The sequence below is a fragment of the Silene latifolia genome, chromosome 9 (assembly GCF_048544455.1).
Source record: "Silene latifolia isolate original U9 population chromosome 9, ASM4854445v1, whole genome shotgun sequence".
NCBI lineage: Eukaryota > Viridiplantae > Streptophyta > Magnoliopsida > Caryophyllales > Caryophyllaceae > Silene > Silene latifolia.
In genome coordinates this window covers 86,084,001-86,156,089 of record NC_133534.1, presented here as the reverse complement: position 1 = coordinate 86,156,089, position 72,089 = coordinate 86,084,001, and the positions used below count along the sequence as shown (strand labels likewise).

Genomic DNA, 72,089 nt, shown 5'->3' with positions numbered 1-72,089 from the left:
TAATAACTTGAATTTATCTCTAGGTATTTGTCTAGTCTTCTAACTAGACTTGGAATCTTTAACTTGAAAGATGCTCCCACTGTTATCGCATAACTTGTGATAAAGTCATTTGTTGAGGGATTCACTCTTAATCCCTACGTTGACCATTTTATCACAATTTACTTAGATTCCTTTTTGTAGAATTTGCAATGCGCGAAACTAAAACACTTTTCTAGTTTCTTACTCCTAAGTCAATAAGACATCCTAGGATTTCAACAAATCCCTTTTGGTTTGGAAACTAAAGTTTGTGCAACCTTTCAACACATAACTTAGTTTATCATCCAAACATATGAACGAATCCTTAATTCTTCGCAAGAATCTCAAGGATGTTCTTTAAGGCTTTCACAAGCCATATCATGGGAATTATCTTGTTATTGACTTATTATGCTCTTAGCATATGATACATCATGGCATGTGCGTCTGTTGGCATACATGATCATTCTAATGGCGGAAACATTAGAAATTGATTCCATGTAATCAACAACTTAATAGGTTCAGTGAACGACTATGACTCCATCATAGTAATTCCACTTTCATCAACATGAATAACCCATTCAACCTTGTTGATGTTAAATAGATTCGAAAAGATCTTATCATCATAAGACTCATAACTCAATGCCAATATTCTCTCTCATAGATTCAAAAATCTAGAATACTTTGCATCCTTTTCCAAGTCTCCCATTATTCTTTCGCAGAAGAGAGCATTGGTACATTATTCTCAATAAGTAATATGTCATCAACATATAAGACATGGAAAAATAATTCTAGCTCCCACTTAACTTCATGTATAATCATGATTCTTCAATCATGTGAATGATACCATTCTCAATTATCACATGAACGAAAAGTATAATCCTTTAATGCTTGCTTAAGACCATTCTAGGATCACTTAAGAAAGCTACGTATAATATGTTAGGATTCTTATATCTTCATCTAAGGTTTTGTGTTCCAAACACATCCTTCTTTAAATTCCCATTTTAGAAAAGCGTATTTATAATATCATTTGCCATCCTTCATCAAAATGAAATGTGGCGATTCCTAACATAATTTATCTTGATCAATATCTTCATGTCAATATTATGCATTGGAATACTCTAAAGCTCTATTTACCTTTAAAGAGATCCTCACTTTAAAGTAAATCTACTCTTGAGTAACAATTTTCGGATTGTAATTCTATGGCTCGTATGTAACAAGGTCGATTTGGGATAATACCGTTACTTTCTCAAAGCAATATTTTAACCAATAAGACATGTGCGCTAAAGTCTGACTGAACTATACTCCCACTCTATCTTTATAGATTATAGTTCCATTACTTTCCCAAAGTAACACATTAACTATAAGACATGTTTGTGATGATCCAATCTACTCCCACTCTATCTCTCAGAAATACATCTATCCTCTTGAGAGATAGCTTTGTGAGTTACAAATATATATATGGTGGAGTATTAGGAGTTTTTCTAGACTAATGCATTAGCTCACAAAAGGCCATCCCTATCATGGGAGCTTGATTCGTGTGATATGCGAGTCTTATCCATGTCATCTGTTAAATAGACTCTCTATTTTAGGTATCTCCTGGTTGACCATTCGTTTAGAATAATGTGTCCGTATTGTATCGCAAGTTCCCTAATGTATGAGTTCAACAGCTTAACAAAACTTTATAATTGATCTTACATAAGTAAGTTGTCACTTTTAGTAACAATAGCATAAGGAGAATCAAATTCATAGCTTATGGACTTATAATGATCTAATCATTATAATTGTCTATTTGATCAATTTAAGTCGATAATATTACGTTTCTATATGCAAGTAGTGTATGAAGATGAATTTTAGAACAAACGATACGATAAAGCAAGTGACTTGGGTTGCAAACCAAGTCACCAATATCCAAAATACAACCCTTGTTTGAAGGATACAATCAAATTTCCAAGTCGCACGAGGAAATCAAAATAGTTCTAAAATTTCAAAATACAACATGAAAATGAAGACAAAGCAATATAAAGCCAAGCTTCCATAGATCTAGCTCCATGGGCGGCTACATCTAGCTTCCCTCAAGATCTTCTAGGCTTGCTTTTCTTTGCCCTTATCCTTGCTAGGATGCCTTAATTACAATAAAAAAGGTAATCATCACAACTTGTATCAACATACCAAAGTTGAGATTAAAACATAAAAGATAGAGATAGTTATATACCTACTGGAATAACCTTTCCAGCTTTGATGTCGCCAAGCTATTTTGAACAGTTTCTCTTCCAATGCCCAACACCACAACAGTAGTGGCACTTGTCTCCGGATGAGGCACTGTACTTGGGCTTGGAGAAACTAGCTTCACAAGCTTTACCTTTGTTCCTGTTGGGAGTTCGCTTCTTTCCCTTATTCCAACTTTTCTTTAAAGTTCCCTTGCTCTTATGATTAACATTGAGCACATCTTTGGTGGAGCTAACACTTAGCCCCATATCCCTTTCGGCTTGCACAAGAATTTTGTGCAACTCATCAAGGGAAACTTTCTTGTCTTGCATATTAAAATTCACCCTGAATTGAACATATGCTTTGACTTTGTTAAGGGAATGAAGAATCCGATCAATGACGAGTTCCTTGGGAATCTCCACCTTATGCATTTTCAAGTTCTCAACATGCTCCATCAACTTGAGCACATGAGGGCTAACTTTTTGGCCCTGCTTAATGTCGAGATCAAAGAATCCACAAGCCGCTTCATATTGTATGATCCTAGGAGCTCGTGAAAACATGTTCACAAGTTTCATGTAGATCTCATGAGCGGTGCTAATCTTTATAGCACTTCTTTGGAGTTCGGCCTCCATTGCAAAGATCAACACATTTTTGATCGCGGCCGACTCCTTTTGGTAAACCTCATAGGCTTGCCTAGCGGCGGCGGTGGACCTAGTATTAGGTTCGGTGGGATATGCCTCGGTAAGGTAACGAAGCTTGTCGTCACCTTCCGCGGCCAAACGTAGTTGCGCGTCCCAATCGGCGAAATTGGACCCATTCTTTTCTAACTTACAACGATCCATGAAGGATCGGAGCCATGACACATTGGTGAGCGTGTTGGAACTAGTGGTTGCGGATGTGATTGGAGTTGCCATTGCAATTGAGAAAACGATTTTGACTACAAAATAGGAAGTGAAGGAATTAATGAACATCTATCGTTTTGACAATACTTGTAAACATTTTAAACAAGTTTTAGCATTTAGATAGTGACCTCTATCCAACTATTATAAATGATTCCGAGATCCAAATTAATATTAACTCGGGCACGGTGAACCGATTCATCCCTTATCAATATAACTCGGTGGATTAACTCTTAGTCGATTCTACTTCTAGAACTCTCGGTCGATAAAAATTACTTTAATACTTATCTTTAGCCCGGAACACATGCGACTACGGTTACGAATACTTCCGTTGAGCTCAATCCAAATTTCGATGTAATAACCTTTTATTACTGTAGATACCTCATTTCTGCACCTCCCGCAAACCACCCGGTGATGATTGGGCCGCATGTTTGATACGCGGAACGATTTGTGACAGTTCGTAAGATTATCGTCAAGTGATTGCTCAAATATTAAATGTCTACCTCTTAGATGTCATCTACATCCCGATACGGTCGTTTTGGCAGTAATTAGAGTACATTCGGAGTCCGGGTCAAAAAATCGTCTCCATTTTCTGATAACCGTTAAATCCCGAGTCAGAATATTCTGGAATGTTCCGGAATTTCTATTCCATATTTAACAAATTTTATCTTTTGGCAAATAATATCCCGTAATATTCATAAGATAATCGAATTATTTCCGTCCTACCATAACTCAAACGCGGAAATATTTCTTCAGCAGGAGGAAACCTCCTGGGAATAGACGCAGCAGGTGCTGCGCCTCTTCCAAGAGACGCAGTGGATGCTGCGCCTTTTCCCAGGCCCTTCTTTGCATGTCTTACGTATCTTTTTCATATCTTTCCGAGATTCACTTCCAAAGAGTCTTCGAAACCCTAATTCCGTCGCGTGATTAGTATAAATAGGAGCCTTCGCTCCTCATATTTCTCACGCGAGTGTCCACCCTTCTCTTCTCCCTTTGCATTCTAGACTTTGTTCTTACTTACTGGCGCCTACGTGCTTGAACTTTCGACCACGTAAGCTCGGATCTTTCCGGGTACCAGCCTCTCCGTTGCATGACCGACCAATTTGACCAACTACACTCAATCAACTTAATTAATCAATCGTTTTCCTCTTACGAGGGCACTCTCTTTGCATTCGCGTCGAGCATCACTAATCGATATCTTAGTTCTTCTCGTTTCGTCAACATGTAAGTCTGAGGGTGTATAATTCTCTTTATTTATTGTATTTACTTTTCGTATCATCCATTGTAAGGTTTACGTCGAAAATACCGTTAAAATCGATTTCTAAAACCCTTTGTTAAAACCTGTTTTTGCGGATTTCCAGTAGATAACCGTCGAGAAAGGACGCAGTAACTGCTGCGCCTCTTCGAAGGAGCGCAGTTCCTGCTGCGCCTCTTCGTGAGGCTGCCGCAGTTCCTGCTTCCTTTCTTCTTCGTTCGTCCTCTGTTGTTCGTCAAATTCTTTTATTTGTTTCATTTTCTTTGTTAATTCTTCATCATGATAGTATATAATTCATATGTATATTGATCATCATCATTAACATGTTTAGTTCATTAAAATCCGACTTAAATCCCAAATAATCCAATATTTGCGGGTTTTCGTCATTGAATTCAAACCCGGATTTTAGAGATTTAATTTGTTCATATTGAGTTTTTGGAATTCGTCATTGATATAGTTTAATCTGTTTATTCGCATGTTCATCGCATATTCGTTGTATATCCGTCGTATTTAGCCTAATTGACTTATTTCAATAGAGGACTCATTAATATTTTCATCGTAATTTCATGTAATAATCCGTTTGCATCCGTCCCATCCATGTTTTACTGCTTTTATGACCTATTCATATGTAAATAACATGTTAATCACTTCCATCCGAGTAAATAATTGAATCCATCATTAAATTCATCAATTCAGATTAACGATTTGCGATTCGGCTACGGCCCGAACTCACCCTTGGAACAGACGCAAGAATCGCTGCGCGCCTCTTCCAGAGGGCACGATCTTCTTTGCTTTGTTCCAGGATGATTTCTGTCCCTGAACTTCGTTTCTGCCTTGACGTCGTGTAATTAGTTTACAAATTAACTAACTATTAACCGTAATATCGCGCTAATTCTTGTTCGTTAATTTGTTTGTTTTCGTTCTTTTATTTCTTTTTCTCAAATTATCCGTTTTAAAGGTATTTTCGACATAAATCGCCTATTCCAATGTAATTACTGTAATTTTCATTATTGTAATTTATAATTATTGTATTTCTTTTATTGTTTGTATGTTTCGCATGTAATTGAACTTAACTCCTATTTCGACCCTATTGTGTGCTAAATTACGTGTCAACCGACTTAGTATAAATCTTCATATGCTAGGATTAAAACTTGGATGTTGCATTGCATGCATATAAGCCGACGATATATCGAGTACGAATAACTTCCCTAATCATTAGTAGAGGCCGCTATCGAGGCGGGCGGGATTAGGTGTTCGATCAAAAGAGCTTCCTAATACGTACCCTCACCCCTTACTCCAGATCTCCGTGAGCACCCGCGTTCATTGGCATTCACGAGAGTCATTCTAGACATAGAATGCTAAGGGTAACGATTGCTTAGTGTTCATGTTACTACTTTGTGTCTTGACATGACACGAGGTATTTGAACGGTTCCAATTTCCCATAAAAATTGGTGGCGACTCCATACAAAATGCAAACGCTTGTTTCGTTTCTCACCAAGCGCCCCCGTGGGCGGCCCGCTGTCCACAATTACCCACTTACCCAACGTAACAAGTTTAGTACCCCGGTGAGCCGAGCCTACTTCCTCATGAAATTGGAACTCATGGTTTCTACTATTTGGTAAGGCTAATTCTCAATTATATGTGAGAGGTCTTGTCAATTTATTATCTATCACGTTTTAAGTGAACTAAAGTGGTGAACTACGATAATTATAATTGACACGGTCGATGACTCGATATGATATGCATGTGTTGTTATGGGGATTTGGCAATGCATGTAACATATTAAAAGAAATGCAAAACAATAATAAAATTCCTATTATGGCCTTCCTAAAATAGAAAATCAAATAATCTATTACATATTCGAAAACCAACTCCTTTGGTCCCTGAATCTTCAAGTGACACGCCTCCCAAGAACACCGTCTTTGTCGGAACACCTTCCCGAATGGCGCCGTCTTGAAGAAGCTCCATGATTACAAATAATAATAAAAATACAAAGCTATTCCTATTATACATTTTAATATGAAAAAAAAAACTAGTAAAAATAAAAGTGATACGAGATCACATTAAACTACAATCGAATCAATATTCCTTTTCATTACGGGTAATATCGATTAAAACTAAGGTCATACTAAGATAAAATTACATAATTCAAAATTATATAAAAAAAAGACATTCAAAAATTGAAATATGAAGCATTATAATATGTGTCTATCATGCCAAATTATGTGCCAAATCGCCCTATTTAACTTATATTGTATATATAACTTGGTTTTATGGAAATGCGTGATAATAACTTCTTAAAATCACAAATTAACACTTAAATCACATTTAAGCTCAAGTTAATTATCCTAACACTCTTAGGACTCAAAAATTAGTCATCACTCAATTTTTGACAATAATTCAACTTGATTTAATTTTTATGCTCATTTTTGACCTTAAAATCATAACATTTATGAAATAAATCCAAATTAAATTACAATAATTTAAAATTTTGAATTTTAAATTTTTGAACATTCTGGAATATTTCTATGACACTCATAATGTCAAAAATCATGGTTAAAATTTACGAATTTATTTTGAGAAAATATAGTTGTAATTTATCGGTTTTATCTCATAAAACATCTAAAATATCTAAAAATTAATCTAATCAATTTTACAACTTTATATCTGATAGGTGGGATGTTTATGTAACCTAAAATAATTTTCTCATGCTATGAAATTCATTTTAGCTATTTATACTAAAATAGTCACTATTTAAGCCGTTTTTACACTAAAAATTCATAAATCATGCTAAATGAGATCATTTCATCTCAAAATTTACATACACTATGTAAATCATGCATGTGACAACATATTAAAAGTTTCATGGCCTGGTTCGAAGTTTAACTATTTTTAATAATTTTACATCTTTTAATCCATTTTTATTTCATAAAAATCATAAAACGTGCAATATTAATCAAATTAATACGAGATTTATACACAAATTGTAAAATATGCATGTGAGGTCATATAAAATTTTCAAGGTCAGAGAGTAAGTTTAACCATTTTTAGTCATTTAACCTCCATTTATGCCATTTTTATCTCATAAAAATCATAAATCATGAAATATTAATCACATTAATATGATATTTTACATGAAATACATAAAATATTCATGTGAGGTCATACTAAAATATGACGGCCAGTGGTAAAGGTTAACTTATTTTAGTGAATAAAAGTTCATTTTACTCATAAAAATGTAATAAAATCACTAAAAATCATTAAAATGAGCAATAAATTTCCATAAATCATAAAAATGACCTAAACAAATTTTAGGACTAGAATATATAACATGCATCATTATTTCGTGGTTTACTCTTATAAATCACAAATTTTTAGTTTTATATATTAACATTTTAACTCGGAAAAACAATAACCGATTATGCATGCAACATCCTTAAGCTTTGATACCACTTCTTAGGTTCATATACCTATTATTAGACTCTTCTAATAGTGAACTAATTAACTTCTTAATTATTTGTTCTTTAGATCTAGTGCATGCATAACAAAATAAGAGATTTATAAGAAAAACAATGTCCCTTACATTGTAGGATGGTTAGAAATTTTGGGCACAAATAAGGTCACCTTCCTTATTTGTTCTTGAGGTTAAAATGTTGGATGATCCTCCGAAAATTCCAATGTAGAGATTCTCCTTAGATTGCACCCAAGACTAATCCCTTAAACTAGTATATTAATTAACTAGATTAATACACTAGTACCCTTAAAATTAATTCTAATAATATACTTATTACTACACTAGTAATCCTATATTGTGTTTAGAATTTATGATGAACAATTTATGAAGATTCTAAGACATTTTAGAGAGATGTGAGAGTAGTAAAGAGTTTGCATGCAAGAGTGAATAATGGTAGTGTAGTGTATGTAATAAGAGAGCAAAACTCTCTTAAAATAGAGTAGTGAAACCGGTGGAGGCAAGAGGAAGGAACCAAAATTGGCATCTTGCTTTTCACTTTTTCTCTTCACAATACAATAGGCATGTAAGCTAGTCTTTTTTAGCCATGATGATGTCTATTTCTCCTAATAAAATAACATCATCCTAACGCCCTATACTACCCAATATTTTGGTCCATTTAACATAAAATGAACTAGCATTTTATTTTGTCAATTTGTCATTTATCACACAATATGTCACATGTAGTATATTACATGTTATTAATTAATTTAATGCATATTTATCAAATAAATATCATTTTATAAATTAATTAAATCACGCATTAGAAATTGACTTGTGATACTTGACCACATAAATAAAATGGGTCACATAATTATAATTCACAACATCTTGTAATTATAATTAACCATTCAAACTCATCTCTATTGTTTCACAAACAATAAATAATTTTAGTAATAAAGTATTTCAATTACTAAAATAAATCTTATTTAATCCCATTACAATAAGATATAAATAATCTCTCTCACAATTGAATTGTTCAATTTTAAGGAATTGATTAACTTGTATCATCATACAATTAATCAATTTGTCAATTAAGGAAATTGTCCTTTAGGTGTGACCTTAAGGGATCAACTGATCACCACCGTCAAACGACAGTAATGTCAAACTCTAGTTAGCCAATCATTACCGATTAATGACGATCAGTTGACTATATAATGAATCATCCCTTACGTAGTCTTAATATGAGATTTAAACATGTGATCGCACTATTGTTGAGGACACATACTCCAACAAATACACTATCTATCATTTTATTTTTTGCAAGACACTACCTTCAATTTTTTTAATTTTGTTTAAAACTACCAAAATCCATTTTTCGGCCAAATTTTGGTCGAACTCCGGTATTGACTTTGTTTACTCCTTTTTTCACAAAGGAACTATCTTTTTTTACCCTTCCATTCTGTTTTCTCTTGAAAAAATTCAACACCCTCTCTTCCCTCCTCTTTCTTGTCCTGATTTAACCCCTTCTCTTTCTCTCGCTCTTCTCGTTCACAACCATCTTTTTCTCATACCCCCTTATCTTTCTTCTTATCTCCTTTATCTCCATTTCTGGATTTGCCCAATGTCAAGTACCTCAATAAGATCCACGAAAACCTGAACTAGAAGAAAGGTATGCAACTGTAGAATCCATGTTGCACTTAAAGCGTCTAGAAGTGTCGTATGATGAGAAAAGCTAGTCAACTTAAGCAAGGAGTTAAGGAGAAGATGCATTTGAAGGAGCTTGAAGTGAAATATGATGAGATGAAGATTTGCGTTGGAGATGTTGAGGTCATAGAAGAAGAAAGCTAAGATATTCATAGGACTGGTGTTTTCAATGTTGTTTCCAATGTATTTCAATGCTGGCTAATGTAGACTTCAAATAGATGTTATATCAGGTTAATTTGACATGAAATGCAATGTAATGTACTCCGATACTGGTTTTTCTTAATTGCATAATTGCATTGATTACATTTTGTCATTACAAAATAGTGGATATGGGATTACAATAAAATTCACCAATCCTAAATAGGTGAAGGATAAATGAGTAATTGGGAAAGTAAATCAGGTAAGGTAAAAGAGGAGAAAGGGAAATAGGCATGGGGACTATGGTAAAAGAGGAATGAGGGGGAAAAATGAGAAAATAAGAGAGTTCTCACGTGAGAATTGGAGTAAATAAGGTCAATGAAAGAGTTTGTCCAAAATTTGGTCAGAAAATAGGTTTTGGTAGTTTTCAACAAAACTTAAAAAATTAAAGGTATTGTCTTGCAAAAAATAAAATAATAGGTAGTGTATTTGCAAGTGAGCAAATCTTAGGTAGCTTCTGACAAAAAATCGTATATATTTATATAAATAATTACATATATGCATTGCATTAAATCAAATAGAAATAATTATGGAATGTTATATTTTTTTTGAAATCTTAGCTTGATTTATTTTCTTTTTTAATAATTTCCAAAATATAACATACTTGTATTATATTTATGTATGTTAAATAATTAACATCTTTATACTAATTAATACCATAATTGGGGCATGTTTATTTTAAGGAAAATCATCATATTTCTGTGCATCGAGGTATCCTCGTTGGATGAGGTCCTCCATTGTGTCTTTCATATACCATAAGTAAGCAATACTTTGTTGCGCTAAGTGTAACTATGAACTGTTTAATCCCTTGGAAGTCGATAACCTGGGTGCATACGTTCTCCTCCTTTGCCTTAGCTCACAGCCTCCCATTTTTGAGAGTGGGTGAATTATTGTGAATATGTTCTAATATTGTCCCTCTTATTCATTCTCAATGACTATTTTTTACCAAAAAAAAAGAAAAAAAATTAATTTAGCCCCGTGCAAAAATGCACGGGTCACTTTCCATATATTTTAGACCTTCGTTGATCAACGAAGGGAAGGATTCTTTAATATTTATGTACAGTTACATTAAAAGTTATTAATTTTCATATTATAATTTCTCGCACATACCCTCGCTAAATCAACTCCTCAATTTGACGCTGCATCTCTTTGGTTGATATACGACTTTATTAGGTAAAGAAGCACCTGACACCAAGTTGATTTGATGCTCAATTCCTCTTATAGGTGGCAAATGACTAGGCAGAGAACAAATAGCTTATTGGGATTTAGGCTTCAACGTGACTTTCTAACCCCAGCCATCAACGAATATTCATTGCATAATACTTTATCCTTACAAGGACCCATCCGGAAATTAACCCTTGTATGTTTCGAGACCTTTACTTTGTTCATATAAATCATCATCGAGCCAATATAGAGTGTAAGGTTTTGGGTGAGGTATGGTTACTAGGGCCAACTTATCTACCAACTCCGTCGAGGCAACATTAGTAAAACTATTCTCATCGACAATCACGCTACACTACTTGTCATTTATTTGACATTTCGTGTGAAAATTTTTCGAGTGCAACATTACGATGCCATCATCAAGAGCAAAAGTGAAGAGGAATAACTAAACGACATCGAAGAAATGTTGAGGTCCCTTCAGAAATACCAAATAAAGCTGAACCCCAAGAAATGCACTTTTAGGGTACGATCCGGAAAGTTCCTTGGATTTTTAGCCAGCGCAAGGGGAATAGACACCAACCCTAAAAAGGTACACACTATCATAGACCTCCCCGAGTCGCGGACGATCAGATATATCCAAAGACTCGCAGGATGGACGGTCGCGCTGTGTAGATTCATATTAAGGTCGTCGCATAAATCAAGAGCTCTCTTTAGTGTCTTGAAGGGTAACAAATAGTTCCTGTGGGAGGAGGAGCAATGGCAACCCTTTGACTATCTTAAGAACCACGTTAAGGAACTTCCAATCCTGGCACGCCCAATGACCGGGGAGACGCTCTACTTCCAATCCTGGCACATCTCATCTACTTCATCAACCACAAACTGGGCCAAGCTAAAAAAACTACCCACTAATCGAGAACGCTGCATTCGCGGTGGTAATTGCTGCTAGGAAGTTGCGCATATACTTCAACGTACATCCCATGACGGTAATGACAGATAAGCCACACGAGAAAGCCCTTAAGAAGTCTGGTCGGTTGCTAAAATGGGCAGTCGAGCTATCAGGACTCGGAATAAAGTTTCATTCCCGAAAGCCATAAAAGCTCAAGCGCTTAAGGACTTCCTAGCTGAGTGTTCCCACTTCAGCGAGAGTGAGGAGCCTGAAGAGGATCAGAAAGTCTACACCGATGGGTCATCAACAACAGCCGGGCCTATAGCGAGAGAAGTCATCATAAGTCCGGAGGGGGTGGAGTTCAAAGATGCCCTGAGATTCACCTTCAAGGCATCAAACAATGAAGCCGAATATGAAGCAGTGACAACGAGCATCGAGCTAGCTGACGCCGCCAGAGCTAAAATTTGACGACTACTAATGGACTCCTTGCTCATTTCCAACCAAATTAAAGGAGAGTACAAATAAATGGAGCCCTCGATGGCCAAATATCTCTAAAAATTTAAGAAAAGACTAGCCGAGTTGAGATCTTACGAGATAATGCAGATACCCAGGTCGAAGAACAAGGGCAGACGTGCTATCCAAATGATAGGTATGTCGTTATTTTCAATTAGGTCATCACTAAATGTAATACCTGTCCTGTTAGGGACCCGTTGACTGACCTTAGACACATGTCTAGACCTTTGAAAGCCTTACTAGTTCAATCTTGCGACATAGTAACCTTTTAGTTTAGAAAGCTCGATCTAGCAGGGGCTACTCGATCGAGTAGCTATGTGACTCGATCGAGTAGATGCCACTCGATCGAGTAACTGGAGTTCAGTGGTAAAATATAAATCGTGAAGTCGTGAAACCAAAATCAGTTTTATTTCATTTCTTCTAAACCTAATTGCCGACGCATTTCCCTCCTTTACCAATCTTCATCCTTTGGAGCCCTTTCTGAGTTGAGACACCATGGGGATGGGAAGCATGAGGCGGGTAGCGGTCTTATCGCCGGAACGCTGTGTATAGGTAAGTCGTCATCATCATCATCATCATCATCATCGTCTTCCTTAGTTTTGGTTATGGCTGTGGTTGTAGTAATAGAGCTTGTTATACTATTTGTAATAGGTGGTTACGGTGGTCGCTTGTCGTATTATGGACGTATGTGGTATTGTTGCAGATTACATAAGGTAGGTTCTCCTACTTAGTACTGTTGATTGTTTAGTATGTCAGTTATGTTGTCTAATTGGATTTGGTGGTGTTGTTGGTAGTATATATTAGTTGTAATTGGTTAGGGTTGTTTGTCTGTCGTTCGCGAGCTGTGCCCTCGGCTGAGTGGAGTCACTTGCGGGAGTGGCTTCACGCCCTTGATTCGCCCCTTGTGGAATCCGCCACAAGAGGGGATGTGTACATTAAGGAACATGGGTTTGCGCTTGGTAAAGATGAGCGGGGCTTAGGTGGGAACAGTTGCGGTCCTCTACTGGCGGTGTGGATTACTGGTTGCAGCCGTAATCTGGCAGGACATGACCTTCGGGTAGTCAGAGGAGTGATGGGCAATTGAAAGTGGTGTTGGATGTATGTATGTTGTAACTAGTGTTTCTGTGGTTCTTCAGTTACTGACCTGGTGTGGTGTTGTTTGTGTTTCTTCTTATGTTGTGTCTGTCGTGATCCATTATGGTGAGCAGTCGGTCTCAACAGGTGTTGATTTATGGAGCTTAGCTGGGTGCTGTGGAGGGACGAGTATATCACGAGTCATGGCAAGGATAGTATCACGTAGTTGATAGTTGTTATCAGTTGTTGTAACACCCCATACACCAAGGTGGCTTACCAAGACCACCTAAAGCATGAAAGTCCTACCATCTCGGTTACCCAAGACAATATATATCAAATTGCCCATAAAAGAACGTACTTTAATAAATAAGTTTAAAGTGATACATAACAAAATCCAAAACCGTCAAATGAAATACAACTGTTCCAAATACCAAAACCAACTAAAAGAAATATAAAGTTCAACGACACAGCAGAAGACTCTAAGTGACACGTGGTGACTCGATCCCATCTATCCCTCGTGCAATCCATCTCATACCTGCTCAATAACTGATCACCATCCCCGAATGGATCACCACAGTTTTTAAAACAATTAAACGGGGTCAGTTACTAATTACACAATATAAGATAAAGCAATATCAACAATACATACAATCACCCAACTCCGTCACATCACCAATCACCTGACTAGCCTGAAAGTCTAGTCCTGCTAGATTACGGTCGCAACCAGTAATCCACACTACCAGTGGGGGACCGCAGCCGTTCCCACCTAAGCCCCGCTCATCAATACCGAGCGCAAACCCAACTTCCTTAATGTGAACATCCCCTTTGTGGAGGGTTCCACAAAGGGCAAATCAAGGGAGTGAAGCCACTCCCACAAGTGACTCCACTCAGCCGAGGGCGTACCTCGCGAACCACAAACACATATAACCAACCAACTATACATCAACAATCAACAATTACCAATTACCAATGCCAATACGATCTAGATCAACAATATTAAACAACCATCAACAATGAACCAAACATCTAATACAATGTAACCAATAACTGAGGAGGGAAACCCTACCTGGAAAAGCAATCACCAAGATCGTCAGAATCGGCTAATTAGAAACGTTCCTCTACGAAATCACCTCCTATCAATCACACAATCATACAATTACCATCTAACAATCACAATACACCCAAAACCCCTAAAATACCCAGTTAGGGTTTCAACTAGAAACAATGAAATGACATAAAAATCATACTAGAAGCTTACCCATAACGCGACGGTCTCAACGGCGTAAAGAACGTAGAAATCCGACGACATGAGCCTTGGGATTTGATAGCAATGCGAAAGAGAGAAGCAACGTAACTTGTTTTAATCTTTATAAAAGTTAAAGTAGGGTAAAAAGTGAAAAGAACTGACAAAAGGTGTTTATATATCTTTCTCGCATTATTACAAAACCCATCAAAAACATCCCGTAAAACCGATCGAGTGCCCCCTACTTTAACGAATGACACCTACTCGATCGAGTACCCATCAGACAGTCCACTATTTCGTAACCAAAACTCACTTACTCCACAGACTAAGCCTTACTCGATAGAGTACCCAACAATAAAGAAAACCGTAGTATTACAGTCTTCCCTCAAAAATGAACTTCGTCACTGAACTTCAAACCCATACTAAAAAACAAACATACTAACTCAACCATGACACAATAATGCAACAAAACTCAAAACAAAACCCCAACCACAACTCATACCGACTCAAAATAACCACTCACTGTACAAAACTAACATAAAACCATACCAAAACCTTATGCGATCATCTCCTACCCCCCTCCCCCCCCTCAAAAGAAACATGGTTACGTTCCCGTAACCACACATACCTGATCAAAAAGGGACGGATACCGCTCCTTCATAGCCTCTTCCGCCTCCCAAGTCGCTTCCTCAACCTCATGATTAGACCATAGAACCTTGAGTAACACCGTTTCCCCGGACTTAGCGTTTTACGAACCTTGCGATCAAGAATATTTTTTGGCAACTCAAGATAAGACAAGGATTCGTCCAACTCGATGTTCTCCACCTCTAACACATGGGAAGGATCACTCACGTACTTCCGTAACTGAGACACATGGAACACATTATGCATCCGATACAAAGCTGGTGGTAATGCTAACAGATAAGCAACCTCTCCCACACGATCCAAAATCTCATATGGTCCAATGAACTTCTGGCTTAGCTTCCCTTTCTTACCAAACCTCATAAATCCACGCATCGGTGATACTTTCAGAAGAACCTTATGTGGACATGGGCCACCCGCGGCGCGCGCGGAAGCGCTTGAGATAAAGCGTGCATTTATGGAGTCGCCACCAATTTTTATGAAAAATTGGAACCGTTCAAATACCTCGTGTCATGTCAAGACACAAAGTAGTGACATAAACATTAATAACTCGTTACCCTTAGCATTCTATGTCTAGAATGACTCTCGTGGATGCCAATGAACACGGATGTTCACAGAGATCTGGAGTAAGGGGTGAGGGTACGCATTAGGAACCTCTTTCTAATCCCGCCCGCCTCGATAGCAGCCTCTACTAATGATTAGGGAAATTATTCATATTTGATATGTCGTCGATTATATGCATGCAATGCAACAAACAATAGATTAATCCTAGCATGTGAATTAAACTATGTCGGTGAACATGTAATTTAGTAATTAATTATGTCGAAGTTGGAATTTATATTAATTACATGTGAAAAAGCTAGATAAAAGAACAAAATATAATTTACAACTGAATGTACATCATATAAATGCGAAAGACGGGATTTAGGAAAGAATTAAAAAAAAAGAAAATTTAAAAGAAAAGGAAATAAATAAGAAAAGGAAGTTTGAAGAAATAAGGAAATAAAAGAAAAGGAAATTTGGAAAATAAAGAAATTTGGAAAATAAGGAAAATTAATTAAAACTGACAAAAATAAATTAAAAGATTTAAAATATAGCTAAATAGGTGATAATACGAATAATAGTCGATTAATATATACACTACGTCAAAACGGGAATGAGTTTAGGAGCATAAGCCAAATCAGAACAGGCGCAGCATCTGCAGCGTCCTTTGGAAGAGGCGCATCACTTCATGCGTCTGTTCTTGAGCTGGGTTCTGACTGTGAAAATAAGACCTGCGGGTTAGTTATTGTTCTTTGGTTGATTTACATTGATTATTGATGTACGACTCGAATATAAGTGATTTAGTCAGATTACATATGCTAAAGGTCGTCATAAGTCAGATTAAAACGAATTATTATAATGAATTAAAGACTACGACGGTTTACAATGTCGGATTTACAAAGATTGAAACTTTAGATTTGAAAACGGCATTAAAGTTATAAAACTGGAAAATAAAGAAAATTATGTACAAAAGACGAATTCAAATGACTCGATATGGAGAAATCGAATCCTTTAAATCTGGGTCTGAATAAGATGACGAAAACCCGCAAATACTGAATTATAGGGGATTTAAGCCGAAAAAGGTTGAAAAAGAATATAAAAAAACTAATTTGAGAATTACTAGATGAAATAAGAGAAAAAGGACGAAGAAAGAAAATATAAGGGGAAAGGAGCAAAAACTCGAGAAAGAAGAAGAAGTGCTACAACTGGAAGCAGCCCCTGAAAGAGGCGCAACAGATGCTGCGACTATTCCAGAAGGCGCATCAGTTGATGCGTTTCTTCTCGACGTCATATCGCTGCTTTTTTTATCAACACGGTTTGAAACTTGACTTTTGAAAACGGTTTGAGCATATTTATGATATAAATTCGTACATAAACTAAATACGGAAAATAAATAAATAAAATTGGGATTTTACACCCTCAGACTTACATGTTAGCGTCGCGAGATTTAACTAAATCGGCTTTTAGTGGTAACTCGACTCGATTTATGCAAATATGAAAGTGCCCTTAAAGAAGGATTTTAAAAGATTGATTAATTAATTGTGTAGTGGTCAAATTGGTCGGTCATGCAAACGTGACTGGTACTCAGAATGATCTGAGCTTACGTGGTCGATTGATCAAGCACGTAGGCGTCGAAAGCTTAGAGCACGGTCTTAGAATGCAAAGGGAGAAGAGAAGGGCGGACACTCGCGTGAAAAATATGTGGAACGAAGGTCCCTATTTATACTAAAAAATATAAAGAGTTATGGAATGACTCAAACTTTGGAAACAAATCACGGAAAAATCAGAAAATAGGCAGAAACGAGCTGGGGAAAGGGCGCAGCAGCTGCTGCGATCCTTCGAAGAGGCCAGCATCTGCTGCGTCATTTTCCCAGAGGTTTCCTCCTGCGGAAGAAAGAATTCCACGTTTCTTTTAGGGAATTGCAGTAGATCTCTACTTCCTTATTTCGTAAAATAAGATTTATGGGGTATATTTTACCAAAAGATATAAAATTAATTTATGAATAAATATCCGGAATATTCTAAGACATTCCGACTCGGCATTTTAAACGGTTTCTTAGAAAATGAAGCAGTTTTTGACCCGGACTCCAAATGAACTCTAATTACTGTCAAAACGACCGTATCGGTGCGTAGAGATGACCAAGGGGTAGACACAAGTATTTGAGCTATCAGTTGATGATAAACTTATGGACTGTCATAAATCGCTCCGCGTGCCAAACATGCGGCCCAATCATCACGGGTGGTTGGCGGAAGGTTTAGAAATGAGGTATCTACAGAGCCCCCACTTTGATTGAGGCTTGGACAAGGCGAAAGTCAAAGTATAGCCATTAGGTCAATCGAATATTACAACCTGACGACTATGGCGATGCGAGGCGGCTCAAGGGGTCTGAGCTAAGGACCTGTCGTCGGGAACATTTTAGAGTCTGTCGACTATCGGGGAGGGTCGTTTAAAGTCCATTAGACTACGTAAGGAGGCTCGCCAGCTATAAGAATAAATCATACCTGAGGCTTCTTTCCCGAGACGTTTCTGGAGGTGTGTGGGAGCTAAGGATATATAAGGATTGTGTTAGGGTGTGGGGCCCTAAAGGAAAACAACGATGAGAAGGCGGCCTAAGGGAAGGTGGGTATGAGAACTTCTGGAGAATGACACCTTTGCCGAACTCCATAAGGAAACAAATAATATTGAGGACAACAGAACGTCGATAGAAACTTCTGGGGTAATTTGCTTCCGTCGGTCTCATGCGAACTCTCGTCGGGGAATATGTTGATTATTCTGTCTGGATTAAATCATTTTCTGGGAACCGGCTTGTGTCTGCTTCGAAACAAACTACATCTCTCGCGAAGTGCAATCGGCTGTGATGAACTATCGCTGGAATAAAAAAGATATTGATAGGGGTGTGTCTTAAAACACCGTCAAAGAAAATGAAGAGGCTTGACTGATATTGGCGCGTCCTAAGCACCGCTGGAAATCCGCTCGTTGTTGCAAGCGAGACCCTTGTTGGGAGATAAAATACCGCGATGGCTTGGTAGTCTGCTTTAGAAAAATATACGGATCCGGACAAAAGTAAATGTCCAAAAGAACTAAATATATGATGTAAGGTGTTGGAGAAGAGGCGCACCAAAGATGGGCCCACAAATAACGAACTTATAACAAACTTTTGAAAATTGAGCTGGAGGGAAGCTGGGGAACAGGCGCAGCAAGAGCTGCGACTCATAGAAGAGGCGCAGAAGGTGCTGCGTCTTTTCCCGGGTTCATCCGTGTCTGAGTAAAAACTCGAAAAAACCGTGTATTATTCACAATTGACAAAACACAATTCTTCTCTAAACTCTCTCAAATTCCGACTAATTTCCGTCAAAACTTGATCAATCCACTCCATTTATCATGAGTAATCGAGGTATGCATCACATTCTTGCTTTTTATTCTCGTTTTTGATCAATTAGAGCAGAAAAATTAGGGTTTCCTCTCACTTTTATGTCGAAAATTTGGGGGTTTTTCCCTTAAAGGATTTGTTTGATAAAATTGACATTAGAAATGGATAATTGGCAATGTTAGGAACATAACCATGTATCTTTTTGAATTTTTGTCAAGTATTGAGCATTTGAGCGAAATTGAGACGGATTCTCAGCTATTTCGAAAATTGCTTCGAAAATGCCTTTAGGATTGTCCATTTTTGATGAAATTTGGTTTTCTGGAACTCTTGTGTAATGGGCGAACTTCCTACCATGTCGGATTTTTGATTTGTGACGACTTTTTCAGGACACTTTTCTAGGGCAAAATTGCTATTATAGCGAAATGCTTCCGAAATTTGGACTCAAACCCGTGACTAGGCTTGAACTTAGACTTGACTTGACCCAATATTCCACATAGTTTATCGGGTTTCGAAAGAAATGGCCAAAGATGGCGAGAAAAGGCCACTTTTAGGACGTGAAAACACTTGAAACGACCTCATCAAGGCTCGTCGCGGCTTGACTCATCCTAATTTTCTTAAATTTTGCAGGTTACATTCCTTCGGGGAAGGCTCCCATGGACGTGGACGCAGATTTCGACCCTTCTCTCGCTCTTGTAGGGGGTGAGAGAGAGAGGAGGTGGTTGAGGAGGAGTTTGAGGAGGTCCCGAGGCGGGCCAACATAGGACGTGGTGGTTGCCAGTTTGTAGGTGCACCCGAGTGGGCCGGGAAATGGGATGGTAGACATCTCATTTAGGTGGCAGAGAGCCACCTGTCCTATAGGACGGCGAGGAGTCTGGTAAATTTCGAACTTGTCATTTCTTTTTTACCTTCCTTACTCGTTTGTCATTTCATTTCTCACTTGCCTTCGCGCTAAAGATAACGTTTGCTTCGAATTGATGCAGGATGTCGGGAATATGAGGTTCTTTTCCGGCTACACGACGATGATGGACGCCTTCGAGAGACTGTCGGAGGAGGAGAAGGCCATCATCGAGTTGGGAGCCTTCGGAGCTTTGGTGGGAGCGTAGAGGGCGATTAGGGAAAGGAAGATTCAAGCTAACATTTGCCTGATTCGAGCTTTCCGTGATCGGTACTGGGACACGACCTCGACTTTCCATATGCGTTTTGGAGAAGTCGGGGTCACTCTGGAGGACTACGACATGATCTCTGGTCTGCCGTGCGGAGAGGAGGCGTTGGTGTGGCCATTGACGGCCATGAGAGTGGACTCAGCCGAGGCGAGGAGGCTGATCGGCTGGAACCTGGCGGAGGGTGCTGCCAGCGTTCCCGGGCTAGTACCGAGTTCTTACGTTAGGGACTACTTTGCAGGTAGGACCCTGGCGACGGTGATGATGGATGGGAGGAAGGTGCCTCCTCCTCCTTGTACTGCTGAGCAGAGGGCTCGCTTGTGGCTGTGGTGGTTCTTGTCTTCGATTTACCTCGGAGACAAGGAGGAGAGGCTGTCGACGAAGCTTCTTCCTTTTTTGTCTGACTTGAGTAGCCTAGGTCGGTGGGACCGGGTTACTCCTGGCTTTATGATCCTCACTCGCTACATGAGGGCCATGGTACATCCTGAGCTGATAGAGAAGAGGATTTCTCCTGCTACTGTCGGTCCTGGACTCTTGTTGGAGGTATGCACCTTTTTTTGCATTATGAAAGATCATTATTTCTTTATTTATTTCTATTTCTATCGAATTATGAAAGATCATAAATGATAATATTTGTTTTGCAGGCGTGGGTGTACTCCTACTTTCCCGGTTTCTAGCCCAAGAGGACGGAGCCTGAGCCGAGGGCGTACCCCATGGTGAGAGACTGGGTAGTGTGTCGTAGGAAGTGCTAATGTTCTTCTTATGATGTTTGTCGACGGGGCGTGAACTGTTGGGAAAAGTGTCCTCAACAATAGTGCGATCACATGATTTAAATATCATAATTAAATCTCAAATTAAGAATACATGAGGGATGATTATTTATACAGTCGACTGACCGTCATTAATCGGTAATGATTGGCTGACTAGAGTTTGACATTACTGTCGTGTGACGGTGGTGGTCAGTTGATCCCTTAAGGTCACACCTAAAGGACAATTCCCTTAATGGATAAAATTATTAATTGTATGACGATACGAGGTATTCAATTCCTTAAAAGTGAACAATTTACTTGTGAGAGAGAATATTAATATCTTATTGTAATGGGATTATATAAGATTTATTTTAGTAATAAAATAGTATTATTACTAAAATTGCTTATTGTTTGAGAAACAATAGAGAAAATAATGAATGGTTAATTATAATTACAAGATGTTGTGAATTATAATTTTATGACCCATTTTATTTATGTGATCAAGTATCACTAGTCAATTTATTGTATGTAATTTAATTAATTTGTAAAATGATATTTATGTGATAAATATGCATTAAAATTAATTAATAACATGTATTCTACTACATGTGATATATTGTGTGACAAATGACAAATTGACAAAATAAAATGGTAGTCCATTTTAAGAGCATGGACCGAATGGAGGGAGTTATAATGGTGTAAGATTGACTTATTTTATGATAAATAATTCATAGGCTTTATTTTATAGCCTTACACCTATCTTACAAAGCCTTACACAATTGTGCATTGTGAAGACCAAAAGGGAAAAGGCAAGATTACCCTTTGGCTCCTTCCTACCCGTCCTCACCTCTTCAAATGAGGATTTTTGTCCTCATTTTTATCTAACACATTCATTCAAAAATTACACATGCAAGTGTCTTTGCTCTTCCTTCTCTCTAGTTTTCTCCAACAAGTTTTTGGAGATTCACAAGTTATTGTTCATCATTTCTAATATCATAACAACATTACTAGTGTAGTAATAATAATAATATTAGAATTATTTAAGGATACTAGTATAATAATCTAGTTAATTAGTATACTAGTGTAACACCCCCATACTCCAAGTGCCTTACCAGGACCACTCAGGTATAAGGATGCCACCATCTCGGTTACCCGAGGCATGATAATCATAAGACAATGAAGAAACATACTTTATTAAATAAGTTTAAGTGATTACATTATAAAACCAAAGCTAACAAAAGGAATTACAAGGTTCTCATACGGTCTACAGCTAAAACTATCAAAGCTACTAGACTTCGTCGACACAAATGGAAGACTTCTAACCGCCACGTGATGACTCATCCCAGCTATCCCATACGCGTCATATCACACCTCGCTCAATAACTCGCTCACCACCCCGAATGGATCACCACAGTTTTTAAAACATTTAAACGGGGTCAATACTAATCACACAATTCAATACATATATCAACAATAAGATAAACAGACAATGAATCTCACACACACACACACACACACCACCAACTCCCATCGTCTCAATCTTGACCGTCCACTTTGGACCCGCCACGCCATGGGGGACCGCAGCCGTTCCCACCTAAGCCCCGCTCATCGTACGAGCGATAACCCCGTCCATTAATGTGCACATCCCCTTCCGTGGCGGGTTCCACGAAGGGCGAAACTAGGGCGTGAGATCACTCCCGCAAGTGACCCCACTCAGCCGAGAACGCATCTCGAGAACCATCACAAACACAACCATAATCACAATCACAATTACAATTACAATCATCATATCAATCAACTAACTACAAAGACATCACCAATATCCCATTATGGGACTAATACTTTGAGTAGGAAATCCTACCGGATAGCACAACACGCAGACGGTATCTACAAAATGTCTCAAAACGCCTCTTCTATGAACTCTCCTCCTACCATACAACACATAGATACTACTATTCAATTACTATTCATAAAAACCCCCAATTCCTAAATTAGGGTTTCACTAATCTTAACAAAACATTATATAAATTACATTAAAAGCTTACCCTCGACGCAAGGAATCCAACGACACAAACTACGATGCAAACCGACCGTCTGAACTCCGGGAATTGTCAAGAACGCGATTAGGAAGAAGACAAGTTGCTTTCTCTCTTAAACAGGTTTTAGGTTTTGTAAAAAGTGATTTAGAACAAAGACGAATTGGTTTAAATACCTTAATCGCGTAATTAACAAAACCCGAGAAAACTCCCTCGTAAAACCGGACACTCGATCGAGTACCCAAGGTACTCGATCGAGTACCCCCCTACTCGATCGAGTACCCCTACTCGATCGAGTACCCAACAGTCGAAACTATTTTATTTCGCAACTTGCCCTTACTCGACAGAGTAAGGGCTACTCGATAGAGTACCCCTAGACTTATAAATACGGAGTATTACAGTCTTCCCTCCTTAAAAGGAACTTCGTCCCCGAAGTTCCACCCATACATAAAAACAACCATACTGACTCGACCAAGACACAACAACTTAGCTAAGGACTCGAGAACCCGACCGAACATAGAACATGAACTCTTAACCCCCATTCTACCAACTATGTTTACTTCCACAACATGACTCACTATATCGTATCTACCACATATATATCTCTCACGACACCAACTCCACACATAATCAACTACCATCCTCTAATGCTGCTAACTCCATAATATCATCAACTATCAACATCGACTATCAAACCTAATACCAAGACACTCATAGACATCAAACGGGATGTTACATTCTACCACCCTTAAAAAGGAACTTCGTCCTCGAAGTTTACTCACACTCGCAACCTCATCATCCAACTGTCAATACTAGCGAAATATATTCTCACACTCCTAAACATCACGCTACTACAAGCACGGTCATGACCTTTAATAAAATCACCCACAACATGAATCGATCTTTTATTCTACATCAAGACTCAACTTCCGAATATATTACCATATGTACAACCATCAAAATCTGTTTTATCGCACCCTACTCCTCTTAAGACAAATGTTACGTCCTCGTAACTCACTAATACCAAACCATGTCTATATCTCATTACCCCCTATACCACCACATGTCAAAGATAACCGTCTATAAACCAAACACTCACCATTCTTATATCCAAGGCTCCCATACATAAACATTTCCCATTCCTCAACTCATTCAAATGCAAGACCTAACCTATACCATAAACTCGTAGCAAATCACCATACCCACTCTTCATTATTACTGCCAACAACATACCTCTCTACGTAAGGCACTTATCTCCCAGAAGCATAACTCACGGTCCGCACTCGTTACGTACACGCACACTAGATCCTCAAGTTCTTTCTTTCATTACCGCAAAATTCATACACACTTAACATGACACTAATTTCCCCAACACCCTACACTCACTTTGTCTCATCAAAAGATTATGAACTACCCGCCGCTATCGGATCATTACAACTCATGTTCCACGAATCATTTTCCATTACCATGTCTACCGATGTCTCATCTGAAAACAAGATCAAAGTTACTGTAACAACTTCTCACAACCGTGTCCCATCAACAGATTATCACTTTCCCATGACCACAACGAAACATATACAACTCTATTTCACATCATACTCTACCTCCTTCCCGACTTTACCTGGTAAAGAAAACATGAATAAGCAAGACAACTGTCTATCAGCACAAACTGACACTCGCAGAGAGCAACATCAAACAAAACAACAATCTATGTATAACTGGTATGTACTTTCGAAACCCGAATCATGATCATCCCGCCTACTCTACCACAACCGGTGACGGCATCACAACACCGCCACCAACAGCCACACCGTAGTGCGAAAGTACCCGCATCACAACACTAAATATCGTGCCCGGATCACCACCCGAGGCACCACCACCACATCGATAGCCATCACAACCGCATACAACTCCCACAGATACTGACTTAGCATAACTTCTCAGACAAGAAAAACTTACTCAAATCCACTTTACTCAATCACAACGCAACATATTATATGAATAAACAGATAAGCATCTCATGAACATCATTTCTACCATTTCACGGAATACACGTGTGTTATTAATACACATAAAATTATAACTAGCCATGTCAAATTAATCAAGTTATTACCTTTTTGGATATCATTCAATTAAATTACCGTGTCCAACATATATATTACCGAACATTCATAAAATAGCTTTATAATTATCACACCGTACCACTTCTTGTGAGGTCAGAACCTCACACAAACATTTACACATATCATAGACCCGTAATCACAACCAACTAGTCAATCCTGACCACGTAAGTTACCACTCAACAAAGGTTACCTGCTGCCCGAGCTTAACTCGCATGCCCCTCATCACATTCTTCCCTTCGCATCACCAGCACCTTCTGCCATACATAACCATACCGCTAACACTCATTATGAGAAACCACCTCCTAAGACTATGTCTTATACTTCCTGACAACCATACTTTTATCAATTCAGTCTTTACAAAATCAGCCTCTTTAGAATTGCCACTTTTCTAATATACACTTTTCCTTAACCACTAGTCAAAGACCATAACACTACCACTGTCCGGACATCAAACCTCTTCACTCATCTCTAAATATCATGATTTCTTTTCTATCTTTGGTTAACATCCCAAACAACGAACATCGAATCCATGAACAAAATTATCTCAACATTCTTCCCAATATTTTCCTTAATTGAATCATCATCCATTTCTCCACCAAAATCTCATATCATGCAGATATTCTTCTAACTTCTTACTTTCCTTAATTCCTCGAAACTCATTATCAATCATGTTGTCCTGAAACTCCTATATAACCTTCAGCTAACATCTTCGTGATACTATCACACATTTCGATGATTCCTTACCTTTACATCACATAACTCCGGTGAACATTTTCCTCAGCTTACTTTTATCCTTCTTTTCTCTTTACACTCAATAATACCAATTTAATAGCTCAACTCCTTGTTACTTCTATCTAACCCTTTTGTGCACCAATTACCTTCTCATCGCTCCAAAACTCAAATCCTATTATTTTATATCGATATCATCTCCCTCTTTCTTACCACAAATATTCTCTTATTATGTCATCCATCACCCTTGCCACTAATACATCCATAGAATCAACGTTTCTTTGTTCAACAATTGCATCTCCTTCTTACATCTCTAGAAATCAAAATTCCTTTCATACCGCCAATTACCCAAGGAACTCACACAGTAGTTTCATCTTTTAATAAACCAAACCTCCCAAACTCACTCATTGTCTATAAATACACCTCGCGACATGTCTCCACAAAGTTCACTATATATTACTCTTCTCAACCCCCCTTTAAACGAACTTTCACTACATAAATCCATAACCCACACGACTCCTAACCATTTCCCTCCTTAACTCTTTACACATCTCAAGCTGCCACCATCCACATTCTTACTTTCAATCTTTTCATTCTCACGTTCATTATACTCACATCATCCCTTGTCTATATTCACTTATTTTTACATTACTCAACATACAATCCTATCACTCATCCCGTCTCGCAAAACGTGCGCCATGCCTCAATAAACTATACCAATCTTCCTTTTCTTTTTCCACCATCTATCATAATCACTCATAATTCATGTCCTCCCCACCGAACTCATACTCATCATAGTGCCACTCCTTACATCATAAGATTGGGTAACTTACGCTTCAGGACCAACACATACGTAAAACAATGCATAAAGAAATAATACAACACCTTTGAATTAAACATAATATGCAACGAATGTCAAAAGACAAACATATGACCCGAAATACGCATATGACCTGCACAGACCCCACTCGATCGAGTACCAGAACCTACTCGATCGAGTTGAGGCTACTCGATCGAGTGCCCAACATGCTCGATCGAGTGCCCCGACTCCAACCCAAATAGACCTTCCGATCTCGACTTACTCGACCGAGTAGCCCGGCTACTCGATCGAGTGACCCCACACTCGATCGAGTGCCCTAGGTACTCGATCGAGTGCCCAGAAACACGATTCTGGTCAAAATAACGACAAGTACCCACTCGATCGAATCAAACCCACTCGATCGAGTCATGCAGACTCGTGAATACTACCCGCATGTTATCTCACATACCCCAACGTACTATGCATTCGTTATTATTTCAACATTATGATTACAACTACGCATTCAAGTCTGCGCGACTCCTCATACAATTAACAAAATAATCTACTTCGTGTTATTAAGTGCCACGTTATAAACAGCCATCATGCTTTTCATCCAATTCGTTATACAAAACACATATCATTGAACCTCTATTCTTTATGTTACTACTTACCAAAAGTCAAACATTACCATCTATCATGCTCATATAACATTCAACTTTCAATCATGTATTACTCGCATGTTTTAAATTTTCATAACTTTTCATAACACAAACCACACCCATACACTACAAATCCTATTTCCATGTTGCTAATACAACAACATTACAAATCCACTTCATCACACATCATCATATACGAACTACTTTCTTTTTCTACCATATCATTCATCATTCTCATATACTTTTCCAACGATTCCAACCAACATGTCAACCAACTATCATGCAACATGCTTTCAACAAACCATATACAGCACAATTAACATACACGTCGTACATATACACACGGACTCCACGTTCCCATACCATGTGACTGGCTTAAGTATCATGGGGCCAAGATTTTGAAGTGAGGGCGCCTACTCACCCAAAACCTAGCATCACCGTAGGCTCCCATTACACATACACCAGGTTCATTTTATTAGACTCCCTATGTTCATTATGTTCATTTGTTACAGTTCCAAAATCGTCGCTCTGATACCATTTGTAACACCCCCATACTCCAAGTGCCTTACCAGGACCACTCAGGTATAAGGATGCCACCATCTCGGTTACCCGAGGCATGATAATCATAAGACAATGAAGAAACATACTTTATTAAATAAGTTTAAGTGATTACATTATAAAACCAAAGCTAACAAAAGGAATTACAAGGTTCTCATACGGTCTACGACTAAAACTATCAAAGCTACTAGACTTCGTCGACACAAATGGAAGACTTCTAACTGCCACGTGATGACTCATCCCGGCTATCCCATACGCGTCATATCACACACCTCAATAATCGCTCACCACCCCGAATGGATCACCACAGTTTTTAAAACATTTAAACGGGGTCAGGACTAATCACACAATTCAATACATATATCAACAATAAGATAAACAGACAATTTGAATCACACACACACACACACACACACACCACCAACTCCCATCGTCTCAATCTTGACCGTCCACCGGACCACCGATGGGGGGACCGCAGCCGTTCCCACCTAAGCCCCGCTCATCGTACGAGCGATAACCCTGTCCATTAATGTGCACATCCCCTTCCGTGGCGGGTTCCACGAAGGGCGAAACTAGGGCGTGAGATCACTCCCGCAAGTGACCCCACTCAGCCGAGAACGCATCTCGAGAACCATCACAAACACAACCATAATCACAATCACAATTACAATTACAATCATCATATCAATCAACTAACTACAGCACATCACCAATATCCCATTATGGGACTAATACTGAGTAGGAAATCCTACCCGGATAGCACAACACGCAGACGGTATCTCTCAAACTGTCTCAAAACGCCTCTTCTATGAACTCTCCTCCTACCATACAACACATAGATACTACTATTCAATTACTATTCATAAAAACCCCCAATTCCTAAATTAGGGTTTCACTAATCTTAACAAAACATTATATAAATTACATTAAAAGCTTACCCTCGACGCAAGGAATCCAACGACACAAACTACGATGCAAACCGACCGTCTGAACTCCGGGAATTGTCAAGAACGCGATTAGGAAGAAGACAAGTTGCTTTCTCTCTTAAACAGGTTTTAGGTTTTGTAAAAAGTGATTTAGAACAAAGACGAATTGGTTTAAATACCTTAATCGCGTAATTAACAAAACCCGAGAAAACTCCCTCGTAAAACCGGACACTCGATCGAGTACCCAAGGTACTCGATCGAGTACCCCCCTACTCGATCGAGTACCCCAGCTACTCGATCGAGTACCCAACAGGTCAGAAACTATTTTATTTCGCAACTTGCCCTTACTCGACAGAGTAAGGGCTACTCGATAGAGTACCCCTAGACTTATAAATACGGAGTATTACAACTAGTTTAAGGGCAAGTCTTGGGTGCAATCTAAGGAGGATTTCTATACTTGGGATCTTGGAGGATCATCCATCATTATTAGCTCAAGAACAAGTGAAGGAAGGTGACCTTACTTGTGCCCAAATTTTCGAACCAACCAACAATGTAAGGAACATTGTTTTTCTTATAAATCTTTCATTTTGTTATGCATGCACTAGATCTAAAGAACAAATAATTAACAAGTTAATTAGTTCACTATTAGAGGAGTCTAATAATAGGTATATGAACCTAACAAGTGGTATCAGAGCATAAGGATGTTGCATGCATAATCGGTTATTGTTTTTCCGAGTTAAAAGGTTAACATATAAAACTTAAAAATTTTTGATTTATAAGTATAAGTCACGAAATCACCATGCATGTTATATATTCTGGTCCTAAAATGTTTTTAGGTCATTTTTATGATTTATGGAAATTTATTGCTCATTTTAAGGATTTTTGGTCATTTTATTACATTTTTATGACTAAAATGGGAATTAAAATGCTAAAAATAGTTAAATTTCGTTTCTGACCTTGGAAAATTTATATGACCTCACATGCATATTTTACAAGTTGTATGTAAAAGGACGAGTTAATTTGATTAATTTTGCATGATTTATGATTTTTATGAGATAAAAATGGATTAAAAGAGGTAAAATGGTTAAAAATAGTAAAATTTCGAATTAAGCCATGATCTTTTAATATGATGTCACATGAAAGATTTACAGAGAGTATGTAAATTTCTAGATTTAAATATCTTCTTTAGCATGATTTATGGATTTTTGAGTAAAAATGGCATAAATAGTGACTATTTTAGCAAAAATTAGCTAAAACGTATTGCATGGCTTGAGAAAATTATTTTAAGTTGCATTAATATCCCACTAATCAGATCTAAAGTTATAAAAATTATTGGTTTAATTTTCGTATGCTTTATACATTTTATGAGATAAAACCGATAAAAATGCAACTATATTTTCTCAAAATTAATTTTATGAGGGTCATGGAATTATTCCAGAATGTTCAAAAATTTAAAATTCAAATTTTGAAACTTTTATGAATTAATTTGGATTTATTTCATATAAATAATGTTTTTAAGGTCAAAAATGAGCATAAAATTAAATCAAGTTGAATTATTGTCAAAAATTTAGTGATGACTAATTTTTGAGTCCTAAAATGTGTTAGGATAATTAACTTGAGCTTAGATGTGATTTAAGTGTTAATTAGTGATTTTAAAAGGTTATTATCACGTATTTCCATGAAAATCGGGTTATATGTACGACATAAGTTAAATAGGGCGATTTGGCACATCATTTGGCATGAAGGTACATATTATAATGCTGCATATTTCAATTGTTGAATGTCTTTTATTTATATAATTTTGAATTATGTAATTTTAATCTTAGTATGGCCTTAGTTTAATCAATATTACCCGTAATGAAAGGGAATATTGATACGGTTGTAATTTAATGTGATCTCGTATCACTTTTATTTTTATTTCATTAGTTTTTCATTTTACAAATGTATAATAGGAATAGCTTTGTATTTTTATTATTATTTGTAATTATGGAGCATCTTCAAAGACGGTGCCATTCGGAAGGGTGATCCGACAAAGACGGTGTCTTGGGAGGCGTGCCATTTGAAGAAACAAGGGACCAAAGGAGTTGGTTTCCGAATATGTAATAGATTATTTGATTTTCTATTTTTAGGAAGGCCATACTAGGAATTTTATTTATTGCTTTGCATTTCTTTTAATATGTTGCATGCATTGCCAAATCGCCATAACAACACATGCATTTCATATCGAGTCATCGACCGTGTCAATTATAATTATCGTAGTTCACCGCTTTAGTTCACTTAAAACGTGATAGATAATAAATTGACAAGACCTCTCACATATTAAAAATTGAGATAAAGCCTTACCAAATAGTAGAAACTCATGAAGTACCAATTTCACAAGGGAGTTAATCCGGCTTCACCGTAATACAAACCTTGTTACGTTGGCGAAGTGGGGTAGTAAAAAGTTATTACATCGAAATTTGGATTGAGCTCAACGGAAGTATTGTTGACCGTAGTCGCATGTGTTCCGGGCTAAAGATGAGAATTAGAGTAATTTTTATCGACCGAGAGTTCTAAAAGTAGAATCGATTAAAAGGTTAATCTACCGAGTTATATTAATAAGGGATGAATCGGCTCACCGTGCCCAAGTTAATATGAATTTGGATCTCGGAATCATTTATGTAGTTGGGTGGAGGTCACTATATAAATGCAATACTTGTAGTTAAATTAACGAGTATTATTAAAACGATAGATGATAATTAAATTCCTTCATTTCCTATTTTGTAGTCAAAATTTGTTTTAATCAACTGCAATGGCAACTCCAAACGCGTCCGCATCCACTAGTTCCACCCCGCTTTCCAATGTGTCATGGCTCCGATCCTTCATGGATCGATGTAAGTTAGAAAAGAATGGGTCCAATTTCGTCGATTGGGATGCACAACTTCGCTTGGCCGCGCAAGGTGACGACAAGCTTCGTTACCTTACCGAGGCATCTCCCACCGAACCACCTAATACTAGGTCCGCCGCTAGGCAAGCCTATGAGGATTACCAAAAGGAGTCGGCCGCAATGAAAAATGTATTGATCTTTGCTATGGAGGCCGAACTCCAACGAAGTGCTATAAAGATTAGCACCGCTCATGAGATCTACATGAAGCTTGTGAACATGTTTTCACGAGCTCCTAGGGTCATTCAATATGAGGCGGCTTCCGCATTCTTTGATCTTAACATCAAAGAGGGCCAAAAGGTGAGCCCACATGTGCTCAAGTTGATGGAGCATGTTGAGACCTTGAAAATGCATAAGGTGGAAATTCCCGATGAACTTGTGATTGATCGAATTCTTCATTCCCTAAACAAAATCAAAGCATATGTTCAATTCCGGGTGAATTTTAATATGCAAGATAAGAAGGTTTCCCTGATGAGTTGCACAAAATGCTTGTGCAAGCCGAAAGGGACATGGGGCTAAGTGTTAGCACCACCAAAGATGTGCTCAATGTCAATCATAAGGGCAAAAGAACCTTCAAGAAAAGTGGGAAAAAGGGAAAGAAGCGAACTCCCAACAGAACTCGGCTAAGACTTATGAAGCAAGCACCTCCAAGCCCAAGTACAGTGCCCCCTCCGGGGACAAGTGCCACTATTGTTGTGGAGTTGGGCATTGGAAGAGAAACTGCTCCAAGTATCTTGGCGACATCAAAGTCGGAAAGGTTACTCCTGTAGGTATATAAATATCCCTATCTTTTATGTTTCAATCTCAATTAGTATGTGATACAAGTTGTGATAATTACCCTTTTTATTGTAAATAGGGCCTCCTCCTAGCAAGGACAAAGGCAAGGAGAAGCAAGTCTAGAGGATCACGAGGGAAGCTAGAGTAGCCGACCATGGTGATGAATCAATGGAAGCTTGGCTTATAATTTGCTTTGTCTTTAATTTTATGATGAATTTCATGTTTTTAGAACTATTTTGATTTCCTCGTGTGACTTGGAAATTGGTTTGTATCCTTTAAACACGGGTTGTATTTTGGATATTGGTGATTTGGTTTTCAACCCAAATCACTTGTTTTATTATGTTGTTTGTTCTAAAATCATCATCATTAATTACTTGCGTAGAGAAACATTAGATAAACAACTTAAATTGATCAAGTAGACGATTATGATGATGGGATCATTATATGTCCATAAGCTATGAATCTGATTCTCCTTATGTCTTTGTTACTTAAAGTAACAACTTATTTATATAAGATCAATTCTTAAGTTGTAATGAGTTTTTGAATTCATCAAGTAGGGAATTCACGATACCAAATGGACATATTATTCTAATTGGATGGTCAACCATGAGATACCTAGAATAGAGAGTCTATCAAACAGATGACATGGATAAGACTCGTATATTATCAAGCTGCCATGTTAGGATGGCCTTTTGAAAGCTAAACTCCGTTAAAATATATATGTTTGTGTCTCACAAAACTATCTCTCAAGAAGATAGATGTATTTCTGAGAGATAGAGTGGGAGAAGATTGTATCGTCACAAACATCTCTTATAGTTGAAATGTTACTTTGTGAAAGTAATAGAATTATAGAGTTGGAGTGTAGATGAACTATAGTCTATGAAGATAGATTAGAAGTATAGTTCAGTGGGAGTTTATCGCACATGTCTTATTGTTTAAAAAATATTACTTTGTGAAAGTGATAGGATCATGACCATCATACATACGAGCCGAAGCTCATGAGTAGATTTACTTTAAAGTGAGGGTCTCTTTAAAGGGAAATAGAGCTTTAGAGTACACAAATGCATAAGATTTACATAAAGATGTTGATCAAGACAAATTATGTTAGGAATTGCCGCATTTCATTATAATGAAGAATGGCAAATATAATTCGCTTTTCTAAAATGGGAATTTAGAGAAGGAAGTGTTTAAAACACAAAACCTTAGATGAAGATCTAAGAATCCTGACATATTATGGGTAGCTATCTTAAGTGATCACAAGATGGTCTTAAGCTAGCATTAAAGGATTATACTTTTCGTTCATGTGATTATAGTGAATTGTTTCATTCACATGATTGAAGAATCATGATATACATGAAGTTAAGTGGGAGCTAGAATAGTTTCTCCATGTCATATATGTTGATAACATATTACTTATTGAGAATAATATACCAATGATCTCTTCTGGTAAGAGTAATTGGGAAACATGGAAGGGATGCAAAGTATTCTAGATATTTGAATCTATGTGAGAGTAAATTGGCATAGAATTGAGAGTCTTATGAAGATAAGTTCTTTCGCATCTGTTTAACATCAACAAAGTTGAATGGCTTATTCATGATGATGAGAGTGGAATTACTATGATGGAATCATAGTCGTTCACCTGAACCCATTAAATTGTTGATTACATGAAATCGATTACTAATGTTTCCGCCATTAGAACGATTATGTATGCCAACAGACGCACGTGCTGTGATGTACCATATGCTAGGTGCATGATAAGTCAATAATAAGTTAATTCATAAGATGGGCTTGTGAAAGCCTTAAAGTACAATAGATGACTTGTACACATGTTTGGATCATAAACTAAGTTAAAGTGTTGAAGGGTTGCACCAACTTTAGTTTCCAAGCTTAAAAAGGATTTGATGAAATCCTAAGCAAATATTATTGACAAAGGAGTAAGAAACTAAGAAATGTGTTTTAGTTTCGCACATTGCAAATTCTACAAAAGGAATCTAAGTAAATTGTGATAAAATAGTCATCGAAGGGATTAAGAGTGAATCTCTCCACAAATGACTTTATCACAAGTTATGCGATAACAGTGGGAGCTTCTTTCAAGTTAAAGAGCTCGGGTCTAGTATGAAGTCTAGATATATACTTAGAGAAATTCATGTTATTAAGAGATGACATTGAATGGAAGGAAATAGCAATTAATTAAGTTGGAACATATGGATATCGGGTATATCCACTTGCCAAGCTTGTATTGCATTTTAACTAGTGTTTTAATACACTAGAGATTATAGAATATGAAGTAGTAATAGTGTATTGACTATTCATATGTGATAATCACATTTATCGTTTGAGTTTTTATTAAACTCACCCGCTACTTTGTCGTATCCGAATGGGTTGTAGAGACAAATTGAACCCCATTAAAGTGAACTGGATTGACATGGTATTCGCCCCTAGTTACTTATATGAGGTGACGTCTCGAAGTGACTAGAGTGTGATGCGATTGATGGCAAGTTCAAGTGCCATAGAGTCATATGGGATGACTAGTCGATCACATAGGCAGATCGTATGGGACAATCATCGGGCGGACCGCTTATAGAGTTCTGGTAATTCATAAAGCCTGGTCGTGGCAAGAGCTACTATAGTATTCTCATGAGTCAATTCTTTTGACTAGAGACTATTCGCCCAAGTTGGCACAACTTCTGATTAGCTTTGATTTATACTCTACGATTTCTTAAACGAGGTCAAACTGGGTATATTTTGGGTTATGATGGACTGTGGCTGAACGAAGGGAATAGGGCGATAGGAATTGTCCACCCCTTGTCAGGGTTGTTTGAAATCTCAAGGCCACTCGAGGAGTAGTTAACTGGAAATGCGTGGCCACGCTCGGAAGGTATCTATGATAGATAATTCCGGTCAGACAGTTAATCTCCAGATCGAGAAAACCACTCAAGATATGATCGAATGTAAGTACGACCTGCAAGACACCTTGCATTGAGTGGGAGATTGTAATAGGACAAGAGAATTGGTGACGCACACTTGTCGAGGACAAGTGGGAGATTGTTGGGAAAAGTGTCCTCAACAATAGTGCGATCACATGATTTAAATATCATAATTAAATCTCAAATTAAGAATACATGAGGGATGATTATTTATACAGACGACTGACCGTCATTAATCTAAAATGATTGGCTGACTAGAGTTTGACATTACTGTCGTGTGACGGTGGTGGTCAGTTGATCCCTTAAGGTCACAACTAAAGGACAATTCCCTTAATGGATAAATTGATTAATTGTATGACGATACGAGGTAATCAATTCCTTAAAAGTGAACAATTTACTTGTGAGAGAGAATATTAATATCTTATTGTAATGGGATTATATAAGATTTATTTTAGTAATAAAATAGTATTATTACTAAAATTGCTTATTGTTTGAGAAACAATAGAGAAAATAATGAATGGTTAATTATAATTACAAGATGTTGTGAATTATAATTTTATGACCCATTTTATTTATGTGATCAAGTATCACTAGTCAATTTATTGTATGTAATTTAATTAATTTGTAAAATGATATTTATGTGATAAATATGCATTAAAATTAATTAATAACATGTATTCTACTACATGTGATATATTGTGTGACAAATGACAAATTGACAAAATAAAATGGTAGTCCATTTTAAGAGCATGGACCGAATGGAGGGAGTTATAATGGTGTAAGATTGACTTATTTTATGATAAATAATTCATAGGCTTTATTTTATAGCCTTACACCTATCTTACAAAGCCTTACACAATTGTGCATTGTGAAGACCAAAAGGGAAAAGGCAAGATTCCCCTTTGGCTCCTTCCTACCCGTCCTCACCTCTTCAAATGAGGATTTTTGTCCTCATTTTTATCTAACACATTCATTCAAAAATTACACATGCAAGTGTCTTTGCTCTTCCTTCTCTCTAGTTTTCTCCAACAAGTTTTTGGAGATTCACAAGTTATTATTCATCATTTCTAATATCATAACAACATTACTAGTGTAGTAATAATAATAATATTAGAATTATTTAAGGATACTAGTATAATAATCTAGTTAATTAGTATACTAGTTTAAGGGCAAGTCTTGGGTGCAATCTAAGGAGGATTTCTATACTTGGGATCTTGGAGGATCATCCATCATTATTAGCTCAAGAACAAGTGAAGGAAGGTGACCTTACTTGTGCCCAAATTTTCGAACCAACCAACAATGTAAGGAACATTGTTTTTCTTATAAATCTTTCATTTTGTTATGCATGCACTAGATCTAAAGAACAAATAATTAACAAGTTAATTAGTTCACTATTAGAGGAGTCTAATAATAGGTATATGAACCTAACATGAACGCCCTGATGTTGGAAAACTTTAGTACTTGATTACTTTTCCTTTATTTATTCTTACTTTAGAAGCGATCATAGGAATGACCCTCTTCCCGCTTATAGCCGATCATAGGAATGACCCCTCCTTTTCTTGTTTTAGTGGGTGCCTAGACCTTGGGAGAACTACCCTAATGCTCCTTCTTTCGTGGCTGAGGTCCTTCGTCCTAGGAGCACGAGTCGGTTGTTGCTGAGGATGTCCATGAGACCTGTGTGGTACCTGGGCGAGCGTTTGACTCGTCAGTGCTCTTGTGACACTTTCGCGGTTCCCATCGATCCTCCACGGACAATGTTTAGGGAGCCATCTGACGCTGAGAGAGAGGCTGACTTGGTGGACGCGAGTGGTGACGCCTTTCTCCTTCCGGGCGAGGAGTACTCTGAGTTCGTTCACCGGAGGTTGGCGTTCTAGCCGATCTTGGTAAGTGTCTTACCTTTCCCGCTTTTGAATTAATTTGATAAATGACGAATGATCATCAAATAAAGAGTCATTTGAACCTTTGATGTGACTCATATTTAAGCACATTTAGTCCCCGAATTAACCTCGTTCCTATGCTTTATAGTGCATAATTGGGTCATTTACTATCTTTAGTTTCCCATTTTGCATATTCTTTGAGGTTTTGTCCCCTTGGTTGGAAAGGAGTGCTAACCTTGCATTTATATGGCAAAATGGAGCTATATTGATCTCATCTAATGACCAAGCATCAAAGAGAAGATATCACTTGAAGGCCTATGTAGATAATAAAGTGAAATGGGCAATGATTAAAAGATCCTTGCATACCCGAAATGATCCTCGCGGATTATGAAGGAAGAAAAGAAGAGAAGCTGTCTGCCAAGGAATCCGAGCGGACCAGGCACGATCCGGGCGTCTCCCTTAACCACCATCCGAGCGTCTCTTGGCCAAGACGAGCGTCCCCCAGTAGTGTGATCCGAGCGTCTCCTCTCCTGGTCCGAGCGGATCGTGGTAGCACTAGCGACGTGATATGCTCATCTCCTCGTAAGACTTGCATTTCCCTACTCAAAACTTAGCATTGTTATTTAATAATCTATCCTTAATTAACCTAATAATGAACTACTATATATACTTCATTTGTAATAATCAAAGGGGGGAGGATTAGGTCCCATGAGGAGAGAAACTTCCTTAGATTAGATTAGGAGTAGATTAAAAATAGATCAATCCCAATCATTCCATAAAATTACATATTAATCTTTCCTTAATCATTGTTCAAGTTTATTATTATTGGGTAATTGAAGATTATTGGGTTATTATTGGAGAATTGACAACTCTTCATGAATCAATCAAGTTCTCTTCTTTTATTCTTTGCTTTATTATTTGGATCATTTTAAATAGGTATAATCCCTTTTACTCTTGTTTAATTATTGTTAATCACATCATTTATTCATCATGTTTTGCTTTGTTAGTATGATTGACAACCTTATTAACATGTTAAACTTGATCATGAGTGAGTAGTCCTTTAGCTAAGATTAATGGGGAATTAAGGGAAACAAACATGGGGAATGATTCATGCTTAATCTAACATGTTTTTACTAATTAATTTGCTTGCTTGTGGTGATTTCAACTTATGCACATGTTATGTTTGATGAAATGCGAGCCTATGAATCATTGCATTTTTACCTATCACCTATCTCTTCAATGAGGTTTTTAAGCATATAAACCAACTCGAGCCTCATTAGACTTGTAGGTGTTGTACAATCTAATAGATTCGGCTTCGGGACCCAAACCTTTTTAGGGATTGTAAGCTTATACACCAACTCGATTCCATCACAACAATAAACGCTTGCATGCAATTGAGAACATGTTTGTATGGTCTACTCCCATGAATCCCCTATGAACCCATGATATCCTAGCACTTTTAGTCATTTATTTACAACTTCATCTCCTTTTATTGCTTGTTTTACTTTATTGCTTGCATTAGTCTAGAACACAACTACAAACCCAAATCAATTGTGACACTAGCATAAATTGAGATAGATAGGCTTAGAACCCAAAGCACACCATCCCATGGATCGACCTCGAATTAACCACTAACTAGTTGTTTGTTGAGAATATAAATGTGTTTGATGGAGTGAACAACGTCTCACTTCTACCATCAAAATGGCGCCGTTGCCGTGGACGGTGTTATGTGATTAAGTTCTTGTTTATTTGTCTATTTTAATTTTGCTTTAACCTTGAGTAACTTGTTCCTCAAGGTTTGTTTTTACCGTTTTATTGTAGTTTCCATGTTTGTAGTTGTATCTTTATCTTGGTTATGATAATGACCCAAGACTTGGTACATGGAGTATGTGGTGGATCTTTTGAGTATGACTACAATGGGTATGGAGATTTTGAGGAGCAAGTCAACACAAACCTACCTTACTACTCGTACAATAAAAATCCTAACTACTACACCAAATTTTCCCACCAAAACCCCCACATCCAATATCCACAACAACTAACCTCCCAATACCCACTTTACAATGAATACCAAATGCCACAATACAATCATTTTCACACCTACCCACAACAAGAAGATAAGCCCATTCAAAATGTGATTCTCCAAATGATGGGAGATCAACAAAACTTCTTCAAACAAGTGCTAGAGGAGAGCCAAAATAGAGACAATGTTCTTCAAAATATTGTTACCCATGGTGATGAGTTGTCAAATCAAATTTCCCAAATGAAGGAAACCCAAGTGGCTACTCCCCACCAATCCTTCAACATTGTCCATGAATGCGAGTTTGAAGGGGTGACCTTTGATATGGAAGATGAGAAGTGGGAAGGGCTAAACCTCTTGAGCTCTTGTGAGTACGAAAGTGTGGTATTTGATGAGGAAGATATGACGTTGAGTAAGCCAAATACTCTTAGCCTTTGTGAGTATGAGGGTGTGTCTTTTGATGTGAATATTGAGATGGTGGAGGAAGGATTATTGGAGAGAGATAAAGCCCCCGTTTATGATTCTTATGAGGATAGCCATGATGATGAGATCGTGAAAGAAGCTTATGTTTTTTGCAAGGACCTTTGGAATAGGGAAGACAAATGGACTTGTGAGGTCACCTTACTTCAGGAATCCATCCTTGAGAAATTTGAGATTTCTTATCATGAAGAAGATGAATGCCTCTTCCCTATTGCATATGAAGACCATTTCACACCCACCATGGAACCTATGATTGTTGGAGATGATATGGTGGATCTTCTCCAAAAAGTCAAATCGTCATATAAAGGGTACTTGGTGGAAAAGCTCAAGAACAAACTTGCAAATAAACTCACTTGTGGAGATTTGGCACCCACAACCTCAATTCCTAAGCTATCCCATCATCAATGTTGTGAAAATTTTCCTTCTACTTTGGAAGGATTGAGTAATCAAAGTGCTATCATCGTCACCAAAATGAAAGGAGAGGACTGTAAGTGGAAGTCTCCAGACGAAAATGAGCCATACTTGACTCCTAGTGTTGACAAGAATCATGGGCTTATTTATTGGTAGCATTGCAAATATTCAAGTGTCACGAGCAAGGTGAAAAAGAGAATGAATGACAAGTTTCCTTGGCCAAGCTTTATTTTGAATTAGAGCAAACCATACTTATGCTTATTTGGGGCTTGTTCACAAGCTTTTGATCTCCTTCTAAGAGCCTTGAGCTCTATGGACAAAGAATCTCAATGATTCAAACTAGTTTGGTGGAGTCCTATCTCAAACCACCATTTGTAATATTTGCATTCCCATAATCTTTGCATTGTATAATATTGTATATAATTTCGTATTTTCTTGCATTTTCCTACATGAGAGTAGTGAGAGAGGGTTTCTTACCCATTTATTGAGCATATTTTCAGAAAAAGATAAGAAGGAATCACAAAAGGGTGCAAGGGAAAGAATCCAAATGAAGGAAACAAGGGATTGACGAAGAACGGCACGAGACGCTCGTCCCGACCAAGACGCTCGTCCTGAGTTTTTCCAAGAGCATAATTCAGCACTGACCCCTAATCCACTCGGATTGCTGGGGAGACGCCCGTCTCAGCGAGAAGACGCTCGTATTGGACCTGAGACGCTCGTCCTTAGCGTAGCCTTGGAAACATTTTTGTACTATGTGAGAATCCGCTCGGATTCTCAAGAATCCGCTCGTCCCATAAGAGAAGCTCGTCTCTACCAGGATACGCTCATTCCCTGCCGATCACAAAATATCCAGGCTCACTGACTATGAATACCCGCGTCCTCCAAGCAAGACGCTCGGATTACAGCAACGAGACGCTCTTCTCGAGCACGAGTCGCTCAGATTGCCTCAGTTTTTAGCCGGGTTCTCGATCTATCCGCCCGAGCCCAGCCCTTATCCGCTCAACTCCCAACCGTTTTTCTTTATTACACCCCCACCATCCCTCATTTTTCTTATCTTATCTCCTCAAAATCTCACATCATCATCCCTCAAAAATCCCCATCACAAAAATCAACCCAAAACTCTAATTTTTCAATAAAAAATGATGAACCTAAGAGGCAAAGGCAAGAAATCTGCCGAGACCGCACCTAAGAAGCGCAAGGGTACTTCTTCATCCACCCCAAGGGAGACAAGGGGTCATCACAATGTGGTAATACAAGGTGTGGAACAACTCGAGTACTTCCCCGAGGTAATCTTCACTTGCGATGAACACCGCCAAAAATTCGTTCATTTGCTAGGTAAGCGTTACGAGCCCACTCAATTTATTGATACCGCTGTTTTAGAAGTTCTAGGCATAAGGTATCAAACTGAAATGTTCTTCGTTGGTTTGGGTCTCGGGAAGCTATTCTATGCCCATGAGGATACTTACCTTAGTCTTACCCTCGAGTTTTTGTGTAGTCTCCGCATCGTCACTAATACTCGGAGAACTGTTTGTTTGGAGTTCCGACTATGCAACCAAGACCATAGGTTGACCCTTGACCAATTTGCAAACGTTTTTGGTCTTGAAGTGCTGAGGGAAAACACCGACAAGCCCTCCGACTTCAATGTTAACCACATTTTGAGAGCCATATCCGGGAGGGAACTCTTTGCCTTGAAACAATGCTATACCTTTGCCATTCAACATCCGGTGATTCGGATCACCGAGCGCTTCTTAGTCGGCACCATCAATGGAAGGCTAGAACAAGATAGGTGCACCCTTCTTGACTTGAACTTTTTAGAGTACTACTTAAATGTTCAAGGGACAAGGGCTTACAATTTCAACATGCCCCTTGAGATGCTTACAAGGCTCTTTGATTATGCTCAAGGGAACTCTAACATTAAGTCCTTTGTGATGGGAGGCCTAATCACAATGTTGGCAAATGATCTTTGCCCCGGGTTTAACCTTCATGGGGCTTATGTAAAGCTCGAAGGGAGCACTTTGATTGACGTGGATGCCATCTTCAACCACCACCGGTGGTGCACATACACTCAAACTGGAAGTGTGGAGTGGTTTACAAAGGGATGCTCTTCAATTGTCCTCATGGGGTGGAACGTACCACCTACTGAGCCACGGTTGAGATGGTACTCACCTACACCAAGCTACCTCCTCGATATTGAGATTCACCCCAACCCACCACAAAGAAAAGAAGCACCTCGTCAACCTCAACAAACTCGTGGGATGCCGGGACGGGTAAATGCACCACCATACTATGTGCCCATTCCGCCCTACCCCACACAACATGTGCCCTTCGCTCCCCAAGTTCCCGATCCTCCAGACATGAATGACTTGATGAGGATGATGCAACAGGTCGATCTTGGAGTGTACGATGGAAGGGTTGGCAACTAAATTGCTCAATACCCCTCCTACTACAACATGGCTCAACAAGGGTATATCGACCCTAGAGGGCCTCACCCATCTTGGGCTCAACCGCACCTTTTGTTCCCTAATCAAGGGAACCAAGACGGGAACTTTGGCGGCCAAGGTGGAGGATTCTTTAGCCAAGGGGGAGGGTATGACCAAGGAGGTTCTAGCGGGTGTGGATACCGCAATGATGATGATGATGACGAGTGAGATGGTAAGAGGTGTCTACCACACCACCTCTAATTGTAAGATATTTTTTTTTCTTTTTCTTTCTCTCATGTATAGTTGTATCGCATTTTCAATTATCTTGCATTTAGTTACATTTGTATTATATTCCATTTTGCATTAGTTAGTTCATATAGTATAATTGCATTGTAACATAAATAGATTAGTTTGTATTGTGATATATTTCATATAATTAGTTGATTTCACAAATGACCAAACCTATTCATTTCTACACTAGAAATAGTGTTTAAATCGGTTTGGGGAGGTTTGATCATAAGTGACCATAGTTTAATAAAAAACATGCATCATCTAGTATAGTTTAGATTGGATTCATTTGTTATATATGTCATATAAAATTGCATTTAGTTAGAGCATGCATTCATTCATATCATATCATTGCATTTATACTTCAATTTCCATAAAAATCAAAAATCAAAAAACATGTATTTCTTTTTCATTCCTACTCCTACATGTACATTGAGGACAATGTCCAAAATAAAGTGGGGGATGGGAATTTATATTTCAAAATACATAAAAATTGAAAAATTTCGAAAAAACCCAAAAATATGTTCTTCAATTTCATTAAAACAAAATCCATAAAAATTTAAAAATTTCAAAAACCAAAAACATTTTCTTTAATTTAGTAGTGTAGAATTGTATATATTTGTGCTTTTGTTCTCTTCTCACATAGATACAACACTACATTTGAGGCACTATCAAGGGAATGTGAAGACCGCTTGGTATGATCGCTCTAATCTCTATTTCCGTTCCATTTAATTTCATTATTCATATGAGGAGGATGGGCTTACATGTCAAGGAGGATGTGGTGTATTTTGTTGTTGCGGTTTGTATATCTATGTGTTGTTAGGAGTTACATTTAGATTATATGGCATACTAGTTGGTAGAAGCATATGCATTATAGTTGTATATATGTTAGTTGCACATGGCATGTAGTTGCATTTACGAATTTTTTTGTGAAAAAATCTATTTGGGAATCTTGATAAGTGTATATAAGGCCCTTATAGATACTTTTTCTTCTTAAGACTTCGCTTGTTAGAATGCTTGTAAAACACCCTAGGATGTGTCATGCTAGTATCCTTTGACCTATGGATTAAGGCCTAGTCAAAAGTACCTTGTGGTGTGATAACTCCTTGGCTACCATTTATTCCAAGGTGATCCTTGAAACCATGAAACCATGTTCCACATTCTACCACATTTTGTCAACAAAAGGGAATGAGCACAAAAATTGTTCAATTTTGAGTTCAAGCATTGAAATGAAAGTTCAAAAGTTTGCAATTGCATCAAAAGAATAGAGGAGTAACAAAAATGAAAACTCTTATGCTTCAAATAGAAGCACCCTCACTACAAATGGGGTAGCTTTGAAAATGTTCAAAAGAAAATGCAAAAAGTTGAAAGTTGTCAAGTATTGAAATGCCAAACATTAAAATAAATGGCAAAAAGAAAATGTTCTCAAATGTCAAATGCCACAAGAAATTGGGGGGGGGGGGGGGGGGGAAAAAAAACAACAAAAGCAAACTCCCATATGAAACTCAAATACAAATGATCCCTTTATCCATCGAATTCACATTTGTGCATGGTAGAGAGGGGACGACCCTTCTTCTTGTCTAGGCAAGAAGGGGAATTCGATCCTCCGGTGTTTCTAACACCATAGGGAGTCTACTCTTGACGAAAGCATTTAACAATTGAGGACAAAGGTACCCTAGCTTGATACAACTTGGTGGTGATTTATTGGTATCCTTCAAGGCTTAGTGGTTTGAAGAAACCATATCTATGAAGGAGTGTGTACCCTTAGATTTCTTCTTTTGTAGATAATTTCCGCCACTTAGATGAGGAAAGTGGCTATTCATTTTTGTAGATGCTGATACGAATTGAGCAGCGGATTTAAGGACGTTTTGGACAGTGCAGAGGACTGTTCGTACTAGGTACGCGCAGACCTGAAATGGAACGATTTTGAGAACAAAAGAATAAAAATTAGCGGACTGTTTTTGGCGAACCGAACGTACTAGGTACGACCAGTTCTGGATTTTGTATATAAGGGATAGTGTTTTGAACAAGTAAGACCTATTACTTGATCAAAGTGAGTGAGACCAAGACCTATTGATCAACAACTCGAGAATTTCAATTAGAATCGCGTTCTAACTAAAATCAGTTTTGTTTCTACGCAAGAAACGATTTTGTAAACACAAGTTTTCCGAAAATTCTTAGATGATTTTTATTCAAGAACTTGAAGGCATTATATAGCCTCAAGTGAGCCGTGCAAGAGCTAGCAAAGTGAAGAGTTTATCATTTACTCTTCACTTAATTACAATCATTAAAACAACTAATACATTGAACTTAGACAAACAAAAATTTAAGCTAACATTTTATTGTAAAGATAATCAAAAATGTAAAATAAAAGTGAAGCTTGGACCGTCCTCTCCTCTTGGTAAACGTGCCACAAATCAGCCCCCCCTTAGTCCATACTTAGCAAATTCGCAAAGGAAGGATAATTGAAGCTTAAAGGCTGAAAACCACGAGCCATAATCGATCATCACCGTGATCGTTCACAACCAAATTCGTCCCACTCGTCAATCAATTTTGAGTCACTAACTTGGTTCGCATCATCCCCTCCCCCTTGAAAAGGAATTGACCTCAATTCAGCTAGGCCATCGTCATCCAAGTAAGGAGAGAGATCACCAACATTAAAAGTGGCGTGAACACCATAGTCACCGGGAAGTTCAACCTTATAAGCATTGTTGTTGACTCGACCCACGATTTTGTAAGGACCCTCGGTCCTAGGCATGAGCTTATTCTTGCGTTTGCTCGGGAATCTTTCTTTCCTAAACTGCACCCAAACCAAGTATCCAACCCCGAACACCTTCCGCTTCTTATTTCTGTTGGACTTGCTTTGATAGGCAAACTTGCACGGTTTCAATTTTGGTCCGAACTTCCTCATGGGGTTTCAACATTGCTTTCCACTTTGATGCGACCTCTTTATGTACCATTTCATCCTTTTGCTTTTGGAGTTCCTTTGTTTCTTCGGGATTACAATGATAGGCAGCCTTATTCGGGAGAGATGAGCCTTGAATAAGGTCAAGTTGATGTTCAACGCCCCGAAGAGGAGGCAAACCAATCTGCAAATCATCGGGTAATACATCACTAAACTCCGTAAGGAGTTTATCAATTCGGCCATGCTCCTGCAAAACAATATTAGAACTCGAATTTTCTTTAGCAACAAGTAAGAAATCTCGCTCATCACCATCAATAGCACGTTCCACACCCCGTTCTCCAATCAACAACGACATACCAGCTTTGGGAATCGTGTTAGTAGCAAAGAACACTACTGTTTGAGGTGATAGAGGCTTGAGCACAATTCGTTTCCCCTTATATCTCAATTCATACTCATTACACCTTCCCCGATGCAATACATCCCGATCAAATTGCCAAAGCCGACCCAACAAGATATGACAAGCATCCATGGGTATAACATCACACAAAACCTCATCAACATACGAACCCATTGCTAAATTCACACGGGCCTGTTTAGTAACTTTGACACTACTACCGTTATCTAGCCAATGCAAGGCATAAGGATGGGGATGTTTTGTGGTCTTAAGACCCAATTTAGACACCATTTCAGTAGAGGCAACGTTAGTACAACTCCCTCCATCGATAATTAGACTCACCCATCTATCATTCACCTTACAATTAGTTTGAAACAGTTGGTTTCGCTGTCCCGACTCAATTGGTTTAGAATCAACCTTCAAAGTTCGCAAAACCAAACTAGTATTGACATTAGGTGCCTCATAACTCTCTACTTCTTCTTCCCTTCCTCATTATCATTAGAAATCAGAAATTCATCCATTTGTTTTTCCTCGGCCAACAATTCATCCCGACACTCTAAGGCTTCTATTAAGGTCACAACTCGTTGATTAGGACACGCACTTTGGTAATGACCGAATCCTTGACACTTAAAGCATCGAACTTTAGCCAAACTAGTCTCTTTTCCCGGGGTTTTAGAAGACTGACCAGCGGTGTTTTTAGGACTACCAATCGAAGTATTAGACACGGCCTGGTTATTAGGAGTACCAACAAATTTAGACTCGGGTTTAGACCATGATTTTGGCTCACTCGATTCTGAATTCGACCCACTCCCATACTTAGTTTTCCCTTGGGATTCAAATTTCAAACAAAGACTACACAAGGTATCAAAATCAGAATATTGATATAACTCAACCGTGCTAGCAATGTTATAATTTAAACCACGCAAAAATCGAGCAATTTTTTGTTCCTCCATTTCCTCTAATTCACCCATAATAGCAAGATTCTGAAATTCATCTAAATACTCGCTAACACTCAATTTGCCTTGTCTAAAATCAGCGATTTTGCGATAAGTAGACAGCCTATGGGTCGACGGTACATACCTTTTCCGTAGTTTGCGTTTTAGGGACACCCAAGAATCAATTTTCTCCTTGCCTTCTCGGACCCTCTTAGCCTTCATCGCCTCATACCACAGCGATGCTCCTTTGCTTAATTTCAGAATTGCAAATCTACACCTCTTGTCATCATCCAAGTCTTTAAAATCGAATAAACGATCGATTTTCCGTTCCCACTCCAAATAGGCCTCGGGATCAGCCCCTCCAACGAATTCAGGAAGATCACTCGCTTTGAATGCATCAACAATTCGTTCTCCTCTCCTTGGTTGCCAACGCTCATCGCCACGAGCATGTTTCAAGGCTTCCCGTAATTGATGAATGAATTCTGGACTGTTGAAATCGATCGACATAGTTAAACAAGGATCAAGAGCCGAAGCTCTGATACCACAAATGATACGAATTGAGCAGCGGATTTAAGGACGTTTTGGACAGTGCAGAGGACTGTTCGTACTAGGTACGCGCAGACCTGAAATGGAACGATTTTGAGAACAAAAGAATAAAAATTAGCGGACTGTTTTTGGCGAACCGAACGTACTAGGTACGACCAGTTCTGGATTTTGTATATAAGGGATAGTGTTTTGAACAAGTAAGACCTATTACTTGATCAAAGTGAGTGAGACCAAGACCTATTGATCAACAACTCGAGAATTTCAATTAGAATCGCGTTCTAACTAAAATCAGTTTTGTTTCTACGCAAGAAACGATTTTGTAAACACAAGTTTTCTGAAAATTCTTAGATGATTTTTATTCAAGAACTTGAAGGCATTATATAGCCTCAAGTGAGCCGTGCAAGAGCTAGCAAAGTGAAGAGTTTATCATTTACTCTTCACTTAATTACAATCATTAAAACAACTAATACATTGAACTTAGACAAACAAAAATTTAAGCTAACATTTAATTGTAAAGATAATCTGAAAATGTAAAATAAAAGTGAAGCTTGGACCGTCCTCTCCTCTTGGTAAACGTGCCACAAATCAGCCCCCCCTTAGTCCATACTTAGCAAATTCGCAAAGGAAGGATAATTGAAGCTTAAAGGCTGAAAACCACGAGCCATAATCAGACTGTCACCGTGACTGTTCACAACCAGCTCGTCCAGCTCGTCAATCAATTTTGAGTCACTAACTTGGTTCGCATCAGATGCATCCATTACTTGTTTTGTGTGCTTTAATGCTTGGATGTGTCGCCATTTTGGCAAGCTCCACCTTGCCTAGCAAGAAGGCATCCTACCTCATGGTTGTCTTGTTGTGAGTTGAAAGGGCGGAGTGAGACCCGCTAATTGTCATTTCGACTATATTAGTAGGTTAGTTTAAATAAAGGTCCTAGTTTTGGTCACCTCTTTAATCGGGACGAGCAAAGGTTCGGTTTGAGGATGTTTGATGTGACTCATATTTGAGCACATTTAGTCCCCGAATTAACCTCGTTCCTATGCTTTATAGTGCATAATTGGGTCATTTACTATCTTTTGTTTCCCATTTTGCATATTCTTTGAGGTTTTGTCCCCTTGGTAGGAAAGGAGTTCTAACCTTGCATTTACATGCCGAAATGGAGCTAAATTGATCGCATCTAATGACCAAGCATCAAAGAGAAGACATCACTAGAAGGCCTATGTAGATAATAAAATGAAATGGGCAATGATGAAAAGATCCTTGCATCCCCGAAATGATCCTCGCGGATTATGAAGGAAGAAAAGAAGAGAAGCTGTCTGCCAAGGAATCCGAGTGGATCAGGCATGATCCGGGCGTCTCCCTTCACCACCATCCGAGCGTGTCTTGGCCAAGACGAGCGTCCCCTAGCAGTGTGATCCGAGCGTCTCCTCTCCTGGTCCGAGCGGATCGTGGTAGCACTAGCGACGTGATATGCTCATCTCCTCGCAAGACTTGCATTTCCCTACTCAAAACTTAGCATTGTTATTTACTAATCTATCCTTACTTAACCTAATAATGAACTACTTTATATACTCCATTTGTAATAATCAAGGGGGGAGGATTAGGTCCCATGAGAGGAGAACCTTCTGGTCGTGATCCCTAGTGGGGTTTAGTTTTCAGTACTTGTCGTTATGAGCACCTAGAACAAAACACAATTTATAACTTCACCAACAACTCTACAATTAGTAAAGAGGCAAGTAATGGTTGGATCCCAAGGGACGGGAATTGAGATGAGATTTCTATTGCAACTAGTGGTGTCTAAGGGTGTCACAATTGGGGTTTGAAGTAGAAGATCACTAAACTAAATAGCAATGAAAGTAAACAAGCAAGATGAATTAAAAGGGGTGTAAACAATTGATAAAAGGCACTAGGGTGTCATGGGGTCATAGGGGATTCATGGGAATTGATCATACAAACATATTTCTCAAATTATAAGCAAGCAATTATTGTTGTGATGGATCGAGTTGGTTTATATCTTACAATCCTAGGAAAGTTTGGGTCCCGGAGCCGAATCGATTAGATTGTACAACACCTACAAGTCGACTTAATCTTCCCTACTCAACAATATGCATGGTCTAATGAGACTCGAGTTAGTTTATGTCTTACAAGTCTCATTGAAAAGATAGGGGATGGGTAAAAAATGCAAGGATTCATACGCTCGCATTTCATCAAACATAATATGTGCATAAGTTGAGATCACAACAAGCAAGCAAATAAACTATAAAAGCATATTAATTTAAGCATGAATTATTCCCCATGTTGGTTTCCCCTAATTACCCATTAACCCTAGCTAAGGAAACTACTCACTCATTACCATGTTGAACATGCTAGCAAGGTTTTCAATCATACCAACAAAGTAAAACATAATGAATAAATGAAGATGATTAACAGTAATTAAAAAGGGATTAAGAGAATTATACCTACTAATGATTCCAATAATAAAGCAAAGAATAATAGAAGTACTTGATGCTTGATTGGAAGGTTGTCAATCTCCCAATAATAACCCAAATAATCTTCAATTACCCAAAATAAAGGATGAACAAGAGAGATATTAAGTAAATAAAACTTGTATTAAAACTTGATTAAATGTTGATTACAAGATTAAAGAGAGATTTGATTGATATTAACTACACTAAAGATTGCTAAGAAGAACCTACTCTTCTAATTAGACTAATGGGGTATTTATAGTGGGGATTAGGTACATAAATTAGGGTTTACTAAGGGCTTAAATGATGATTAAGTCCTTGAGGAATCGCCGGTCTCTAGGGAGACTCTGGTCTCTTTTTCGCCGGTCTTAGAAAAAGATGCGCATCCTTCCTTGAAGCTTGAAGAAGACGAAAGTACTGTCTGGGAATCCGGGCGTCTTTGGCACGGGACGGGCGGATTTGGGAGCTTCTGGACGGGCGTCTAGAGGGGAAGACGGGCGTCTTGTGGAGCTTTTGCCCGGGCATCTTGTGGAGGAAGACGCTCGGATTGTGGGTGAGGGACGGGCGTCTTCAGGGCAATCCGCAAGGATTGTCAAATAGTTTCATTCCTTCTTCTTTTCTTCCTTTTTCTTCAGAAAATCCTTGAGGATTTCCTCGGGGATGCAAGGATTTTTGCTCATCATTGCCCATCTACTATAGTATGTACAAAGGCCTTTTAATCTTGTCTTTCCTTGATGCTTGGTCATTGAATTCAATCAATTTAGCCTCATTTTGCCATGAAAATGCAAGGTTTGCACTCCTTTCCTACCAAGGACACAAAACCTCAAAGAATATGCAAAACAAATAACTAAAGACAATAAATGACCCAAATATGCACTAAAAAGCATGGGAACAAGGCTAATTCGGGGAGTAAATATGCTCTAATTATGGTCACATCAAATATCCCTAAACCGAACCTTTGCTCGTCCCGAGTAAAGAGGTGACAAAGACTAGGACCATTATTTAAACTAACCTAATAACATAGCCGATATGTGACAATTAGCGGGTCTCACTCCGCCCCTTCAACTTACAACAAGACAACCATGAGGTAGGATGCCTTCTTGCAAGGCAAGATGGGTCTTGCCAAAATGGCGACACATCCAAACATTAAGCACACAAAATCAAGTAATGGATACATCTACAAAAGAATAGCCATTTTCCTCATCTAAGTGGCGGAAATTATCTACAAGGGAAGCAATTCAAGGGTACACACTCCTTCATAGATGCAATTTCTTCAAACTACTAAGCCTAGAAGGATACCAATAAATCACCTCCAAGTTGTGTCAAGCTAGGGTACCTTTGTCCTCAATCGTTAAATGCTTTTGTCAAGAATAGACTCCCTATGGTGTTAGAAACATTGGAGGATCGCGGAATTCCCCTTCTCGCCTAGACAAGAAGAAGGGTAGTCCCCTCTCCACCATGCACAAAAATGGATACGATGGATAAAAGGATCGATAGTATTTGAGTTTCATTTGGGAGTTTGCTGTTGTTGTTGTTTTTCCCCTCAATTTATTGTGGCATATAACATTTGAGAACACTTTCTTTTGCCATTTCTTTTGATGTTTGGCAATTCAATACTTGACAACTTTTCAACTTTTTGCATTTTCTTTTTGGACATTTTCAAAGTCACCCTATATGTAGTGAGGGTGCCTTATATTTGAAGCTTTAGGAGTCTATTTTTGCTCCTCTTTTCATTTGATGCATTTTTGCAAACTTTCTTTCACTTTTCATTTCATTTCTTGAACTCAAATTTGAACAATTTCTTTTTTGCGCCCATTCCCTTTGATGACAAAATGTATGATAGAACATGGATGAATGATGGTTGCATGGTTTCAAGGGTCACCATGGAATAAACGGTAGCCAAGGAGTTATCACACCACAAGGTACTCTTGACTAGGCCTTAATTCATGGGTCAAAGGATACTAGCATGACACATCCTAGGGTGTTTTACAAGTATTCTAACAAGCAAAGTCTTAAGAAGAAAAAGCATCTACTAGGGCCTATATACACTTGTCAAGCTTCCCAAGTAGACGGTTTCACAAAATTTTTCTAATATGCAACTACATGCCATGATGGAACTAGCATATAGACATCCTAATGCAAATGATTTTACCAACTAATATGCCATATAATCTAAATGCAAGTCCTAGATTCACATTGTTATACCGCATCAATCAAAATAAAGCCACATAGTCATTAACATAAAGAGGAAAAAGGAGATTGGAAAGATCATACCATGCGGTCTTCAATATCCTCATGTCTCGGAAGTGGCGTAGTCAATCAATGTGAATAAGGATAGAACAAACACAATATATACAACAATATATACATGACTACACTACAAAAGAAATGAACTTGTTTTTGGATTTTCAAATTTTCAAATTTTTATGGTTTTTCGAATTTTTTTGATTTTTTTTTTGGATTTTTGAATAAAAGTTAAGTTAGAATTCCCCATTACCACACTAATATGGGCATTGTCCTCAATGGCCAAAATGATGGGAAATTATGCAAACATGATGCATGAATTCTACACTAAATGCAAGCTATACTAATCTACACTACATGATGCATGGGTTTTTGTTTATGACGGAGAGCGTAATTTAGATTACCTCCCGTTGCGTATGCATGTACTTCCCCAAACTGAGATAGACATTATTTCTAATGTCCTAAAGTTGGGGGTAGTTCATGCAGGCAAGATGCAATGCATGAAACTAAATTTTCATTTTGGATTTTCAAAAGTGGGAACAATGAAATAAGAACACATCAATGGGGCCGAGGTGTTAGTCCTCTATGTTGCTAGGACTCTCCAACCATGATCAAGATAAAATAAATAAATCAAAGAAAGAAGTAGGCAAACCTCAAGAGGGTAGGAACCTCCAAAGCTTGCTAGTCTTCCACCATATCATCATTGTCATCATCTTCCTCAATAGAAGTGGACTCATCTCCACTTCTCTCTTCACTTCCTTGCTCACTTCCTTCATCATCTTCTTCTTCTTCATTAGCCTCATCCTCTTCATTTACCTCTTCATCAATGCCTTCATCAACAACCTTATCACCGACAACCTCATCGTCACCCAGTCTCTCACCCTTAGATGCACTCGGAAAGAAGACTTCCCTATCCGCCCAACTAGGCAAAGGACATGAAGGATCAAGTAGTCCTTGCCTAGCTAAATGAAGGAGGGGTGGATATTAGTCTAAGTATGCATCTTCCCGATCCTTATAAGCTTGTTTGTGTATCTCTTGCATAAGTAGAGTCATGTAGTCATTGCTTGCTTTAATACCTTCGGGTTTGAACTCTTGATACTTGAATGGATAGGGTGGTGTGACAATGGAGGAGGAGGGCATTTCAATTTCACCCCTTTGTTGATGGATGATGTATTCGGCTTCCTTTGAGAGGGGAAGAAGGTAGTTGGTCCGATGGACACTGAAACGGCATATCTTGGAAGGCAAATTAAAAGATCTAGCATCATTGGTGAGCCACCCATATTTGGTGTCAAGAGGATTATGGGTAACCCATTTGTACATGTTAATCATGGCATCAATGTCAATGAGATGACCCCATTTTTTCGCCACATACTTGCTATCCTTGTTGAAATTCGGATCAAAGTACTTAGTCAAAAGAGTGACTAGACCTCCATTTACAATAAAGGTGGTGCCTTGCTTTCCACAATCAACATTGAGCCATCTTTCCACCAAAAGCCTTAGAGAATTGTAAGGCTTGGTGAATTCCCTTCCAATATTTAAGGCCGACTCAAGTAGAACACAATCGAGCTTGGTAAAGTGGTTAGTGTCTTTTCTTGCAATAATAGAATTCCCGATGACCTTGTACCACACTCTAATGCCCGGATGGTGGACTAATAGAGTGCGACTAGCATGATAGTTCTCAAATTTCCTCCCGAAAATCGCCTCCCAAAGAGGAGCGGGGTCATATTTTTCGGGCTTCTTGTAATAACTAGCTGAATCACTAAGACCTAATGCTTTACCCAATTCATCAAAGGTGATGCGCCTACTCACATTGGCAAGGCGGAGCTCGATGTTTTCTCTAGTCTCTACCTTAGTAACTTTCAAAGAACTCAAGAATTCTAAGGTAGGGAGGGGTATGTCAATTCTCTTGTAGCAAACAATTTTCCCAACCCCATGGCTTTAAAGAAGGCTTTTGTTTGTTCAAGGACACCCAATTTGTTCAAGGCATCTTCACATATGAATTTGGTGGCTAGAAAGGATTTCCTAGCATACTTGGTAAATGTATCCCTATGGGAGTTAGAAATGAAAATTACCTCCGGGTAGTTTGATAATTGAGCAATTTCCGGAGTTGTTGATGTTGTTGCTTCCAAGGGAGGAATTTGTTGTTGAACTTCCAAGTTTAAACTAGCTACCACCATAGCCAATGAGGCTTTCTTTGCTTGAAGACATTGTTGTCTTGTGGAGAGTGCCTTTGCCGTAGGTGCCTTTGTTGATCCTTTTGTCCTTGCCATTGAAGATTATACCAAGAAAATAGTGTACATCTTCAATTTCCAAGTATACCCAAATCGATTTTAAGATGAAAGGCTTTGCCTTTATAATTCAAAAATCGACTCAAAGGTTGAAGATTTTGGTGCTTGGTTTGATTTTTGTTGGAAGAGGAGTGATTAATTGTTGTTAGAAGGAAGTTTGGATTTGATTTTGTTGAATTTGGTTGAGGAAGTCTTGTTTTGGTGATGGAGAGGATGAGGGTTTTGAGTTTTAGGGTTTATGGGTAGTGTTTTGAATGAATGAATGAAGAAATGAATGTGGGAGGGGGTATTTAAAATACCCGAAAATTTTTAAACTGCAGGGGAAGACGGGCGTCTTTCCGTTGGGACGCTCAGATTCTGCCTATTTTTGGTTCAGGATTCTCGCCTAAAGACGGGCGTCTTTCAGCAAAGACGCTCGGATTCTTCGATTACAGGACGAGCGGATTCCTCTGAAGATGGGCGGATTCTCAGACAACAAGCTTTCTTATTTTTCACAGGCAAAAAGACGGGCGTCTTTTTGCAAAGACGGGCGGATTTCTGAAGACGAGCGTCTTCTCTACCAGGACGTTCGAATTTTTCGACAGTCCCAAAATTTCAAATTCTCAGTTAAAATGGACGGGCGGATTCTGGCAAAGACGCTCGGATTTCCTTGAGACGAGCGGATTCCCCTTCAAGACGCTCGGATTCTCTCTGTTTTACCCGGATTCAGTTCCATCCGTGCACTTGCATATCCCTTGCCATTTTTCATTCTTCAAATCCCGTGTTCTTCATTGTAGGGGCACTACTAAGGCATGAATAACCTAGGCAATTGCTATCCCCACACTAAGCTAAAGCACTACACATCAATTAAATCATTAGTCCTTCCCTCACTTCTCTCAAAAATGATAATTATCTTGATCAAAGCATAAAAATCCAAAAATGATAAAAAATGCAATGTAAGAATTAAAATGCAAGTTAGGCAGTTAGAAATATTTACAAATGGTGGTTTAGGGAGGACTCCACCAAACTCTCATCCTTAGTGAGATGTCATGGGGGCATGTCCAAGGTGTTGTTGATGTTGCTCAACACCTTGAAGAAGTAGTCAAAAGCTTGTTCATTATCATGATAAAGATCTTCAATAGACCTTTGCCCTTGTTGTGCTTCTTGTTGGTCTTGATCGATAGCATTACCAATATAGGGATTGAAAATCCCTTCAAACTCATCGTCCCAAAGACCAAAAACTTCATCTACTTGATCACTAAAGATCTCTTGAGTTGATAGAGACAACTCTCCCACTTTCTTGTCTTGGCCAATGAGGCCATCCTCTTCATTGCTTGACTTTGGTGAGCTTTTCAAGCTCTCTTTGTTACAATTCACTTGCTCTTTGAATGGAGCATCTTCAATTTTCTTCTTCCATTGGAATTCCGACTTCTTCCTATCATCCTTCCGGCTATAATGATCAACCATAAAACATGGTTCATGCAAACGGGGAGCTCTCATGGTCTTGTCAAGATTGAAAGTTATGCTCTCATCGCCCACTTCTAGAGTGAGCTCTCCATGCTTCACATCAATCACCGTACCCGAGGTGTGCAAGAAAGGTCTTCCTAGAATGATTGGAATATTGGAATCTTTTTCCATGTCAACAATGACAAAGTCCACCGGGATGAAAAATTTCCCAACTCTTACGGGAACATCTTCCCATATCCCTAATGGTGTCTTCGTCGATCTATCGGCCATTTGGAGTGTGATATTGGTGCATTTAAGCTCTCCCATCCCCAACCTTTTACTCACCGAGTACGGCATAACACTCACACTAGCCCCTAGATCACATAAGGCTTTGTTGATCGTGGTGTAGCCAATGGTACACGGTATTGAGAAGCTTCCCGGATCTTTAAGTTTTGGAGGTGAACTCCCTTGAAGGATTGCACTACTCACCTTAGTGACGCGATAGTCTCAAGCTTCCGGATTGACTTCTTCTTTGTGAGGATGTATTTTATGTATTTTGCATAGGCCGGCACGTGATTGATTAATTCCGTGAAAGGAATCGAGACTTCCAAATTTTTCACAATTTCCATAAATTTTCCAAGTTGGTCATCAAATTTGGGCTTGGCTTGACGACTTGGAAAAGGAAGTCTAATCACAATGGGCTCCTTCTCCTTGACCTTGTCTTCATTTTTCTTTGAAATTTCTTCTTTTGATGGTTCTCCATCTTTGGAGTTTTGCACAATTTCTTCTTTGTCACTAGCTTCCACAACTTCATCCTCAACTTGCTTCTTCGGTGCTTCATACCTTGTACCACTCCTCAAGTGAATGGCACTAACCGTTTCATGTCTTGGGGGATTACTTTGAGGTGGTAACTGCCCCTTTTGTCTTTGTGAGCTTGAAAAGGCTAGTTGAGTCAATTGGGTTTCCAACATTTTGGTGTGAGCTAGGATGTTGTTGATGGTGATTTCCTTTTCTTGACTATCTTTTTGCATTTTAGTGAAAAACTCTTGTTGATTCTTTGCATTTGGAGGACCGCTTTTTGAACATCAAAACCTTGGTCATTTTGTTGATTGAATGGAGTTTGATTTTGGTAACCTTGGTTTTGGTTGTAAAAGGGTCTTTGATTTTGGTTTCTCATGGGAGGTGGGGTGTATGTTGTTTGAGGGTTTTGAACATTTTGGCTTTTGTATGGGAGATTTGGATGGAATTTGGTGTTCTCATTGTAATAGTTTGAATAAGGGGTACCACTCTTGTATGCTTCAAAAACATTCACTTGTTAATTTGTTCCCTTACATTCACTTTGGTCATGTCCCAAAGTTCCACAATTCTCACATATCCCACTTGGGATTGATGAAGATGCCGTCATGGCATTAACATGATGCTTTGGTGATTTTGAGGCTTCTTCAAGTCTAGCCATAGCTTTTTCAAACTTCAAATTGATGGTATTAATGTGAGCACTAAGTTGAGCAACCAATTGAGTAATGGAGTCCACTTCATGCTTTCCTCCTCTAGTAGCCTTGCGAGGTCTACTATATTGTGAGTTATGGACTGCCATTTCCTCAATTTTGTTCCAAGTTTGATTGTCATCAACTTCGGTGAACATTCCATTTGATCCCATGTTGAGAATGTTTCTTGAGTCTTCATAAAGACCGTTCCAAAATTGTTGTACCAAGAACCACTCGCTAAGTCCATGGTGAGGACATGAGCGACAAATTCCTTTGAATCGCTCCCAAGCTTCATACAAGGATTCTTCATCTCTTTGCTTAAAGCCCGTAATTTGAGCTCTTAGCATGTTAGTCTTTCCCGCTGGATAGAACTTTTTGTAGAAAGCTAGAGCCAACTTCTTCCAAGAATCAATTCCGAGAGTAGCCTTATCAAGGCCTTTCAACCATTGTTTCGCGGTGCCAATTAGAGAAAAAGGAAATAAGACCCATCGAGTTTGGTCTTGAGTTACACCGGTTTGAGAAATCGCATCACAATAGTCATAAAAAGTCTCCATATGACAATGCAATGAGGGTCTTCACTAGGCATCCCCCCAAATTGGCTTCTTTCGACTAATTGGATAAATGCGGATTTGGCAATAAAATTTCCGGTTAGATGTTGTGGTGTGGGAGTACCATTGGGTAGGTTCTCCTCGGTGGGTACGGAATGTGATGAAAACTAAGGCATTGTGGGTTGATTTTGTGTTAGATTTTGTGTTGGGTTCTCCTCACCTTCTCTTGCAAAAGGGTTGATGAACTCAATAGTATTTGGTTGAATATCTACAACCTCACCAATACCTCTCAAAGTTCTCCTAGCAAGTCTTCTATTGGTTGTCAAAGTCCTTTCAATTTCGTGATCAAAGGGTAACAAGTTACCTTGTGATCTTCTAGACATGCAAAATATCAAACAACTCGAAAATAATTAGAACAAACCTTGAGGAGTTTTACTTCCCCAAGGCAAAGAAAGACTTAACTAATAACAATACAAGAAAATCTAAATCAAGTTAACACCGTCCCCGGCAACTGCGCCATTTTTGGTCGTGATCCCTCGTGGGGTTTAGTTTTCAGTCCTTGTCGTTAGGAGCACCTAGACCAAAACACAATTTATAACTTCACCAACAACTCTACAATTAGTAAAGAGGCAAGTAAAGGTCGGATCCCAAGGGACGGGAATTGAGATGAGATTTCTATTGCAACTAGTGGTGTCTAAGGGTGTCACAATTGGGGTTTGAAGTAGAAGATCATTAAACTAAATAGCAATGAAAGTAAACAAGCAAGATGAATTAAAAGGGGTGTAAACAATTGATAAAAGGCACTAGGGTGTCATGGGGTCATAGGGGATTCATGGGAATTGATCATACAAACATATTCTCAAATTATAAGCAAGCAATTATTGTTGTGATGGATCGAGTTGGTTTATATCTTACAATCCTAGGAAAGTTTGGGTCCCGGAGCCGAATCGATTAGATTGTACAACACCTACAAGTAGACTTAATCTTCCCTACTCAACAATATGCATGGTCTAATGAGACTCGAGTTGGTTTATGTCTTACAAGTCTCATTGAAAAGATAGGTGATGGGTAAAAAATGCAAGGATTCATAGTCTCACATTTCATCAAACATAACATGTGCATAAGTTGAGATCACAAAAAACAAGCAAATAAACTATGAAAGCATATTAATTTAAGCATGAATCATTCCCCATGTTGGTTTCTCCTAATTACCCATTAACCCTAGCTAAGGAAACTACTCACTCATTATCATGTTGAACATGCTAGCAAGGTTGTCAATCATACCAACAAAGTAAAACATAATGAATAAATGAAGATGATTAACAATAATTAAAAAGGGATTAAGAGAATTATACCTACTAATGATTCCAATAATAAAGCAAAGAATAATAGAAGTACTTGATGCTTGATTGGAAGGTTGTAAATCTCCCAATAATAACGCAAATTATCTTCAATTACCCAAAATAAAGGATGAACAAGAGAGAGATTAAGGAAATAAAACTTGTATTAAAACTTGATTAAATGTTGATTACAAGATTAAAGAGAGATTTGATTGATATTAACTACACTAAAGATTGCTAAGAAGAACCTACTCTTCTAAATAGACTAATGGGGTATTTATAGTGGGGATTAGGTACATAAATTAGGGTTTACTAAGGGCTTAAATGACGATTAAGTCCTTGAGGAATCGCCGGTCTCTAGGGAGACTCCGGTCCCTTTTTCGCCGGTCATAGAAAAAGATGCGCATCCTTCCTTGAAGCTTATAGAAGACGAAAGTACTGTCTGGGAATCCGGGCGTCTTTGGCATGGGACGGGCGGATTTGGGAGCTTCTGGACGGGCGTCCAGAGGGGAAGACGGGCGTCTTGTGGAGCTTTTGCCCGGGCGTCTTGTGGAGGAAGACGCTCGGATTGTGGGTGAGGGACGGGCGTCTTCAGGGCAATTCGCACGGATTGTCAAACAGTTTTATTCCTTCTTCTTTTCTTCCTATTTCTTCATAAAATCCTTGAGGATTTCCTCGGGGATGCAAGGATCTTTTCTCATCATTGACCATCTACTATAGTATGTACAAAGGCCTTCTAATCTTGTCTCTCCTTGATGCTTGGTCATTGAATTCAATCAATTTAGCCTCATTTTGCCATGAAAATGCAAGGTTTGCACTCCTTTCCTACCAAGGACACAAAACCTCAAAGAATATGCAAAACAAAGAACTAAAGACAATAAATGACCCAAATATGCACTAAAAAGCATGGGAACAAGGCTAATTCGGGGACTAAATATGCTCTAATTATGGTCACATCACCTTCCTTAGATTAGATTAGGAGTAGATTAAAAATAGATCAATCCCAATCATTCCATAAAATTACATATTAATCTTTCCTTAATCATTGTTCAAGTTTATTATTATTGGGTAATTGAAGATTATTGGGTTATTATTGGAGAATTGACAACTCTTCATGAATCAATCAAGTTCTCTTCTTTTATTCTTTGCTTTATTATTTGGATCATCTTAAATAGGTATAATCCCTTTTACTCTTGTTTAATTATTGTTTATCACATCATTTATTCATCATGTTTTGATTTGTTAGTATGATTGACAACCTTATTAACATGTTAAACTTGATCATGAGTGAGTAGTCCTTTAGCTAGGATTAATGGGGAATTAAGGGAAACAAAAATGGGGAATGATTCATGCTTAATCTAACATGTTTTCAATAATTAATTTGCTTGCTTGTGGTGATTTCAACTTATGCACATGTTATGTTTGATGAAATGCGAGCCTATTAATCCTTGCATTTTTACCCATCACCAATCTCTTTAATGAGGTTTGTAAGCATATAAACCAACTCGAGCTTCATTAGACCATGAATAAAGTTGAATAGGAAGGATTAAGTCGACTTGTAGGTGTTGTACAATCTAATAGATTCGGCTTCGGGACCCAAACCTTCTTAGGGATTGTAAGCTTATACACCAACTCGATCCCATTACAAAAATAAACGCTTGCATACAATTGAGAACATGTTTGTATGGTCTACTCCCATGAATCCTCTATGAACCCATGATATCCTAGCACTTTTAGTCATTTGTTTACATCTTCATCTCCTTTTATTGCTTGTTTTACTTTATTGCTTGCATTAGTCTAGAACAAAACTACAAACCCAAATCAATTGTGACACTAGCATAAATTGAGATAGATAGACTTAGAACCCAAAGCACACCGTCCCATGGATCAACCTCGAATTAACCACTAACTAGTTGTTTGTTGAGAATATAAATGTGTTTGATGGAGTGAACAACGACTCGCTTCTACCATTAACCTTATAGGAGATCGAGGTGGCAGGCGTCGAGCCCCCAGATTTTCCAGAGACGCTCGAGTACACTGACGAAGTGGGGATGACGATGATCTCGGAGATTCGCGACTTCAGCAAGGAGGTGACGGATGCCGGTTTGGTGGAGTGGCAACACTTAGTGAGGAGGGTAAGCCCCCAGTTTTGACTGCCTTTATTGTTTTTCATTGCATAAGAATGCGTTCGTTCCTTTTGAACCTTATTTGTATTCGAATGCAGGTGGCACCGTCTCAGTACATGGCGCTGTGGAGGACGGCTAACCGGCTGCGAGCCACGGCCATCGAGGCACTAGCAGGTGGCCGAGGACGACAGGTATGAACCTCTCATTCTCTTACTTATTTCATTTCATTGATATTTCGAATTTTTATTGTAATTTCCCGCATTTTTGTTTTGAAATGATTGAAATGAAGCATTTCTCCATCATTTGTATGCAGAGAGAGCGTGACCTGGAGCGCGAGCTGGCGCAGTCCCAAGAGGAGACAACTCGTCTGTTGAGGGAGTTGGAGGTCAGGGACGCTGAGATCGCTACTCTCGAGGCGACCGTAGTTGAGCTGAGTGGCGACCAGGAGTAGCTGCTTTCCCTTTTTTGTTGTTGTCTTGTATATACTTTGTACATTTTGGACTTCGTTTTGGACTTTTCGGACCTGTTTTGGGCGAGAGCCCCCAGTTTGATGTATATATCGCATTTTGGTTGTATATATGATGGCCTGAGTGCCTTTGTTGCTGGTTGTTCCTAAAGGTTAGCTTAAAAACAGGTTTAGTAGGTGACGTTTTGTGCTGTCATGCTGCCGAAATTTACATAGAATTTACACGTAAAATTCATAGCGTATAGATGGCGTAAATTGGCGCAAAATGAGAAAAAAGTAAAAAAAAATGACCGAAAATAAGCAAAAACTGACAAAAATGAGTAGAAAACGCACAAAAAATGCCCAAAAATTGAGCAAAAAATGACCGGACGGTAGGGAGGGCTACCCTCTAAAAAAACTTAAAAAGAAATGTAGAAGTGTGAAATGTATTGAAATCGAGGAGTGAAATGATTCCCCTAAAAAAAGAATATACAATAAAATGGGTAAGTGTGCTCGTTTGACGAAAATGTCGAGTTCGTCTTGAAAAGCGAACCCGAAGAATTAGGAAACATAAAACATGGTAATTTGGCGGAATTACCAAAATATTACCCTATAGGAATAGGAAATAATAGCAAAATCAAATTAGGAAAGATCCAAATATGAAAATCACGGAAAACAGCATGGGGAAGAGGCGCATCAAGAGCTGCGACTCTTCGAAGAGGCGCAGCAAGAGCTGCGACTCTACAAAGAGGCGCAGCAGATGCTGCGCCATTTACCCAACTGATCAGATCTCGACAGAAATTAGGAAATAGCGTTTAGTATAAATAGAGACCTCGGGGAAGCTTTTATTCACACAATTCCTTCATCTTTATTCCGTCTATCACACAAAAACTCCCATATCTTCATAAAAATTTCAAAATCATGGATGCTTTTGAAAACCGTCTTAAGGAGTGGACAAACGAGTTCACGAATGTTGAGAAACATGACATGGGTGCTTTTAATTTGGGATCGATCTTGAGTCTCAAATTAGTGAAAATTGTTAAGCCTTTCTTGGATGCCTGACTTGAGTATTGGGACTCAAATGTTCATGTGTTTGCCTTTTCTGGAGGCGATATTTGTCCTTTCCCTGAAGAAATAGCTGCTATTGGAGGATGGGACCCGGAGAATGCACCCGCTATACCTCTTAGCTCTCAAGGGTATAAAAGTGAATTTAGAGACTTGCTCGGATTGACCAAGGCTGAGGTGGACCGTCTCGTGACCTCGAGAGGAGTCCATATGTTTGACTTTATTGACCAATTTATAAATAGGGAGGACCCTTCTATTTCTTATGTTGTGAGGCGCAGAGCCTTCGAGTTTTATATACTTCACTGCTATGTCCTTCAAGGGCATGTTGACAAGGAGATGAGAGGGGATCCTCGTTTTCTAAGCCTAGTGGAACAAATGGAGCTGCGCAAGAGCCCAGCATGCCTAGTTTTAGGAGAGACCATTCTTGGTTTTGATAACAGAAAGGCCAACCGCGAGCTTCCTTATTTGGGAAGTCCCATCATTCTACAGGTAAGAACCCACTTTCTTTTTTTTTTTCATATATGTCAACCGTTTTTTTTGTTCTTGACATTTTTTTTTTGTTTTTTTTTTGTTTTGGTTGATGAAAGGGTATTTAATTCTCGTCTTCTTTTGCAGGTTTGGCTGATGGAACGGCTGCGATTGATCGAGGTCTCAATTAATGTGCCAGGATATCATGCTCGATCGATTGCAATGAGAACTAGGCTCTACATGGTGGACTTCACTCGAGTTTGCAATTACTGGTAAAATAAATTGAAGAATGAAGGAGGTCCTCCAATCCCGTGGATCGTGCCGTGGTAACATCTCGGGTTAGTCACCGTAGTCTCATCTTTGGACCTGACACGGTCATTTCATATTCCGGGTTTGGAATTCATGATTTGCATTTATCCGGAGAGGTTGATGAGGTAAGTGGGCCTCAAGCAGAAGATTCCGAAGCTTGACACCGCCCCTCAAACTGCATTGGCACATACTACAGAGATTTTTCGGGAATGGGCAATCAGGTGGGCTCAGAGGAACATCTGGTTTATACCAGTTTCTGTTGGCTCTTTATGGGTATCTGACTCATACTTGCAATGGAGGAAGGCTGGCACTCCTGAAGAGTGCGAGAAATTGAGGAAACATGAGCCTGTTGACTACAAAATTCGTGAGGTATCAAAGGAGAACCAGAAGTACTTGACTGAGGAGGAAGAAGAGGCCGGATTCCGAGTCGTTCATCCGTCGAAAAACCGAAGACCGCTTCTGTCGTAGAGATGGCGATGGATCAAAATGGCAAGGCTAGACCGCGAGAGAGATCTTTGGTGATTAGGTCGGAGATAGCACAAGAGCGCCCGGCTCGTGGTCGAGACAATAAGTATTACAAGGGTGACAAATGCAAAGGGAAAATGGAAGAATAGCCTTAGTCATTTATTATTAATATTTTTTAATATTATTTAAGTTGTAATAAACGGCGGGGTTTTTAGAATCCTAGCCTAGCATTCATTTTCAGCATTTTATATTATTTGAAATATTATTATTATTTATGGAACAAATGAATAAAAGATTAATTAGTTAAGAAACTATTATGATTTCATTTTATTATTCTTGTCGAATTTCAAATGCAAATGCAAATGTCCTTCTATTTACATTAAATAAAAAATGGGTTGTATCCTGGGAAAGATTGCCTACGTATTCATTAAAAAAAATGAAATCAAACCCTGGGCGTAGTTCAAATAAATGTAAAAGAATAATTGTTCGAAGCAAGAGCTTGTAATGAACTTTTTAGAAAATAAGCATAAGCTTTACTTACTCCTAAAATACAACTCAATTTATTTGATGATATGAAGATGTCGAAATGCCAAAATGCAAGAGTATGGTGACATAAGCTTTCTTCCAGCGGGCCAAGAGCCATTTTTATTTCGTGTCGCATGATTGGCACGTGGGTGTTTACGCGAGGCGCGTTTATGTCCTATACTAAGGGTAGTATCATTTTAGTTGGTCGAGGTTAGTTGGGTTAGCAAATTCATTCCCATCTAGGTCTGTAATCCTAAATGCACCCCCCGAGAGTATGGACTTGACTAGGAAAGGTCCGACCCAATTGGGTTTAAACTTTCCCCGTGTATCGACTGGTAGAAGAGCTCTGACTGATTTGAGCACCAAATCTCCTTCTTTGATGTTCCTGGGCTTAACCCGTTTATTGAAGGCTCGGTTGATACGTGCCTGATATGTTTGCACATTATGTAATGCTCGCAATCTTCGTTCATCCAAGAGGACGAGTTCTTCATATCTATCTCTATTCCATTCAGCTTCTGTTATTTGACTTTCAAGTAAGATGAGTAAAGACGGGATTTCTAGTTCGACAGGTTGCACAGCTTCCATGCCATAGGTTAGAAAGAAAGAAGTAACCCCAGTGGGTGTCCTAACTGATGTGCGATAACTCCATAGCGCGAAAGGTATTTTGCTAGGCCAATCTCGATAATTGTCGATCATTTTCTTGAGGATCATGACGACATTCTTGTTAGCTGCCTCTACCGCGCCATTAGTTTGAGGTCTATAAGACGAGGAATGGTGGTGCTTGATTTTGTATTTGGCTAGCAATTGTGCAGCTTCGGCTTGGAAATGTGACCCATTGTCACTAATGATCTCATGCGGGCAACCGTATCGATAGATGATATTGGTTTGTATGAACTTTGCCACATGCTTAGCCGTAAGAGCAGTATAGGATGCTGCCTCGACCCATTTGGTAAAATAGTCGATAGCTACCAAAATGAAGCAATGACCTCGTGTTCCAGGTGGAGTGATCTTCCCAGTGACGTCAATTCCACAAGCAGAAAACAACCAAGGAGAGGTCATGGTGTAAAGCAGTGAGGGAGGGACGTGTTGCACATTCCAGAAGATTTGGCAATTATGGCAATGTCTGACGTATTTAATACAATCTGCCTCCATAGTCGTCCAGTAGTATCCTAGACGCGTGATTTTCTTGGCCATCATGGGCCCACTCATGTGAGGACCGTATTCTCCATCGTGAACTCCTTCCATCACTTTTTGTGCATGTGGATGATCGAGGCAACACAAAACTACACCAAGAGGTGTCCGTTTGTACAATTCTTCTTGCATGAGAAGGTATTGAGAGGCTATTAGGTGTATGGCGCATTGTCCCCTATTATCCATATCTTGTGGATATGTACCATTGAGCTTGAAGTTTAGGATGGCTTGGAACCAAGGTTCCCCTAGACTTTCTTCTTCATCTGTAATTTGGTATACATAGGCTGGTTCTGACCATCGTTCAATGCATAGGCATTTATACCATGTTGTCTGGCATATTAATCAAGGATGTAAGTTTTGCAAGAGCGTCTGTAAACTGATTCTCTTCACGAGGTAGGTGTCAATAGGTGACTTGATCGAAGAATTGGGCAACTTGATGTATCCTAGCCTGATAGGGTGCTAGACTTTCCCTTCGAATTTTCCAAGATCCCGTAATTTAGTTAATGATCAAGGAGGAGTCCCCGTGAATTCGAAGATTCTTGATGCCTAAACTTACTGCTTCTTGTAGACCAATTAGGCAAGCTTCATATTCCGCTGCGTTATTCGTCACGTCGAAGTTGAGTTTGACAGAAAGTGGTGTATGCTCGCCTTCAGGAGAAATGAGCAACACTCCTATTCAGAATCCTCTTAGATTTGACGCTCCATCAAAATAAAGATCCCAAGAGTCTACACTGGTTTGTAGGATATCCTCGTCTGGAAATGACCACATGTCTATTGCTTGGGTGTCGTTGATTGGATTGTATGTGAAGAATTCGACAACGGCGCATCCCTTTATGACCTTCAGAGGTACGTATTTGAGATCGAATTCTGAGAGCATTAGGGTCCATTTTGCCAAACGTCCGTTGAGATCGGGTTTCTCGAAGAGGTATTTGACGGGATCCATTTTGGAATATACCTTGACGGAGTAGCTAAGCATGTAGTGGCGTAGCTTCTTTGTTGCCCACACAAGAGCGAGGCATGTCTTTTCGAGAGGTGTGTATTTACACTCATATTCCAAGAACTTCTTACTAAGGTAGTAGATAGCTCTTTCTTCTTTCCCAAAAGTTTTTGTGAGCATCGCCCCCATGGCTGCATCGGTTATCGTGAGATATAAACCAAGAGGTTGATCTCGTTGGGGAGGCATTAGCACTGGTGGCTTGGCTAGTATTTCCTTGATCCTGTCAAACACCTTTTGACAGTCATCGTCCCTGTTGGAAATCTTATTTTAAATATCACATATTTTAGTTTAAAGTTTAGTCATAAAAACTTAAGGATCTTATGCATGAAAACTTAATAAAAGGAGATGAGAACAACCAATTTCTCACCATCTATTTTCGGCCATTTTGGGCACAAGTGAAGTCTCCTAGCTCACTTGTTCTTGAGCTTTCATATGTTAGGATGATCCTCAAAAGACTTCAAGTATAGAAGCCACTCCTCTTGATTGCACCCAAGATTATCCCTTATCCCCACTAAATAATATTAGCTAGATATTAGTTTAGTAGTTTACCTTAAAATTGATTACTAATACTCATATATTACATTAATAATATTAGTAATTTGATTTGAACAATTTGATTGAATCTTCTCATTTTGGGCACAAGTGAAGTCTCCTAGCTCACTTGTTCTTGAGCTTTCATATGTTAGGATGATCCTCAAAAGACTTCAAGTATAGAAGCCACTCCTCTTGATTGCACCCAAGATTATCCCTTATCTCCACTAAATAATATTAGCTAGATATTAGTTTAGTAGTTTACTTTAAAATTGATTACTAATACTCATATATTACATTAATAATATTAGTAATTTGATTTGAACAATTTGATTGAATCTTCTCATATTTTAGATGAAGATTAAAGAGAGAAGAGAGAATAATGCATAAACTTTTGCATGTGATGTGTAAGAATGAAATAAGGGAACTAATTCTCTCTAAAAATGAAGGAGGGAGCGCGGTTGGAGAGCCACAAATGCCAAGGATGACATCTTACTTTATGCTTTTTGGTCTACACAAGAAATAGGTGTGTAAGGCTATCATGCTATAGGTATGATTAGCTCTATTTTATCACATAAAATAAATCAACCATAATGCATTATACCTCCCTCCATTTCGGTCCACTTCCATAAAATGGACTACCATTTTATTTTGTCAATTTGTCATTTGTCACACAATATGTCACACGAGTATAATACATGTTATTAATTAATTTGATGCATATTTATCACATAAATATCATTTAATAAATTAATTAAATTACATATAACAAATTGACTAGTGATACTTGATCACATAAATAAAATGGGTCATTTAATTATAATTCACAACATCTTGTAATTATAATTAACCATTCATTCTCATCTTTATTGTTTCTCAAACAATAAACAATTTTAGTAATAAAACATTTTTATTACTAATATAAATCTTATTTAATCTCATTACCTTAAGAAATAATATTCTCTCTCACAATTGAATTGTTCAATTTTAAGAAATTGATCAACTTGTATCGTCATACAATTAATCAACTTTACAGATAAGGGCATCATGCTTTAGGTGTTGCTAGTCGTCATATTCTAATCATCCTATGTATCAATTACAATGATGAATACCACCATCGGTTTCTAATATTGACGAAGTGGTACTAGCAAAACTTATGTCAATCAAATAAATAAAGAACTAAGTCTTATTAGATGTCCCACAACTAACTTTCTTATTCTTTAATAATTTGGGGTAGTTTCCTTTCTAGCGTCCAACAATTTAAGACAATGGAAACTTTATCGGTCGGGATTGATAGGTTTAGTATCGTTATTCTCAATAACTTTACTTTTAACATTACCTTGTATAAATTCCATTCTAATTTTACTTCTTTAAACCTCATCCTTTTCTTAACGGTTTAAGAGAATGCTCCCACTCATTTCAATGAATCTTTGCTAAGAGAAGCAAAATTGAAATTCATGAAGACTGCTCTTCATTCATTTGTTTAGTCTTAAAACTTTCATTAAAGTGGTTGCTGTATTTTGGTCAATTTTGATTTCCAACAAATCTAGTTACCAAAACAATTTAATGTTTCAAAGTACTTAATTCAATTAAGTATATGAATAACTATCCATTGTAATTAGACATGTTAGTCAATAATCAAAAGCCTTTTTGATAATGAATAACTTCTATCTACACTTTTCACAAAAAAAATCTTTACCAATGGTTCATATGAGGTTTTAGAAGCAAATTCATATTTGTCTTTAGTTACGATGTTTTAATGGAGATTTGAATCAAAAGGTGCCCAAAAGGTGTGACCTTAAGGGATCAACTAACCACCACCGTCCCACGACAGTAACGTCAAACTCTAGCAAGACAATCGTTACCGATTAATGTTGGTCAGTTGACTATATATAATTGATTTGTGTCTTCCGACAATAATGCGATCACAACTGTCGATCATGATGATCACATGTTTAAATCTCATTTTAAGAATACACGTGGGATGTAATATTTTACAGTCAACTGGTCCACACATATCGGTAATGATTGGCTGACTAGAGTTTGACATTACTGTCGTGCGACGGTGGTGATCAGTTGATCCCCTTAGGTCATACCTAAAGGGTAACACTCTTAATTGATTATTTAATTGATCGTATGTCTATACGGGTTAATTAAACTGCTTAAAATTGACGGACGATTTTGTGAGTATTATTGACGTATCTTATTGTAATTCGATTAAATAAGATACGGTCTAAGTAATCAAATTGTTTTATTACTTAGATGAAATTATTGTTTATGGAAACAATTGAAACGGAATGAATAAATTATTATAAATACAGAATGTTGTAATTTATGATTCGGAAACCCATTACGGTACAAGTAATTATGAATTACTAGGTTAATTTTATAAGTGACATATTTTATTAATATGTTGATTTTTAATTGTTAAAAATACATTTTATACACATAATGTCATGGAACATGTTACATGTGACAAATTGAAAAATAAATTGTAAAATGGACTTTCCATTTTACAACATATGTACCGAAAAATATATGGGGAAGGTTGGGGTTTGTATTATGTTTTATGTTATATAAGAAGCATAATCATTAAACCTAATTAATATCCATGCACACCTAGTTGCTTTTGTGAAGAGTATCTTAGCCATGCATTGGCCCTTACCACCTCCATACCCGGTTTTCCCTAGAGAAAAGGCCAAGGGTTTCTACAATTTATATTGATAAATACACTAAGATATTCACTAGTGTATTATTCATTCTTTTATACAACAAAAACTTAGAGAAGTTTAGAGAGAAAAATACTCATATATTTCCCTCCTCTTGGCCGAAATTACAAGAGACAAAAACAAATATTTTGGGTCAATTTTAGTAAGATTAATATTATTCTAGTCCTAATAATATTAGTCTTTTAAGAGGTTATCTTGGGTATTCATCTTTGGGAGGGATTCTAAGCTTGAATCTTTGTTCATCCATATAAGGAAAGCTCAAGAACAAGTAAGAAGGAGATCTTACTTGTGCCCTTTAATCCGAAATTCCATAGTAAGAAAGACGATTTCTTCTCTATTCTTATTTAAGTTTGCATGCATAAGATCTAGTTTTAATTTTATGACTAAATTAAAATATCACATATATGAATATGTAAATTAATGAGATTAATATTTCTAACAAGCGGTATCATGAGCCTTAGGTTGTTTGCATGCAAATCGGTTTATAATTTTTCCGAGTTATATGATTAACATACAAACTAATTAATTTGGTTTTATGAAGAAAAACCTTAAAATAAATTTTCATGTTACAGGTTTCTGGTCCTAAGTGATTTTTAGGACATTTTAGTTTATTTATGGATTTTATTGTTCATTTTATATAATAATGGCATTAAAATGTGATTTTTATGATAAAAATGTCATTTTTGGACTAAAAATAGCTAAACTTCGAATCTTTCGGTGGTTTTTGGATATGTTTTCACATAGATTATCTACTAATGGCCTGTAAATTTTCGTGATAAAATGAGTTGTTGTGCTCGAAATATGGATTTTTTAAGTTAAAATCGTATTTAAATGGGTAAATAGGTTAACATGAGTTATATTTCGAATATGGTCATGGAAATTTAGTATGTTGTCACATGAAAGTTTACAAGATGTGTGTAAAATATTTGGCTATAATGAAGTTTTTATGCATGATTTATGAATTTTTGATGAAAAATCACATAATTAGTGACTAAAATTAGTCATAATGCTAAAACATACTTCAAGACTTAAGGAAAAACGTCACATGTTGCATTTTATCATATATTTCAGATCTAAAAGTGAAAAGTTGATTAAAATAATTTTTCTCATATTTTTATGGTGATAATTGTTAAAATCGATAAACCGCAACATTGTTTTTCTCGATAAATTTTCGAAATTTTAACCTAAGTTTTGAATATTATGAGTGTCATGGTATTTTTCCAGAATGTTCAAGAGTTTAAATTTCAAATTTTGAAATTATTTGAAATTTTTATGATTTAATTTGAAGTTAATGGCATAATTTTGTATTTTAGGTTCATTTATGAACAATATTAAGAAATCTAGGTTAATTATTGTCAATATGTTAGTGGAGACTAATTTTGAGTCCTAAGTTGGTTAGGATAATTAACTTTTACATAAATATGAATTTATGTAATTATTGTGTTTTTTAAAAGGTTAAATCATGCAAATCCGTAAAAACCGATTAATATACGATATTGGCTCCTTAAAGGCGATTTAGCATAAAATTGGGCATGTTCATAAATATTATAATGCTGTATTTTATTTATGATTGTCATATTTTAATTTTATGTAATTTTTGAATTATGTAATTTTACTTAGTATGGCCTTAGTTTTAATTGAT

General features: G+C 38.0%; 2 protein-coding genes and 1 non-coding gene across 3 annotated transcripts; 1 reads left to right on the top strand and 2 right to left on the bottom strand.

The window, feature by feature from the left end:
* Positions 1 to 45,531: 45,531 nt before the first annotated feature.
* LOC141601303 (uncharacterized) lies at positions 45,532 to 46,615 on the bottom strand. Its single transcript, XM_074421571.1, has 2 exons — positions 45,983 to 46,615; positions 45,532 to 45,825 (listed from the first exon to the last, which is right to left on the bottom strand). Exons 1-2 carry the CDS (start codon positions 46,613 to 46,615, stop codon positions 45,532 to 45,534), a joined length of 927 nt encoding a protein of 308 aa, XP_074277672.1.
* A 179-nt stretch (positions 46,616 to 46,794) lies between these two features.
* Positions 46,795 to 47,766, bottom strand: LOC141601301 (uncharacterized). The gene has a single exon (XM_074421570.1). It carries the CDS (start codon positions 47,764 to 47,766, stop codon positions 46,795 to 46,797), a length of 972 nt encoding a protein of 323 aa, XP_074277671.1.
* Positions 47,767 to 57,948: 10,182 nt separating this feature from the next.
* On the top strand, positions 57,949 to 58,055 carry LOC141602767 (small nucleolar RNA R71). Its single transcript, XR_012524677.1, has one exon. It is a non-coding gene; the product is annotated as a small nucleolar RNA R71 (small nucleolar RNA).
* Positions 58,056 to 72,089: the final 14,034 nt, after the last annotated feature.

Excerpts from the sequence above, each read along its gene's own strand:
- LOC141601303 (XM_074421571.1), bottom strand. The coding sequence starts at position 46,615 with ATGGTGTCTAAATTGGGTCTTAAGACCACAAAACATCCCCATCCTTAT. Across the intron at positions 45,826-45,982 it reads AAAAGCAAAAGGATGAAATG|TTTAGGAAAGAAAGATTCCC; the intron begins GTACATAAAGAG and ends GTTTGGGTGCAG.
- LOC141601301 (XM_074421570.1), bottom strand. The coding sequence starts at position 47,766 with ATGTCGATCGATTTCAACAGTCCAGAATTCATTCATCAATTACGGGAA.